This window comes from Seriola lalandi, unplaced genomic scaffold, assembly GCF_002814215.2.
Source record: "Seriola lalandi dorsalis isolate HSWRI2012SDOR001 ecotype SW California unplaced genomic scaffold, Sedor1 jcf7180002054927, whole genome shotgun sequence".
NCBI classification, from domain to species: domain Eukaryota; kingdom Metazoa; phylum Chordata; class Actinopteri; order Carangiformes; family Carangidae; genus Seriola; species Seriola lalandi.
In genome coordinates, this window is record NW_019525479.1 from 2222274 (window position 1) to 2294362 (window position 72089).

A 72089-nucleotide genomic window follows, 5' to 3' on the forward strand; every position below is an offset into this window, starting at 1 on the left:
CTTGTGATTGAGAAAGCAGATCAGTATTATCTGTCCAACAATTCCCATGACAGCACCAAGAGAAAATTAAATTAAGCTTCTTTAAGCTTCTTCGTTGCAATGTAAAAACAGCATGTCTGTGTCGTTATCGTAGCAGTATGAATATGTCATTTATGCATCATTAAACATGGCGACTGATCTACATACATCGGGCAGTGAGGGATAGCAGTTTCACTCCCCACAGTGTGCATGAACATCTGTTATCCACAGCAGCCTGGGAATTATAAATAATGGCCTGATGTTACACTGGCTGTTGTTAGATAATTCACTGATGTAATTGTTTTGTGCTATATTTAAATATAGAGAAATATGTGTTTTTTTATTTCACTCAACTGTTAGATTGGCTTTAAAATGCAATAATTTCGGTTATGTGTTGGTTGAGGTGTGTGCACTGACTTGCAGTCACACTGTTAGAGCAAACACACACTGACACTACTGTTTGTTCTCAACATCTTTTTCAAGCAAAAACTACATGGATGGATCAGTAGAAGGTGAGAAAGAAGAACATCAATAAATAAGAAAGGAAAGAGAAAATGTTTACTGTATGTCACCAGTGCAGTGAGGACCTCGTGGCCCGTGTCCAAACTAATTTAATCAATTACAGTAATTTAGGGGGCGGCAGGTTAGGCAGTCAGGAATTAAAATGTCAGTGCCTGGATTCGCTGCACCACCAATTCTGGGTGAGGAAGGAGGCCTCGGCTTCTAAAACGGGGATGTGAATGTGTCAGTGAATGGTTATTAGGCACCTGCACTGTCAGCCTCTGTGAGACACTGATTACAGTCAGCACCATCCTCCACCCATGAAATTAGAGCAAACCCACCCTGAGCTCTGCTCTCTAACACTCTGCCTGGTTGTGTTAACCTATACACTACTTCCTGATGGTGTTTCAATTTAGGCATTATTGGATAATTGACATGTGGACTAGCCTTGGAGGTATCACTTGTGATATGATCAGTTTGATCACTAAAGGAAAAAGGGGGGAAAAAAAGGCATCCTGAAAAATAATTTTCCATGCTTTTAGTGCAAACACTGTCTATCAAATCAACAATTGTGCCATTTAACAGAACCACAACACAAGAATGAAAATCATTTCTCAAAACAGTGTCAAATTCCACCTTTTTGCTGCTACGAATCCGTAAATTCTCACATTCTCCCTCTCCCATGCGGCGGAGGTTATCGATACGCCTACAATGCATCACCAGTGTGGATGTGTACAGGCCTACACCACTCTCCTACTAGATTAAATCACACTTAACCCCTTGAGGCTGTTTGATTTCTCACTTTGCCTTTAAACCGATTGTGCTTTTGCCTTTCCACAGTCACTGGAGTGTTTTTTTAAACTCTTGTTTTTTGGGGGTTTTTTTTTTCTTTCTTTCTCTTCTCTGCTCTGTTGTGCCTCTGATGCCTCCTCTGGGGGACGGAGTCTATCTCGGAAGGAGAGATGAAACACTGCAAAGACAGCGAAGGCTGTTCTCCCCACCAGATCGGCTGAGGTCTGGCCTCTCTCTGTGCCAGCGTTATCACAGCTAAGCCACAGGGCATGTTCTCCAGATTGCCTGGTGAGTCACTGGGTTGTGAGTCTCTGTTGCCTGACTGCATTGTGCACGCATTTCCCACTGTGCCCTCTTCAAGAGTCTTTGGAGAGCTTCAATACCACCAGTATTGATTGAGATGATTTTAATGAGCATAATAATGATAACAATCACTGCACGGTCACAACAGAGCAATTTATTCTAAAGAGGTCTGAGTCCTTTTAGAAGTTGAGAAATTACTCAATGTAATAATTCTTTTTATCAGTCTGCAGAGGAATGTCTGCAGATTTCTCACCCATATGAACGGCTCTGATTAGTGGAAATCTACTATTTAACATCTATAGGAGTAGCAACGTATCCTACAAAGAGCCATGAATAGTTTGTTTATTAATGATTACTATTTATAGCTGCATTGAAGTGCTGAAAACATGGACAGATTTGTTTCCAATCTGTCACGGAATCAAAGACTTGCAATTCAAGTTGACTCAGTCTGTCAAACACAAACACATGGTAATGTAATGAGTGATCAGTATTTCTGATGGTGATTTGAACCTCTGAGACTTTAAATTAAGGTCAAACATATCGAGGGTTATACCTGCGGTCACCGGCATTCATAGTCTTATTTTCTTGCACGTATCCTAGCTATATGTATATTGCCATAACAATATTGTATCTTTATAAATAATGCTGTTGATCAAGACATTTATGTCTGCTAGCTGTCATCCTGTTGTCTGTCTCTCAGGCTTAATAACCAGTCAGACCATATGATCTCCCTTTGTTCTCCCCCAACAACCAATTCTCTTCCTATTCCCTTAACAGCTCACTCTCCTCTCTAATGGACTATAAGAGCCCGGTGTTTCCAGAAATGGACTTGAAGCCACAAGCGGTGCCAAGACCAACTCTCTCTCTCTCCCTCTCTCTCTCTCTCTCTCCCTCTGAAATCTGGTTAAATACTGAAACAGTCAGGCATGCCAGGAGCAGTTCTCCCCCAGAAGACCTTTCCTTACAGTAATTCCAGCAGGAATAGTTGTAAACAAAGCTGTTTCTTTTTTGTTGGAAGTGGGCGGTATTAATGCATACAGAAAACCCTGGAAGAAGCCGTACCTCCAGGGCAATAACTGTCTCCCTCAAACTCTTGTCTGTGGTTCACCACGATGCACTGGACTCTGTTTCTGAGGTACAGAGAAGTATGCTGTGGAATAATATGCCTCTATAATGAGCTATGTTGGAACTAATGGCTGTTTATTTCGTATCCTGTTAACCATTAGATTTCAGCTGGAATGCAAACCTCACATGCTTCAAAACATTCAACAGAAATACTGCAACTATCTGACACACAAATTGTTTATTCTTGATTAAAGGCCCCGTATTGTATAAAGATAGATTCCCATGTCCTTTTTGATTATAAAGCAGGTCAGGGTTCTATACTGATGCAAGTACCAAAGCCTCAGTCCACAGAGAAATGCACACAGCCTGTATTCAGAAACTGAACCTTAAAATGAGTCATATGGACTTCTGTAACTTTGTGATGTCACACACTCAACACACTCATCCATTGCCCAAGCCTAGCCCACTTGCGCCCACTTTCCAACTTGCGGGAATTGGTCTCTCTGAAATCTGCTATATTTTTATTCGATCACTCAGAAAACAGTCAGCCAATGAGAGGAGAGACTTAGAGTCTCTCCTCTCATTGGCTGACCGACCTGTTGTTACTAGAGCTCCAGAGAGCAGCCTGAGAGAGGAGATGTAAAACTACACTGAGATGGTTTTTGGTACTTAAAACCACAAATAAATCTTATGGATCAAACACTGGAAAAGTGTCAAATATAGGACCTTTAAAATAACTTGGTAGTGTAGATTTTCACCACATGATTATTGTGGCCAAAAGAGTTCATGATAACAATACTATTGCAATATTTATAGAAAATGTCACTTTGTTTTTTTGTGTGTTTTTTCTCATTTTTGGCAAATAAATTATACACAAATATGTAAGGAGGTAGAGAGATAAAAAAAAAAAGCACAGTTACATGATATTATTATATGTCTATTATTAACATGATAGCAATCGTTATCATCAGCATATCACTGTTACCTCACAATCATATTTTAAATGCTAAAAAGATTGTAACCTGTTGAAATGCCATTTAATTTTATTTTTTCATCTCTCCCTTTGAGTAAAATGTCTCCCTAACAAAGAGCAAATGACAAGCATCACACCTCTGTCATTTTCCGTCTACAGTTTACTTCCCAGCTCGTCCCCTGTCTGTCCTCCTCCTCTTAAAGCACTCTATCCCCCAGACAGGGTCTGAGCCGGCCCACCAAATCCCCACATTTCTGCATCGCCGCTCCACATTATGCCTCAGCACTCCTCATCCTCTGAGCCCCAAAAAACTGTGACGTACAATATTTACTAAGCCCACAATGCATCTCACCATCACCTCAACGTTCCACCTATACAAACACATTCAGCATTTAGGCAGTTTGTTTTTTTGTCATTTTCTTTTCTTCCTAAGTATTTTTCTACCTCGAGTGGATGATTGTACGCTCTCACCGTCTATGAGTGCTCAACTAACTGGATTATGTAAAGATTGCATAACATTAAGTTCTCCGCTTTGTCTGTGTGCATTAACCAATACTCACTTTTCATCTTTGATGCCCTTTTCCTGCTGAGCTGCAGTCATTTGACCACCTTACCGCTCTGGGCGATGTAAACAATGTCTTTTTCACAGGCAGATGATAAAAGTGCCAGTGCAGGCAGATACGACCTCATACTGCTGAAGACTTGACTGTCTGTCACTCCAGATGAGGAGTGTTTCAAAGGAGCTCAGGTCCCGGTGGGATGAGGTGACAGAACGTACAGACACTGACCGATCAAAGATAAGAGAATAGGGGGGGAAAAAACTCCACTCTTAAGACGGTTACACAGTGAGTGAAAAAGTACTTTAGCTGATGAGATGGAATAAATGGAGCAGACAAACAGCCACACAGGGCTTCCTTTTTGGCAAGGTTGATGGATGCGAAGAGAGGTTGCACGAAGAAGTAGGAAATAAGATACATGGCCTGATGGTCAGTACAATGTCTGGTGTTGAGTGCAGAAAATGACAGCTTTCCTGTCAGAGAATATAACAGGCCGCGGCTTCCAAACAAGGTGCAAGTGACAGTGGGAATTTGGTGTATTCTTAAATGTATTTTTGCACAGCGTGGTTTGGTAATAGCTCAGTTTAGACAGGATATGAAGTAAGCAAGAGCTGCAATTTCGTTCAAACATGGACTAAATTCACAGCCTCCAAAGTCTTTCCAACAAGCTGCGACAGCAGAAAGAGAAAAAAAAAGAACTTTATCCTCCCTACACTTTCAAAGCACATCTATCACTCGATTTTTGTTGAGCCTGAGCCCTGACTGAAGATCTCTCTCAGGAATAGTGTCGCTGATGGGACTGTGACTCTTCGATCTGCTTTAATGACACTTCAGGATATCTTTCTGAGATACCTTACACATAAAGACACCTGGGAATAGCAGATTATAATTACTTTGTGGGCCCTTCTTTGTGGAGGAGAATCAGACAGCCGCTATTAGCTATTAGAACAGGAAAAAAGTCATTAGTTCATCTCATTATGGTCACAATTACCTGGAGGAGGGAGAGAGGATGATCTATTACATATCATATATCACTGATCCAAAGTCGCAGAGAGGCATTTGCATTGTGGACTCATAATCACATTATGGCCCATAATCTAACATCATCTTCAAAGTGGGACCATGTGCTGTATCGATAATGAATCTCTCATGGATTCCCTGAAACACAACATCAGCCATGAGTCACTGTTTGAGGGCTCTCAGATTCAAAAGTTTCTCTTACCTCAGTTTTCGTTTTAAAATTAGATTTTGAAAAGCAGCTGCAAACATTTCTAAGTACTGTGTAGATCTCTGCCTGTAGAGCATGACAGACAAAACCGTCTCCCTCTCCAGCACTGAACCTGGTCTCTGATGAGATATCAGTAAATGTTGACAGATCATAACACACCGTAATGTAGCTGCAGCCTTGTTACCATGGTGTACATGCAGTGTATCCATTATGCAAATCACTGTCATCTGTTAAAGACATATTGTAGCTTGGCTAATAAAAAAATAATATAAAGTAATGGTTACTTTTAATCAAAAGCAACGTTTAATGACCTTTCAAGTTGGTTTTGAATAATGTTGCGCTGCATACTTACACAGATCTGATTATTTTTACAACATCATAGGCTGAGATCTACAGTAACACTAAGTAAACACATTATCAAACAATGCTCTTGATATCAACCCTGATATCAACCCAGCTGCAAATAAAGTCAGAGTCAGTGCTGTCATTTCCAACAAATGCATCCTGCGCTGCATGTGACAAACTCTCAAAGTGCGACTTACAACTAATAAAGTGTGTCTGCTCACTGTGCAAGAAACTTCACGTTTGAATGCATGATTATTGTAAAAGAAAAAAAAATCAAAATACTCACTGCACCTCCTGAATCACTTCCCTGGCAACTGTTAGTTGGCTGAAGGCGCAGAGAAGAACGCACATGAAGGGAAATATGAAAATGCTCCTGCTGCTGCCTCGTTTAACTCTGCTCCATCTATGCACGGGCGCAAGGCTTCTGGAGTACGAGGAGGTTATTTGATGATCATGAGCAACAGGCTGCCTCCCCTCCCCTCCCCTCCCTCCCTTGTTCCCTCCTTCCCTTCCCTTTGCCCTCCTCTCTCCCTCCCTCTCTCAACTCCTTCCTCCCCCCACCCTGTTCCTCCAGCACTGACATCAGAGGTGGGATGTGCCATTATACCAAAAGCTTTTGAGAGAAATCCATGGCAACCACCGTGTAGAAAGCCGTGCTTCCCTTCCTCCTTTAAATGGGAATAATCTCCATCTTTTGATTGTAGAGTCACAAAAAGGTTTATATTTGTCCGGTGGGTTACCCTGCTGAGGGGGAGGGAGGAGAGGAGGGGAGGGCCACTGTAGGTTGGCTCAGACTCACCAGGGTGTCCAATTTTAGACAAGTGGTGGGAAATGCTACCATGAGGTATGATGATGAGGAGGAAGGATTGGCTCATACAGAGGATGTTTATAAGCACTCAAATGCTGCTGTTCTCCTTCTTTCCTTATGCTTTTAATAATCATTCGCTCCTGATTATATAATCTTTCATTACAGTATACCACCACAAGATATTCCGTGTTTGCATTCGGAAAAGGAGGAGGTCATAAGTGACCGATAAAAAGGAAAAAAAAAACTAATTTAATATGGGTGCGTAACAAAATATGTGTTTCAGTATGCATTGCACGTCTGCATTTTGTCCACTGAGCATCACCTCAAAACTGTGTTTCCTGTGTTAGGGTCTGTTATCCTTTTATTGATCTATACCTGTGTTGAACTGAATGTAAACTGCAGAAGTAAACACTCAAGTCGATCTCAAGTGTATTATTTTCATTTCAGTGTCATAAGACGTAATGTGCATCATTTCTTTGGTGCAGGTCCAATTTTCTTCTGTAGTCGACTGTGTACCAAATTTTTTTTATTATTTTATGGCTGTTGACTGAGCACTGAGTATGCGTTTTCAAAAATAGATATATTAGGGAAAAAATAAAGCATACGATTCCTGAGAGCTATTATGTCTTCAGAGCGAAGCTGTTTTCTAGTTGGGTGACTAACAGCAGCAGAGGATAATGATACAAGGATAAGAATACCACTATCTAAATCACCATAATAACCCTGCTCAGGGGTTTAAATTCTCAAATGCTGATTCTATATTGACGGATGTGAGAGATGTGGTCTCTGTTAAATCAAACAAAGTTAAAGTATTATCATCTGCACGAACTGTTGCATCCTCCAGACTGCATGTCGATTTTGTTTTGACTGAGCTTAGACAGCACACAGCGCAGAGCCAGGCCGACATGATAAACCAGAGTACTGTATGATTTATGGCCATCCAAGAAGAGCTGAATCGAGGCCAGCTGGACTCTGGTTGTAGATACTTGAAGACGTTTCACTTCTCAGCCAAAAGGTTTCTTCAGTTCTGATTGACTGATGCGAGACACTATGCTAATGTCAGCATGCAAACATGCTCACAATGCTAATGTTAAATATAATGTTAATCATCTTAGTTTAATCCACAGCCCGACCCCCCCCCCCGACTTCAACAAAATGCAATACTCAAAATAATATATATTTATAACCAACACAATAGTGAAAAAAAAAACCCCACTCTATTTTCAAATAAAGAGATGCTAAACAGTCAGACCAACTAAAGCCACCTAATGAGTGAACCAAGCATCTCTGTTGGTGCTAAATGAGTAAAGGGGATGATCCTCCACTGCTTTCCCCCCTAAAAATGTTAACTACACCTTTTGGGGAAAATAATTAAAGATACATAACCCTTCCCCTTTTCCTGCATCTGCCACGAATCATTTTCATTCAGTCCTTAGTAGCACAAGAAAAAAGTCTTCAAATTCAGCAAGATTCATCCTCCGGGGGCCGGGAATGTTTGTATAAACTTTCATTCCGTCCAATAGTTGTTGAGATATTCTTCTGCAGTCTGGACCAATCCAAACAGAACAACACAGCCATCAACAGAGCCGTGCTGCTTAGTAAGGCAAGAAATATGTGCTCGCTTTCACATTGCAGCCTCAGAACTTTGCATTTTTACTTTCATATTAAGGATGGCCTGTTCTTGTTTATGGCTAAATCTTATAAGCTAATTTTGACTTGACTTGAGTGGGCCAGTTTATGGGTGTTATGTGAGCTTCAGTTATACTGCATTGCACAAACAATGCAAATCCTAACTATTAATCACAGTACAGTGGGATTCACACATGCTGTGTCTCCTGATTCAAATCAGGGAGAATCAGTGTAAGATGTGGAATAGAAAAACACTGAAAAGCTAAAAAAAAAAAGAGTGAAGTCAGCACCAGCAGCGATTGTACCTACACCCGCTGATTGTTGATTGCTAATTATATAGTTTTAACCTTTTTGTTTCAGAGTATTGACGCAGACTCTAACGTCTCTCTCCAACTCTAACACTCCTCCCCTTTCTCCATCAGTTTTTCTTTAGTGATGATTTGCTGTCTTTCCACGGCTCCTCACTGTTTAAAAAGGCCAAATGTTCAGCCTTACGTGAAGGTTCTTTGCTCCCCCGGTGCTTAACAATCAAATGCCAATTTCAAAGGCACCTTTTATCTCTAAAACTCCACAGATTATAAAAAAAGAAGGCTTCTGAAAAACGTCAGCCAGTGGGAAAACTTCCCTCCTTACACTTCTCAAGGTTACAAATGAAAGATTCAGATGCGGCTCAGTGTTTATTATTGATCATGCTAATGGAGAACAAACTGTAATCTCTTCCATGAAACATTTTCCTTTATCTGTACTAGCTAATACAATAAACATTCCAGCTGCAATCCATTTCTTTTTGGCTTCACTGATTTGTATGTGTGGTGGAACGCAAGGCTTGATTATCATTGATTATTGTTTTTGTATAAGCTCCACTGTTAGTTTCTTTAGTCTATTAAATAAAGGAATACGTTGTCATCATGAGGAAACACTTATTCACTTTCTTGCAGAGAGTTAAATGAGAAGATTAATAACCTCTGTCATGCCTTTGTTGTAAAGTCAGTGAAGCTGCAGCCAGCAGCTGGTTAGCTTAGCTTAGCACGAAGAACAGAAACAGCTGTAAATAGCTAGCTTGGCTCGGTCCAAAGGTGCCAAAATCTGACTTTCAGCCAAGAAATAGAACAAAAACAAAAAAAAGCTTTTTACTACAACCTGTTGTTTCTATACTGTACAGACAAAGATACAGAGATATGATGTTCTGGTAGGTAGATTTTCTCACCTTTGGCTGTGTGCTAAATTAATCTAACAGTCTGCAAGAATGTGATGCAGTTCCTCATGTCATTTTATGGAGGTTTGGATACTGTTGGTATCCAAGCCCGTCGCTTGTGCAGCAGTTTATTATGACCTATAGCTGTGTTATGGCGACATCTAGTGCTTGCAGTAATTATGGCAAGAACAAAGGGGAAAGTGCGGTGGCGTGGTATATAGAGCGACAAAGGGGTGAACGGATGGGTCAACAAAACACAGGAGTATGACACAGGAGAGCGGGGTTTGATTCTCATGTGGAAGTAGCAGTTTATGTTGTTTTCTATTATCCATGACTGTTCGCCAAAGGGAACTACGTTGTTATTATTGTAACCATGACAACAAAAATAGTCTAATATTGAGGAAGTACTTATTTTAACCCAAATCACAATCTTTTTCTAAACCTAACCAAATAGTTCTAGCGCCTAAACGTGACCTAGCCATGACCGTTATTATAGTAACCAAGGCAACAAAGGTAGGAAGGTCTGGTAGCCTGCTGCCGTGGGGGAGCTATTTCAAGAGACAGTCCTATAGGTCATCAGAAGGTTGAAGAAAACGACCTGCATGGTTGTTCCGGTTGGAGGACTTGTGGTTTAAATCTGCATATGAACTTTGAAGATCCACTCTAATGGCCTTTTGTTGACATTGGTGAGAACCTATGGCAGCCAGTGTTCTCCTGTATCTCCACTTTAGTTCATTGCACATTTCCTGGCAGTGGTGCATTAACAGCACTGGATATTGTACTACTGTTCATCCAGAGTCAGCTTCACTTTCCGTTTGTGTCCCTCTGATATCTAATTGCACAACCCACAGCCAATGAAAATGAGACTTGGGCAAAAACAGCGACTGAGCTGAAAAGCACTCGGAAGTAAATCTCGACTATAATTATTTTTGCAAAGTGCATACACTGCTCAGTGATATGAACTCAGTGGCTTGTGTTGAGACAACCCCAACAGACTACAACTTCTTTGGATTTTTTCACTGAGAGGTCTCAGGGGTTTAGGCCAATAAGGTAGGACAAAGCTGTGCTACCAGAGTCACTATTTCACTTAACGTTCGTTGATCTGGAAGACAAGATCACTCTCTCCTGTTTGAAGACACTGACTTGAAACCACAATAACAAAAGTAGCTGATAATCATTTGAATACTGTACATGCACTGACATTTTAACATTTAACCGTGATAGGCTTAGCTCTCATTAGATGCCTGTGAGTAACAAGAGCCATCCAGCCAGTGTTTAGCTCCAGTGTTTCAACCACAGATCGAAAATGAGGTAAATACTTTGTGGGAGGCATTCTCTGAACAAAAATGGACATGTGCTGTATTTCTATGCAAACAGACAAACAAGCTCTCTCACATAATAGCATGAGTTGAACAGCTGTTATTCCCTGCCATTGTCATCATAGTAACTGAAATGGCTTTGTTTGTTATTAGCAGATCCTGGTTTTGTTCATAGTTGATGCTGGTAATACAGCAGTCCTGATGACATTAATTAGAAAAAATCACCTACAGCAGGAGAAAGACAAAAGCCCTGAAGCTAATGAGAATCACACTCATTACCTGCTTGTTTTTTAGCAGAGTTTTGACTAAGTGGAAACATATTCTGGGAGTTGCTGCTCGCAGTCCTCAAAATGACATTTAGCGTGCCCTCTCCAGGCTCTGATGAATTAAGAAACGGAACGAGTGTGGGAGGAGTAAATGAGATTGATCATCTAATTTTCTCATAAGCTGACCTGTTGTGGCAGGAAAAGTATGTTACTCTGCCAGGAGCTTGACAGAGGTCGATACGACAGCAACGAGGTAATGTGCAGCCTGCAGCGATGATTACATGAGACCAGAATCACAGTGGCTTTGCTATGTTAAAAGACCAGTTCAAATCCTTACTTAGGTAATATTGGCAATATAACAATGCAAAAATACTCCATTTCATTTCATGCAGTTACTTTCAAAACCCACTACAGCAAAATATACATAAACTATAAAAAGCAAAAGTAGTCCAAATGCCCTCTGTGATTGACATATGATGGGTCTATAATGTGATTAGATTGTTTATACTGATGCAGGATTTCCAACTTAACAATTTTTTTGTGAACCACAAAGGACCCACTGGTTTAATCTTTTAACAGTTTTTTTTATTTCACAAGCTTATTACATGTATTTGGATGAAAATATTAATCTGTAACTTGTAACTCAAACTGTAAGAAAACTGCAGTGGAGTGGATTTAGTTACTGTCTACCACTGATGATGCAACCAACGATGATTTTCACAATCTGTCAAACTCCAAACCTAAATGAGGTTCAGGTGCCAAAGAGGCACAGCTGTGTCTGTGTGTCTGAGATCAGTTATAATCTCATCTTCGCCTCGCAGGCGAACAATTGAGTGGATTTGGCACTGCAAGAGTCAATATTGTAACTTCTCTGAGTGTGAGCAGATGACAAAGATAACCTTGGTGTGTGCTGGAATCAAACATGAGGAGAGTGAGTATACAGTAGAGAGAGACCTGCTATCACAGAGCAGAAGAGTAAGAACACAATGTATGACAGTGTGGAAACACGTGGGAGGTGTCTGTGACCTAAGCCTATTTCTGACAACTGCTAGCTATTAACAGTCACACATGCTATTCACATGTTGATTATAAGGTATGTGTTTATACGAGGCCCCATGCAATCAGTGCCAAACACTATTGTGAATTTTTGAAAGAAAATATGAAAGATGCATTGAATTACAAATGAAAGCTTCCTGATATTAAATGTTGAGAAAATTTGCATTATTTCTGTGGTGAAACATTATATTAAGCAGGAATGACGTCGACCCAATTTTTCCTACCCACCTTTGGTATCATGAAATGTTTAGTCGTCCACCTGGATGCTCTAAAAATTGCATCTTCCTGAAGTAGCCCTGGGATGTCTTTCAAAACCCTTTTTGGCCTGTAATAGGGGTCCATCTGCTGCGTGAACCAGTTTGGGTAGTTTCTAAAATATGAGCTCATTGCTCCTCTTGAAATAATGTGTTATTAAGCAGCATTACAAAGACTCTAGTGAACGCACAATGGGCTCAAAAGGCTTAAAAGCAGCCGGATCACACCGGCTGAAGAGGTTGATGGTAGAACTACCAGCATTCATCTGATTCAAGTGCAGGCTTTTAAATTAGCTTGATCAGTAGTAAAGCTGTGTGTTATACTAGAAAGCACAAAAACATGGCTCCCCTCCCTCCCACTCCACACATACATACTTGCACATTCACACACACCTTTGCAGACACAGCCGTCAGGGCCACAGCTGTCATTTACACATAGGATTTAAAATATCTAAAGTAAAATCCCAGTTATCAGAGTGGAAAATTGTTCCGTTTTATCCAGTTATTTCACAGTCCAAATTCAACATTTATCATAACTTGGACAGAGCGAGTTTTTTTAAATGTAAAAGATGTGTAGAGCGAACCCGGGGAAGCAATGAACACTGTCATCTGAGAGGAAAGTGAGTGTAGTCACATTGCAGAGTGAAAGCAGGAGTCTGCTGTATTCTCTATAGTCAAAAATCACTCCCACCATACAGCTTTCCATTGAGTCATTCAACAGCTAAAGCTTTACATCATTTCAGGGTAGCACACGCAGATATCATTAAAAGACACGGTAGTGAAACTATATTTTACATGTATATTTATATATATATGTGTGTGTGTGTGTGTGTTGTGGAAAGTTTCTGTTCCTTTCATTAACATATTTCAATCGTCTCTCCTAGAATTAACATTTCTATGCAACTAAACTGCAACAGCAAATACATTTTATATTAAACGTAATGGATGCCTAATGAGGATGCTCATACAATTGCATATTTACCCCATTCTTCCCCCAATTTTACACCCCACAAACACATCAATCACACTAAAAAGATGAAAAAATACTCTTGCTATGTGTCCTGATTTTTAAATATAAACTGCACACATGACTCATGTTCATGCGAATCAAGAAACAAATCCAAATCAAAAGTGAATTTGCTTTCACTTTAGAGAGAAGAATTTACGACACAGTATCACATTGTCCACTAATTAAAAGCGTCCATCTGCCCTTCCTACTCTGCAGAGGTAAAAGTTGTGTGTAATTTAGCTGCCATATTGTACATGATGCGCTACAATCACTGCTGCGCAGTAAAGGTCTTGGTCTTTTTTTTTTCTTTTTTTTTGTGGGTGTCTCTGCAACGCCAAATAAGAGGACAGCAAAGTACAACCTGCTCGTGCTGCAGATGACAGCTTGATTGTGTTCTTCCCCATCACCTGCCACCCTCAGGCACATATTGTTCTGTGTCACGTAGGTGCAGTAAATACCGTATATGATGGGTGATTTTAATCAAAGTCGAGTTTAAGCTCAAACTTTCAAACGTTCACATTGTTTAAGTTGGCCAAGTCTGTATTAAATCTGCATCATATATTACAGCTCTCCAACTGCCATTACATAGAGAGAAAATTACAGGTTGTGAATAAGAGAGAACAAGTGCTGTGCTTGTACACAGTGGAAGTTGTCAAAAGTATTGCAAATAAAATTTCCCCGTTAAAGTTAATTGATAATGAGGATTACATATTTAATCCAACCCACCACATTAATTTATGCAGTTTTTCTATACTAATTTTCAATATTTAAACTTAATTATGCCGTTTTGTTTCCATCATGTAACTAGCAACATGACGGATGGTAGCAGCTAATACCAGGTCAGGTCATATGATGTGATGTTTCAGCCTGGGATTAGTTTTTTGATATTTTAAAATGTATGTACTTCATGTAGCATCTAAATATTATTCTGTTTTGTGCCTTGGTCAGAGTGGATCTGACCTTCAGTTAATGTTATTCTTCTATTGTCATAACAGACACCTATTATTGACAATTTCTAGAATGTGGTTTGTTAGATCTGCTGGAAAAGGTGTTTACAGTCGTTGCACCAAGATGGCGTTAGCATGAATCTGCGAATTCAGGGGTTAGACTGTATTAGGACTCAAACTTTGGTCTGGCTAAAACGCAAACGTACCACACATCCATCCACCATCTTCACCTCCATTTTGCAACTTTTCAAATCACAACATAGATATCACACGTTCCTGCTTTAACATTGAATATTGGCTTTGGATGTGAACTGTGAGGTGCTGAATTGTAAAATCTGCACCGAATTCTTGGGGATACTTGGTTGGAGTAATAGTGAGAGGTATCAGGTTAAAATAGCTCTGCTGGATACCTGCATCAATATGACTGGACAGCAGTAGTCAGCTAGTAGCCACACAACCAATTATAGTGAAAAATGAATGAAACAGCTGATAACAATCAGCTGATACACACCTGACAGTGCTCTGCCTGAAGTAACACTATGTTTCATTTGTTTACAAGCACATGGAACAGATAATATTTTGTCCTGACTGTCCTCCCAAGAAAAACAACAGCACTAGTCATGTCAGCAAAAGCATGTATTTATCTTCAACTAAGCCTTGTATTAGTTCTGACTCTTGTCTGTCGGAAAGTAATGGAGCCACAAAGTCCACAGAAAGAGGAGGCTGGAGTGATGGATGGGTCATCATAGCACGGGTACCAACAGTCAACTTTGTGTTTTTTTTTAAAACTTAATTGTTCTTTGCTTGGTAGTTATTACTGTAACCATGATGACGAAGGTTCTTTAACCTTAACGAAATGCTTATTTCAATCCAAACCACAATGCCTCCCTAACCTCAACCAAGTAGTTATTTTTACCCAAACCATGATCTTTCCCGAACCAAGATGTGTTTCTCTCGTAACCTAATGAAAACTTAACCATGGATGTGTAAGATCAGAAAACTCCTGATTGCGTCAGATCAAAAAACGCTTGTATGTCATTCTGGGAAGCAGTTGCAAATTTGGAGACGTGTGATGCCGATCCCTATAGTGGATTATAAATTCAGATTAAAAAAATATTTCCGATCAGTAAGGTTTTAACACTGTCTCCTTCCTATAGTAATGTAGAAGTAAATCCAGTGTATGAAACAAAGCTTTTCAGATTATTAAATGACTCTTTAAAAAAACAGCATATTCATCCACTGCAGCACAAACAAAAAAACAAAGAAGTGCATCTGCAGAACTTGCTAAAGCAAAACATTCAGCAAGAACAACAGAACAAAATAATGTGTTGGGTAATAATTAGCACTTCATGTATTTAATGAACAGAGAGTATAATTATACGACAATCCCATTCTGTGTGTTTCGTGCTCCTCACTACCAGAAGAATAACATGCAATTTAAATACATTGTCCAGCAAAACCCTTTGGCCGACACTACAGCATGAGAATATGTCTACGTGCACCAAGCTGGAGAGCTACAGTGGTTGATAACAGAAGGCAATTATATCACTGCCTCACAAGTAAAAAAAACACAGCTGGTATGGTAATATCATAACCTCAGTATCTGGAGTCCCAGTATCACACGTTCATATGTCAGAGGTTCATATGATTTGATACCAAAAATAGCATACGGTCTTAGTCAAGACGATGCTGCTGCAGCTGAATAATGATTTCTGTGTTCACCGCTGTGTTATTAGTTGTGTTGTTGCCATGGATTAAAATGTGTCCTTTCCCTCCGGCTTCCTCTCCAGAGACTGTATGTTCAGTTTGACCTGCATGACTTCATCCTTAATTCCCCTAGCAGTCTAATCTTAGCACTTACATTGCTGTTAAAGCACACAATACCATTAGTGGGCTGTTAGGCAGACTGAGATCTCAGACCTGCATCTACTGTATATGCCAATATTGCTCATATTGTTCATCTGACATGTTGGTTGCATTGTGAGGAAATGCTGAGGGCTCAGTCAGAGATAATGATGATAATCTGCAAGTTATGGTTGTTGAGTTGTTAGAAAAACTGTGACATATTGTAATCCTTCTTTCTACACAAACTAAGCCCTCAGCTCACAGCACTTCAAATAGAAAATACCAAAACTCTGAGAAAATTTGAAATGAATTAAACTAGGAAGACAACCTTGAAATATTATGAGGGAGCCTTCAATTCAACTGAAAATGCAACTGAGATACAAAGGATTTAGGCATAAAGATCCGATATATTGAATCACATTTTCTCTGGTCCTGCAAGCCGCCATTCGAGACAGTTTTTTATGTAGACATTAGCTGTGTCCCAATTCAGGGGCCACATACTTCAGAGGCACGATCTATGAAGCTGTCTCAGGCCGAACCGAAATGGGACTGTCTGGCCTATGGAGGATTTTCGATTTGAGTCACCAGCTGTGTCTGCCCTTACCATTGCGTTGTAAATAGCCGCTACTGTCGCCTAGCAACCTTGACAACATGTAACTTTTTTCCACAAAAACTTGAGGTTTTAATGCCCATGGCTTTTTAACATTTGAACCATTAGCTGAGCTGAAACCTAATACTAACATTTTAAAGTGTAATCCTCAGGCTCTCTGTTGGTGTTTTTTTGCTGCCATGTTATTTTCATTATCGACATGCAATGAATCTTGGGCCTCAAAGGATCCACCTACAGGAGCCTTTGAAACGCCGTCATGCCGTTGTGGGCAATCGGCCCAGGTGGAGCTCATAACATTAACAAAGTGCACACAGAACACAGAACTGATAGAACTAATGGGATAATTAAAGACAACCTCTGAAAAAAAATCAAGTTTTTAACCTTGTTAACATGTTTATATGTTTGTTTTTCATACAATATAAGACATATCACGAGTGAAATAGGCAGTCAACACCATGACTGCGGATTTCCACCTTTCCACCAACTGACAGTGAAGCAAAGACAGTGTCATAAAAACAAATTTGCATCGCATTAGCACTACCACTAACACTGTGTCAGCCACTTCTACAAACCAAGAAGCCAACAAACTAGATGAACAAATAATCGATGCCAACAACGCTTACAGTTCAGATGTGTCTGCTAGTCGCCAATTTTGGTCACAGCAGTATCCTCATCTGAGTTTGGGTCTGACTGAGGTTTCCTCTAATGCTAATCATCTTGATACACACAGTACCATGTACCAATTTTTTTTTTCTCTACTTTTTATGTACAAGTTACTTCAAGCTTCAACTACTTCAAGCAGATTTTGGGATATTATTGTCAGAATAAGGTCCTTTTCCATGTCGCCCTTGCAACTGTGGTATCTTGAGGTGCTGATGTGAAGAAGTGATCACCGCTGACACGTCTTTACTTGCAATCAAAAAGAAGTTTATTTATAAGAAAGAAACAGTGTCCAAAATGCCGAATCCTGGAGCATCTCTGCTGATGTGAGATCTCTCTCTTACCGTCGCACAAACTCCTCTATTTATCTGTCTCGTCCCACCTTTGGGATGTGCCCTTCTTTTAATAGAAGGGCCTTCATCCAAACGGTCGACCATATCTGGTCAACGACCTCTGGACTCTGGCCTTTTGACCTTTTAGGCCAGAAAAAACAACCAACATCCTGAATCTCTTATATCGTAGGAGACAGAAAACCGAGGGGTAAGCAGGTTTGCCCCCTAATGCACATTCCTTAAACTTAACTTATAATGAGTGGTTCAAAGTAACCTTTGACAAAGCCTTAGTTGACACCCTTCCTTAACTTATTAATAAAACTTACATAAAAGAAGAACATACTACAATTTAGACCGTTGAAACAGGAGGGAAATGAAGTGGATAATACACTACACAACTTTCTGCTCTCATGGGACGATTCAGCTGCCGCAGGTGTATGTGATTTGGCTAATTACACTTCTCCTCACACTGGCCCACAGTTTCCTTCTATAGTCAAATGCTGGTCTGCATCAGTTTGTGTTAGTGGTTGATATTGTTACTTCACAATAAGAGTTCTTGATGTGATTTCTCATTGTGGCCACTATTGCTATATTTTGATGTAGCCCTCACCTGACACTTATTCGATTGGGAATTCTTATGTTCTTCAAAATGTATGGAAGCAACGTATTGAAGCGCAAGTGAACACACTCCAATTTCAACCGGCTTAAGGAGCAATTTGAAATTTCGACAAACTTCGACAAAAAAATATTTTGCAAAATTGCTCCAGATACTCGCATTCGGATTGTGGCACCTGTCGTATCATGATCTAAGAGAGGCAGACTGCTGGGAATCCGTTGTCACATTTAATTGAAAAACCCAGCTTTATTTGCATAACAATCAATGGAAACACAGAGCATTCATAATTGTGTTTCGTCATCTTTTCTTAAAAATAGCTTATTTTTTCGGCAAAGCTGCGATGGAAACCCGGCTTCTGGTTTTCCTGTGTGACTTCTTTCCTGCTTTTCTCTTCACTGTGTCTCCTCCATGTTTTTGCTGCTGCAGTTTTGTTGTGTATTTGTAAATTCTAAGAGACAAGGTTAAGTGCTGATAAGTGACTAATATTCTCTAGAATCTAAACATGTTCAGCTTAGTTTGACCATTTTTGGACTAAGAGGTTTGGTGAGCTATGTCTCTAAATCATTCAGTTCATCTAATCTTGGTTGCCTGCTATTCCTTATTTATACTTTATTACTATGATGTAAATTGTAAATGTAAATTTTATCTTAAGATGTTAAAGCTGTGTTTAGCCTGTTTTCATCAACTGTTCCTCAGGAAAAAAGACTTTCTTGTGAAAAAACTGATTTACGCAGGAAAGTGAGAAATCCAACTGTGCGGCCGGATTTTGCGGCTCTCATCCTGCTGACACCGAGCAGCTGATGACCTTTGGCTTCGCAGAGAGCAGCAGGACTCATCCCTGTGGAAATGCAGTCATCTGATCGCTGGGGGAGTTGTGAAAATAAGAAACATAAAGCATGCGTCCTGTCGAAAACGGCAAGATAGGTCACCCTGGTGCAGAGGTCAGTGACCAGGATGAGAGAGTTAGTGTTTTCATCAAAATATCTGACCTTTGAAAGATCCAGTTGTTGAAAGACAAATCCAGCAAAATGCAGCATGAAATGCACTTGACATTCTTCGTCTCTGGTCAGTCGAGAGCAACATAATGAAACTCTGTAGTGTCTGAGGAAAGGTGGTTTCAGAATGATATGGATTGATAGTGAATTATGAGACTTTATTTCGATGTAATTATGGAAATTTTACTCTTCATTTGCATGATCCATGCAGGGTCACCTCAATTTTTACTGGAATTAAAGTGGCGGCTCCCAGGACTCAGAGCCCATGCTGACCTTCATCCTAACCACCTAATCACAGAGCATTTTACACCCAGGATGCAAAGTGGATGTAATTATCGAGCTGCTAGGATAGAAAACAGCTGTATCATGAATCCGGAACATCAGAGCTGGGTTAAAGGAACTTCATTTATTCAGGCTCTGGAGATTAATGTGCCTGTGTGAAGGGACGACTGTGAGCAGCAGCAGTCAGGTGCAGAGTGCAGCCCAATGTCAATCTACTTAATTCTTGTGAATTTCTTTTCAGTAATAAACTTTTCAATCCCGCGTATTAAGTCAACCCAGGAAGACCTGAAAGCAGTGAGAGTCCAAAGTTTTGTAATAATTTGAAAACAATGTGACAATGTGAAAGGGACTGTAGTAATGAGCCTGCAGAGATCCATGAGCATGAATCCAGCTCCCTCGGCTTTACGGAGCTTTAGAGTGAGTTTTAGCTCATTGTTTAGCTGTCAGTTCCCGCAACTACTGGCCCCAGCAGATCCCTATCTACTGGAAATTATGCTTATATAATACCAGTTTTTTTCCCCCAGTTACATTATGGTGACAAACGTAATGGCTGGCTCAATTATGACCATAGCTCACATTATTTTGAGGTAATAGAGCACTACATTTATATACCCCACCTGGGTCGTTGGCAGGGGTGGATGGTGGGTGTACAAAGCGCATGACTATGACACCAGACAGAGAGTTTGTGGTTAGGTTCAGGCAACAAAAGCAAGGTTAAGGTTAGGGAAAGAATGTGGTTTTAGTTAAATGCAACTTGAAATGAATGATATCTGCTGGACGAGTAAATAGCCAACTGTTAGCTGACAAGTTCAACATATCAGCTTAAATTAGTTTTATTACAGGTTTAAAGTTCTCAGCTCAATGGGAATTCGAACATTGTACCATTCCCTGACGACTGACAACATGTGTGTGATACAATCAAAAGCTCTAGGGCAGCATGAACATCTGGACCATTGAGTTACAACCATTTAGTCAACAGCTGTTTCCACCTCCAATTCACTTTTTTGCGTTGCATGAGGAACATAGACCTCAGTTGATAATCTTCTATTTTAAAGTTTTTGATGATGATGTCATGTAATTAAAGTAGAACATCTCTGAGTGCATGAGGCAGCTCCTCAGAGTCCGAAGACAAGCACAGGGAATTAGCTTCGCAAAAATATCCATTCCTATTTACAGAATTCTTGTCGCAGAAGAAAAGATAAAAATACCCTTTGTTTTAAGTTTAATTCAGTTTCTATGGATACCCACATTGTTGCTATGTGACGGAGTCGAAAGATGAGTTGGAGAGTGTATGTTGTAGGTTTATATATATTGACGACAAAGGGGAAACCATTGCTTTTTGACATGACAAGAATACGCTCATTCATTTTGTCACATTAGTGTTTTGAATGTACTGTTAAAATGCAGATTTCAGTATATGTCATTGCTGCCAAGTCATTTCAGTAACATGTTATAGACTAAACACAAATGTGTGTGCAAATATTTCACACCTCAGAACTGATTTTTAATTAGACCGAAGTTCCCTTTAGGCTGAACACTGAATATGACCTGTTTGTCAAAGGGCTGAGATTAGCTCAACACCTAATTAGTCTGGGTTCATTAATTCAGTAAAGCCGGTTCCTGCTTTCCTCTTTGTTTTCAGCATCGTTTGGAGCCTTTTTGTTTTCGTGATTAGGCTTCACAGAAATACACAGTGATTAAAGAAAAAAAAACTTGAATTACGTGTGAAGAAACACATAAATAAGCCAAAGTATTTTTTTTCTCCTCTTTCTTTCCTTCTGTTCTGCCTCTCTGTCTGTAAGTCTTCTTCAAGTGTGAGAAGTCACCGTCTGCTGTCAGTGTTAAGGACATGTCAGCTTATAACTCAGCAGGTCTGTTGATCATCATGTCTTTGATTATAGCTGTGCAAAATAACAGCTCCCCTCGCAGTGCAATCTGTGCAGGCCTTCCTCTATCTGCTCTGCTGTGTGCCATTTAATGGGGTCTTCAGTTTCTGTGTTGTCTCTCTGTGATAACGGTTATTATTAGCAATGTATCACTGGCATAACAAATTTCTTTCTTCAGGCTGGCTGGTTGGTAATTACAAAAAAAAAAAATCTTTATCAATGAACTGTGTATTTAAATTTCTGCTTTCTCTCTTGAGTTCGGTCTGTTTTCTGTGGATGTATGGGGGCTAGCAGCTGACGATAAATTATATTATTCTTATCACAATTTCTGTAACTGCCAAGCTCATAAAACCGTTCAAAATACCTCTGCATAATAATAAAATGCTAATAAACTCAAGGCCATGCTGCAGAAAACTCCCGGAGATACAAGGTTTTAACTCAACTGTGAACATATATCATTATTTTGTTCTTAAACTAGTCAAAATGCGAACTCTAAACTAACAAGGTGTTCAGTGTGTTTGCTTTGCTGCTTGTTATCTGACCCACTGAGATCTCTCATTAGAAGTAAACCACGAGCTGTTTGATTTCAGGGGCTCTGGCTGTCATTAAAAACGTGCCAGCTCCTCGTGCTCAAGGTCACTCACACCATTTGGACTGAGATTCGTGCTGCTAGACACGGTCTCTGCTGGATGTAAATGAGGTCTTGGATCCAGTGTATAAGTGAGACGATGGAACAGGAGGCCTCTGGTGTCTGGTGCTCTCAACTCGGCAGATGGATTTTTTTTTTTTTTTTCAGTCTTTCCTCAAAGACAATATGCACATTCAGAAAAATCTAACACGAGCAGTTGGATTCATAATGAGAAAAGGTTTAGATATGACGGATACAAATCTGTTACACCAATAAATATTGAGGGTTTACCCCATTACACAATCATTAAAATCATAACTTCTCAATTCAAGAGAGATCTTGGCGATGAATGGTTCAAATGTTCATTGTGTCTTTACTACTGGGCAAAATTCAATGTAAAGGAAATTCTCATCAAATGGAAATCCAGCCAGCACCAAAGGATATGCCTTATTTTTGTTTCTAGACTGTGCTTTTCAAAGTTTTTGCTGAAAACTGTTTCGTTACAGCCCCAACAAGTGGTCGTCATTCAGTTTGTTTTTGATGTATGAGACTTTTTCTTATCTGTCAAATTTGACTGCTTTAGGTTTTCCAGTTTCTCAGATTCAGTTCAGCCAATTATTTCTGGATGAATCCATTATTTGCTTTAAAATGTCAGAAAATATGTGACATCCTCCAGTATCTTGTTTCAAAACCTAAAGGCATTTATTTTTGCTTGAAGAGAAACAGAGAAAAGCAGCAACTCCTTGAAAGTGAGAAACTGGGATTCTGAAATGTTTTGCTTTTTAGCCTGAAAAAACAGTTTCTGTTTTGCTTGATTAATAAATTAATCAGCTGATAGTTTCAGCAATAATTTGGTCATAAACCAGCAATAGAGTATCGGACAAATTGGAAATTTGACCTGCTGATGGGGCCAGATGAAAAGTTAAGGGATCACCAAAGTTGTTACAATTCATTCTGTGTGTGTGTGTGTGTGTGTGAATTGAGAAGAGGCTGGTAAATGGTTTTATTTCTGAGATGAAACCACTGATGCCACTTTCATTCTCCGCTGAGACACCCTTGCAGTTGAGTGCATATGAAATGTGAGAGGCCATCATCAGGACAGAGTGCCGTGTGATTTGACTTACTGGCAGCACTTCATAGTATGACACTGAAAACAGTCTCTCTGTGTCAACAATTAGAAGATAAAAAGAAAAAATAAAATTGTGCACAAATGCCTTCACACCATTAACGTGCTACTGCTTCGATGATGTCCGGAAACAAATGGCACAGCTGTAAACAAATACAGATAATATACTGTCTACAGATAAGATACAATAGATTAACAGCTTTATGGGTCATAGCACCGATTTAATGACCTTTAACATAAGAGTGGTTAAAAGGAAAATCAGTGAATGGTTGTATGCTGTATGCAATAATTACAGCTGAAGTGTTTGTTAAATCTCCAGCTGACCTTGTGACGCTGTTCAGGGTGCAGATTTGTTAAAATCAACATATTCAGCGAACACATGATAAAGTCACAGGATCATGTAAGGAACCCTTTCAGGCACCCTGCACTTTTACAAACCAACTATTGATATACGGTGGAGAATATTTATTGGATTGATTTGTTGTTTTATAGATGAACTGCATGTGGTTACATCTGTTTACAGCTACACTGGCATTTGATATTTTTTAGCCACCAATGAAATTGATTTCAATGAAGAAATAAAGACAAGGCTACAGCCATCTAAGCCTCACCAAAGACTTGTTAGAGCAAAAGCTTCTGTGCTGCCTAAACTTAGTGTCTGAAGGATTAAAATGTAACAGGCCGCATTCACTTATTATACTACAGACAGCTGGAATAAACTTCCAGAAGATCTTACATGTGCCCCAACTCTGGCTACTTTTAAAAACAGGCTGAAGACTTCCATGTTCAGCTCTGCTTCAAATTGTTGCTAATGTTTGCTTTCTGAATCTTAAAGGTTCTGTGGACGACTGTCACTGTCACTGCCACTAGATGTTGCACTAGACCACCAGCATCTCAGACCAAAACAAATGCAAACAAACCCCCCCCCCCCCCCAGTCACGTTCTCAGTCAGCAAGGTGTTACAAATCAGGGTGTGCTATATGACTGTATTAGATCATGAACAATTAAAATGTTTCCAGGATCGGCCTTTACAGAGAGATCGTTAGTATCGTGATACAGTGCACATTCTATCATTGCAGATCTATGGCGCATATAGCATCCACAATTTACTGCAGTCCACCACAGCTCACTGGTACTCCTAACCAGTGGTTTTATCAACTCCACAACAATGTTGTAGCTTCAGCATAACATGAAGTGCTGTCAACCAACCTTCCTCACTCACTTATAGGTCATTACAGTGTAGCTGCTTATTCTAGCTCTCTGATTAGTCACACAGTGTCCATCCACTTTATTCTTCCCCTCTCTCTTTCAACCTCATACAGCCTGCTGGCCCGTGCACGGACCCAAGATATGGTTCTGTTCTGTGTGAATTCTTAAACTTAATATAGACCTGCTATACCTCCTTAGATGGTTAGAGTCTCTAGAATTTGAGCTAACCATAAGCACATAAATATGGTTTGTTAATATCTACCAGCATCTTGTACCAGCATGTGGGTGAGTGTGGTGACTTTCTACCTTACCTAACTGTAGAACTCCGATTCTCTCTCCATTCCGCCGTTATTTGTATTCCTTTAGTCCGTAAGGGTCCACAGACAAAAATCAAAAGGGTCTCTTATAAAAGTATTCCAGGTTATGAATACTGTCATGAGAAGTCCAGCGCAGGCGGCCGAACCGCTGTTCGTCCCTCACTTCTCCTCTCTCTCCGCCCGGCTCCATCTGTGACTGTGTTAGCGGGTCTTGTTTGTTAGCTTTCTCGCTACAAAATGGACGCCTCCCCGTAAAGATCAGATCAGGTTTCAAATCGGGAGGGTCGGGGGAAGACGGTGAGCGTAACTGAGCGAAAGATGTAATGACGTCTTTTCCGTCCGAAAAACCTTGTTTTTTTTTTGTTTTTTTTACAGCTTTTCTTAATGACTCTAGCTTGTAGATGGACGTCTCCCCTGACCAATCAGAACCGATGTTTTTTTTGTTTGTTTTTTTGAAGGGGGGTGGGGCATCAGAGCAGGCTGAGCTGTATGAAACAGACAAAGATCAGTTAGAGCATTTAAGCAGAGGTTTATTGGAACCAGTGACAAAAATTAACTATAAAGGCCTATTAATAAAATGATTACAAATTACAGTAAGAACATAGAACAAAGTAAAATGATGAGATAAGTGTGCAACATAAGTTATATCTTATTACATTACAAGAGTTAGTTTACATTTTATATTGCCCACCCTAATTACAAAGCCCAGTGAAAGCAGCGACTAAACACACAACAAGAAGCACAACTAAATAAAGTTACTCTGTGAGTATTAGAGTCAACAAATAACAATCCAACCACAACTGTTTGCCCATACTGGCATTACCGTGATATGCTCCACAGCAATGCTGTTAGCCAGCTAGCGATAGCAACATTCACAAATTCATAATATTGGTAGGTCAGGTAGGTAAGGTCAGAAAGAAATTCGGCCTTCGACCTATCCGCTGGGACTGTGTTGCACGAATGACACGAGCTGGTAAAACTTTCAAAATTTTATGGATGTTTTGACGGTCCACCAGCTGACTGGGAGTTGAGCCTGCAGTCCTCGTGGCCAGTTGCCTGTTCTCTGGTCTAATCTCTTTCTTTTTTACACAAAAATTGTTCCTTCAGTGGAGGAAATTCTGGAAGGTCAATCTCACCTGGGTGCTTATTTACAGAACCTTTACATGCACTGTGACTTTTCATGCATTTTATTGTTTTGTTTTTTTATTCTTTTATGTATTTCTAGTTATCAATCTTTATTTTCTATGGTCTTTTTTTTTTTTTTTTTTTTTTTAAAATCAGTTTTATTATATAATTACTTTGCCTCTGTCAGGCAGAGACTCAAAGCAGGACTCAGATGCAGAGATATTAGAAAACCAAAGGCTTTTATTGAATTCACTGGCGACCTCAGACAGAGTGACAAACCAATGGCTATGAAAGACTAGACTCTGAATCTAAGGAACAAAAAACACTCCAGGAGGAGGAAAAAGGTTCTACTCAAAATAAACAAACCGATAAACACAAAAAATAGTCTACTCACGCTACTAAGCGGAGGATCTAGAATAATTAAACAACTGAGCTACATAAAATGAAAATCACTCTTAACGAGGAAAAACAAAGATCTATGAACTTTAACTAGGGCAAAATTTACAAACAAAAAATGACTCTTCTCGAGATACATAAATCTTACTATGGATGTGGACATGGACAAACGGCTCGGGTGCAGGACGAGAACGAAGACACTCTGGCACAAGACAAGGGGAACACAGACTATTTAAACACATGGAGAGAAATAGGGGACAGGTGGAAACACTCAGGGCAATCAGACTGAGACACATGAGGAAGGGCAAGTGACCTGAAACGAGAGGAGAATTACTTTTCAAAATAAAACAGGAAATGACAGGACAAAACAAACCCAGGACAAGACAACCTCACCACGGTGTGACAGCCTCTGAATGAGCTGTAAAAATAAACTTGTCTTGCTCTTTTACTGTCATATTTAACAGTTAAACAGAAACACATCATAGAACAATGCAACAATGCAATGCAACTATAGAATTAGAACTAGATAGAATCAGAATCTGCTTTATTGGCCACGTAAGTGGACTCATACAAGGAATTTGTCTCCAGTTTAACATCGCTGCTTGGTACATAATGTACATATAAATATCTATACAGTTAAAACCAATGCTATGACACCCTGTGTTTTAAGCAAGTGGTGAGGCTGACGTCACACACACTGTAAGGCACAGTGTTCACAAGCTATACCATGCCTGCACCCACGCATACGCCCACCTTTGACTGAAAGCAACAAGTTCATACTCACTAGTGATTTCTGAAAGTCACTGTGGGAAACACAGGAAATTACAATACAAAGTGAAGCAGCGATATGAGGCATGTTTAGGGGAACTCAGTACTGCAACAGAAAAACAAAATAACTCCGGGAAGGTGAATTTATGATAACTGAACCTGATCGTTTTATTGTCACTGTAGTAAAACCTCACACTGTGGTACTCTAACATCTGCCAGTGCAGCAGCTTTACAAATTACAGTCTTCACCTGTACCGTACAAACAGATGAGGTCTTATCTATTTGCTTTAAAATGGTTCTTATTATATAGATGCAGAGATTTTCTATGAATATCCTACCAATTAACCCCCTTGTCAGGAGTGGATTGCAGTGAGAAGGAAAGCATTATGTAAACGCAGGAACTCTGACACCGGTACCGGTGGAGGGAACTATAGAAATGAACTATGGAACAGTGTATTGCTTGTGTTGTTGGTGGTGGGCGGCAGCTGTATTTACCACTGGAGCCTGTTGTTTCCTCTGATTTAATGAGCATCAAGGCCACTTCAGAGCTGATGTCACCATTCACCTCGGAGGAAGAGTGGGATTTTACCGACCGGTGATAATAGATAATAATAAACCATTTCAACAGTTTGGACTGTGTGTTTGGCTCTGCACACTTTGGTTTTGTCACTGTAAGATGTAAAAAGAAAGGTTTGCATGCACTTACACTGCATAAGGACATTTTATCATTAAACAGTGAAATAATTATACTATAGTACTGGGGCTGCTACTGTGACAGGGTGTGAGTTGATTTGGTGATGAAGCTAGTTGTATGACGCCCCAAATACGTGTCTGGATCATCTCATTGGTTTGATTGGGCCTCGGCAAATCATTATATTGTATCTCTCGTTAGTCTTAAGTGATGTCCACAGTAGTCATCTACAGACTAAACAGTCTGTCAATCTTCCTGTGTTTGTTACCTGTAGGGGGGAGCACAAAACTTGAGCCATTATTTATTCTGTTTTTATTATTCTTAAAAGAAAGAGCCAAGTAATGTTTATTAAACTGAGACACTACATGTTTCTTTAAATCTATTATTCATGTAAATGTTCTCCTTTTAGTTTACAAGAATTTATTTTATATTCCTCTTTCCCCAATTTTACACCTTTGTGTCTGGTCTCACATGTATAAATCTTTCTCCTTGTTTTTCTTTGTCAGTTATCGCAGCGCTCACTGATCAGGCCCGGAGACCAGAAGGAGACGCATCAGTTTGATGTGCTGACTGTAACGTGTTTTCACATTCAAGTTGGTTATCTCTTATGGACGTTGAAATTTGGGGAGATAAATTTGTATAGGCCTCAGAGGGTTTTTACAGTCAGTTCAACATATGATTGACACTCCTGTAACTGCCAGTTCGTGCAAAGACTCATTGGCTTTATGTCATGAGATTACTCATCACATGCACCATGAAGTTTGTACAGTAAGATTAGCTAACTCTCTACAGATGCACATTTTGAATTCAGAACTGATAAAGAGCCTTTGCAATGTCTGTCAGATCTATTTTTGCATGTCTGCTCCTTTCTATAATTTTCCTGCTTCTTCCTGCTCCTCTGAATTCAGGCTTTTCTATTTTACTTCTTCACGTCGCACTTGATGGTTCTGCTTTTACCAGCCTGATTATGTGCTGACTTATAGAACCAGCTTATTTAATGGAAGTCGTCAAGTGTCTTTAAGAAAACTAAATAAAGCTGCAGCTGTTTAGTCAAAGAGGCTTTTGTTAGCCGCTGATATGTGCTTCATTAGATTCAATTCAGTGTCAAAAAAATACACTGTGTTGTAAGTATTCCCATTACGCTACAGAGGGGGCACTTGTGTTTTATAACGTACCTCAGTAACCGTCTCTTGATTCCAGTTGAGGGCTGTTGAACAGGTCTTTGTGCCTCTGGTTTACATTCACAGGTTCTTGTCTCCCTCTGCAGGACGCCAGCAGAGCTCACCACTCACTGCGAGTTTCCTCTCGCTGCACTAGTTGTCACTGTAACACAGGGTATGAACATGCAGTAGTGTAACTGCACACAGTGAGTCTCTGTCTGACTTTTCATCTTTTCATATAGAGAGATGATTTCTTTCACTGTGTTTTTTTATATGAAAAACAACTTTTGAAGTTTCCTGCTCCACATATGAATTCAAAGCTGGTTGTAGCCTATATTTCTTTAAATGAGAGAGACAGTAACATCATTCATCTCTAAGACTGACACATTTAATCACTGCTTTCATGCGGATGATGTTTTCATGCAAATTTTATCCATCTGTGCAGCAGGATTTAGACACCTGAAGCCCAGGAAACTGACTCACGTCTCTGAGAAAATGATGCTGAGTTTTCAGAAGTGTCTGCAAACGCACAATGTCATCTTTATTCCACACAAACAGCCCGTTATACAGTTGCTCTGCAGCCGACCCTGTCACTTTTTCTTCTTTTAACATAATATCAGGATACTTGATTGATGGAATGAAAGGCTGGTACATAAAGAAAATCCAGTGCTCATTCATATGTTGTGGATTTAATTCATCAGTAAAGCAATGCTAATGTGGTGACTTAAGCTCGATGCCCTTTGTGTCAGGATGAGTCATCAGTCAATTTTTTTGTTTTTGAGAAAACACAAAAGTGAGCTGAATGAAATGCCAAGCTCATCATGTATTTCATTCTTGTTGGGTTTCACACAGTGAATCTGAACGCGGTCCTAACTCATTACACCACCGCCTGCTAAAGGCCGCATGAGTCATCGTGGCATATCTGTATGAGTGGGCTGGAGACGGCTCATGCAGAGGAGCCCACGTGCTGCTTTTTTCACCCATGGTGATGTCATAACTAGAGACTTCCTGAACACAAGGTTCATTCACAGAGGCCTTCCCGACTCGCGGACCAAGCACCAAACAAGCCGTCGCCAAGGCAACTGTAGCCTCCGGGCATGTGAGTCCCCTTTCTTGTTGTTATTTGTTATTTGAGGGAGCATTCGAGTTTGAAACTGTGTGAGCACTGTCCACGGTCACGTGCGGCTGTGTAAACAGTGCAATATTACCAGGTTCAACTTTTAAGTTCTGAATATTTTTATGCTGCATAAAGTAAAAACAAACATGTTTGGTCTCCCAGGGGTGTCTCTTTTCCTGGCTCAGGACAGGAGGGGAGCATTTGATGAGTCACTGTCTGCAGTGAGTCTACTAATTTTCAATTTTCCTCTCATAATAGGAACCAGAGAGAGAGAAGAGACACCTCTGAGCTGTGTCTGCTCTACACACTGACAGTACACAGTACACTTAATGTTACAGTGGGTTATAACAGGGTTGATGCATTAAAAACAAGGACAATCTTGATGGATATGGTTATTATTTATTTCTACTTTTAAGGATACAAAAATAGCATGAAACAGAGACTTTTTAGGAGGCACAAAGACTCAAAATGGAACAAATACGAGACAACTATCAACACAGAAAAATAAAATAAGACAGTATTAATAACCCTTTCATTACCAAAGATTTCTTTAAGGATTGTAAAATAACAATAACAAACGCATAAACAAAAATATAACCTATTAAAAGGGATATTCTAATGAGTTTTAGGTAATGTATCATAATTCCCTTCAGACAGTTTTACATTGTAATAAAACAGATGAACGATATAATGATAACTAAATCATTGTGTAAATTATAAACAGATAAAAGATATAACAGACAACAACTCGTTTGTATTTTAGTCTACTCAAACTTCATCGGAACACAATCACACTTATCTACTATTTACAGAAAAGGGGAATTTCATATAGATTACATTCAAGAAATGTCAAATGCACTTGTGCTGTACTGGCTCAATGAAAAATATCATTAATAGATCAATATTAGCTTTACTAATATTGCTCAATATAATCTTATTATCAAATAGGTCCCTATAAAATATGAAGCATTGAGATTCAGTCTTATATTTTACTTCCATTATGTGTTTTTAACCACTTTTACATCACTTGCAACATTTGTTTTTCTTTACAATCATATAAATGGCACTTGGCACTTTTCAGGTACTCCAATTCACTCAGTGAAATATTACCATATTACAAATATATGTATTTTAACAACTGCCTTTTCTTCATCAAAGCCAGCTGTGTTAGCACATCAGTAATCCATACTGTGTCTCCACTGCTGTGCTTTCAGTATGACGGCAGGTACAGGAAATAAAACGTAGGCTCTTTACATCGGCAAGCACGAAGCTTCTGCATAGGCAGGCACTTAGCTTTGAGTATACTGATTGTCATTACGGGTATACACAAAACACGCAGTACACAAAACAATACACACAGTATAAGCTTTGGATATTTTGTGTTAAGACTGTGGAAACAGCCACAGATGTTATTACAATCAACAAATAAAATAGAGAAAATTTTTGATTAAAAAAAAAAAAAAAAAAGCTAGAAAACCACCTTTAGTTCAGAGTGTACAAAACCTCTCACTTCAGCTTTCATGAGCTGTTTTTAAATGATGTTCAATGCAAGATTGAAAACTAAAATCAACTCAAGCACAGAAATCATTTAAAGGAAAGGCAGACCCATGCTATCACCGCTGCATCACAGGCACCTGTGAAGCCACTTTGGCAATATATATTTTACGAATATAAAAATGGTACATTATTCACATGACTCAATATTATATAAAATGTAATAACATTAACCTCCTGTTGTTGAAAACAGTGCATATTAGGAGGCGTCACAATAGTTCATTTGTATATGGTTATAAGGCAGTGCGCGTTTCACGATTAGAAAAACTGCACTTAAAATGAGATGATCAGCATGTGAGCACACAACGTTATACACAGACAACATACACACTTTGTGCAAGAAGAATTAAAGACGACAAACTTTTGGCCACTTATGTCGTATATGTTGTATTTAGGGTGAATTTTTGGTGTGATGTCAACCTGAAATTTTCAGAAATTTCATTATTTACATGTCAGAGGATGACAGATGTGATTTTATTGCTGCTGCTATTCTCAGGATTTTTATTTGCCCTGATTTTATCTTTTTTTAATTCCTTTGTAAAGCAGTGGAACCTGAAGAGAAGATGAACAAAATAAGGCACATTGGCCTGATGCATTGGTTGCAGACGTTACAGGTCGAATGAATTCTTCTGTTTGGTGCGTGTTTCTTGCAGGAAAACATCCAAAGCAAACACAACTGTTCAGAGCTGATATTTCTATTTCTACAGGTAAAGGAAACGAGGAAGTGCATCATCTCAATGGAAGGTTGAAGACTGTCGGTGTTTGTGTGTGTGTGTGTGTGTGTGTGTGTGTGTGTGGGTGTGTGTGTGTGTGTGTGTGTGTGTTGTCATTTCCTGCTCGAGTCCGTCCTCTATGTCTGCCCTCTGGCCTGAACGCCTGTCAGATCCTTTCTTATGATCTCATTCACTGTAAAGCAAAGAAAGAGAGGGGTTGTTAGACAATGACAATAAAATCTCAAATTCCAAAAATTTTATTTTCCTTAAACACTGTTGACAGAAATGAATTATGGTCCGACTGACATTTCTGTGCAGGGCATTGGTGGAAGGCTGATAAATGCTGCATTTATACTGAGTCACCACTAGAGGTAGAGATATGCAAGAGCCTATAAGATGATTACTTCCTGTTACTCAGATCACTACAAGTTTGTGCACAGACATTCAACTGAGGAGGAAGGGTGTTGAAATGGAAACTTTCACAGTGTCATGTTTCTAAAAATAGACGCACAGTGAGCGGAGGGGTGGGTGGCAATGAAACCTTTAAAAATAAAATAAAAGTTTGGATTTGTGGCTTGAATAACTGATGTTTCTTACACCTGCTAACATACTACAACTACAGGGTTTGGTGCATGTGGAGCTTTGTTGTGTACGTGCTGATAAAATAACGACTGACACCCGAGCGGTTAAGTGTGGAGGAAGTGCAGCTAGCGACCATTACACCAGCTCACACACACTCAAACATTCGACTGTCAACAGGTTGCTCTGCATCAAGCAGGAAGGAATGCCAGCTATGTGTAATATGTCATCTCTCCAGATATGCCACGCCGTCTGTGTTTAGCTCTGGTGTTTATCTGGGAGCGCAGGCCTGGAAGCCTCCTGTGTGTCTGACTGTGTACACTGGCACTTGGAGGCATTATAGGATGGTGCCACTGCTCTCACTGTGCCCTGGGGGAACTCATTAGGGCCGATGAGTAATATGAGGATTTCAAAGTGGGCCAAAAAAGCTTTTGCCTGCAAACCATGCCATTCAAGAGGAATATCATGTCTGTGATTTTGCAACCATGGCGATGGGCAAAACTCTGGGATTGGGCTATTTACTTTAAGTAAAAAAATGTATATGTTAGAATTTGATTGTTAGCATTAACAAAATAACATTAACAGCAACACAAAAGGTTGGATGAATGAATGAAAGATATTAAGATGATTCGGTACACAATACTACATGTTGCTACCTTGCAGCGCCTTATTTTAGAGGTAGAGGGACTTTCTTCAGCCGGCTTGTGCACCCTCTATTTAAAGCCTTGATTTACATAGCTGCGAGCCCAAGGGTGCAACTATTAAAACACACGTAAAGTGAAATCAGATGCCACCTCACCCACACGACAGAATCTGTTAGCAGATAACAGGCTGTGAAAGGCAGAACACACAATTAGCTTTATAAAAAAAAAAAACTATTTCAAGGTAATGGCATATTCTTATATAAGACCAACAGTCAAGAGCTGTAAATAAAATCAAAAAACTGTCTGGACTGGGAGAGAAACTGTTATTCTTTAACATAAATTATTAAGTAGCAGAGTGTTTTGATTAAGCAATGAGACAGAAATGCTCGACCATCCAACAAACTGATCTTTGTGTGCCTCTGTGTCTCTGCTGCTGCCTCCATCTGATCACTTGCAGATGTGAAAGAGCAACGGCCCGTTACAGCGGCTCAACACTGAGCACACTTTATGGCCAGAGCAGCATCTGAGAGTCGCAGGACTGAAGGGAGCAAGCCAAACTGGGCGCTCTGCTGTCGTCACAACATCAGTGTCCATGTTTATTTTAGTCTGTAGTGGAATTCCCTCTGACACCTAATGCCTTAAAGAAACTTTCATCTCCCCAGCGGTGCCACAGGATTTTTTCCTGAGCATAAAACGAGCTTAGAGAAGCAGCGGGAGCGCCGCAGCGGGGCAATATACAGTGGGGCTTTACTCAGTCTAATGAAGGGTTGGCACGGACTGGCTATTTGAGGCTGGCTGAGGGAACACTCGGGCTAGTCTCTTCAATAGGTGAGTGTCTGGCTCCTGAGTTCTGCACCAATGAGCTGCACTGTTTACCAACCGACAGTGGGAGGAGAGAGAGAGAGAGAGCAAGAGAGAGAGAGAGAGAGAGACACCTCATACAGTAGCTGACTCAGTCGCTGCACGCTGCCTGCTGCGAGCTGGAATGTGTGTGTTGTTTGTGTGTCCGCGAGTATTTGCATGTGCATACAGTGTGTGTGTGTGTGTGTGTGTGTGTGTGTGTGTGTGTGTGTTTGCGTGTGCAGAGAGGGTGCACGGTACGTTCATCGGTTGCGTTTGACTGGATTGATTCGAGTGAGGCTGGTGTGGGACTGTAATGACAGCATGAAGCTGAAAACCACAGAGAGAAAGTGGAGTGACTGGACTGACAGCTAACCACCGAGCTAACCACAGATCCGGTGTGTCAGTGCTCACATTAACAAGCCTGCCTTGAAATAATACTCACACACACTCATATGTACAATGAAATAGTTACTTGTTGCTGTTATTGTTCCCTCTCTTTATACTGGATATAATAGATTAAATGTAGCGTAAATCAAATTCCTTTCTGTGCAAAAATGTATTCCAAAGTTCAGCCACAGTTAGTATGTATATTTTAATATGGGATAACTGGGTAGTGGTATTGATATACAGCCCTTTCAGTACAAGTCCCTCTTTGTGTTACTGGCCCCTACACCTGATCAGCGAGGGAAGCACCTGTCTAAGGAATCACAAAGAGAAAATGTTGCAATGGCAAAAGTAACTTTGGGAGATACTCACTTAATTTGACAAACTGCTGAAGTCTCATATTAGCTTCAGATGAACTTAGTGATGCTACGCTTGGCTCTGTGGATAACAATGTCAGTCTGGTGGTCCAGCACTTTGGTCCAGACTGAAATATCTCAACACCTGCCGTTGAATTTTGTTCCACATTCATGGTCCACAGAGGATTAATCACACTGACTGGTGACCCTGACTTTTCCTCTAGCGGTTGGGATTTTGAGGGAAACGTCATGCCAATAATATATTGGGTTGTTGTAAAATTTAGTACACGTGAATGAATGAACTGTAGTAACTTTGACAATTGCATGACTTTTCATTTAGCGCCATAAACAGGTCACAGGGTCAATTTGTGTCATTGACCAAATACCTGTGTGTAAGTGTTAGCATGCTAACCACTAAAGTCAGATTTAGTGGGCAAACATTGTACCAACTTATCATCAGTATGTTAGCAGTGTCATTGTGAACATGTTAGCATGCTGATGAATAGCATTCAGCTCAAAGCACCACTGTGCATAGCCTCACCAATCACTACTGGGCTACAGACTCTTTCTACAGAAAGACTGTGGATCGTCACTCCCTTGTCTTACAGTATAGTTGCATTTGGAAGACTCACATTGAGTAGAGAAAGAAGCATTACAACAACCAAAAACCTTACATTGTGCACCTTACATTGAGTATCTGAGTATTGTTTTAAGATAAGACCTTTCAGAGGCAAAATCTCCACACATGAACAAACTCTCCGAAAATACCTTGTGCGCAGTAAATTAAACAATATTACGTGTCTTCAAGCAGCTGTTATGCACTCATCACTGCGGCTGTAAGTCCAAGCTGTGGAAATGGGATGGAAGTGAGCTGAGACTAATGCGTGCCCACCAGGCTGTTGCTATGTGCTTTATCTCTCCTGCCCTGATCTCTACCTGCTGGAACAATTTCACCTGCTCCACTGCCTCTGGGCTTTATTCCACACCCACTAAATCTGTCACTCTCAGCCTTTGTAGGCTTCGCCAGTGGCTCGTTTTTTGGTTTTCACAAACTATGTGGCACGCGGTGAGCTATTCCAGACATTCTTGACCTCTGCGGTCGAAAGGTAAGGCAGGTTTCTACAGGTATCTTTTTATTTTTATTTCAATAGGATAAAAGAATGTAAATATCATTCAACAAACTGGGTCTTGTTTGAGCAGCAACAGGAGGCATAGCAACTTGTGTGAGCGCTGAAGATACAAATCTTGCGTGTGGGAGTGATTATGAGCCAGGTTTGGATACAAAATGAAAGAGACTTTCTTTTTAACACTTGTCACTAAAGGTTGACACAATTCAGGCACCTCGGAGATGTGACAGTTATCGACCACAACACTGTGATGATACCAGGATGTGGCATCACCCCTTTTTCCAAAAGTGACTACAGACTGAAGCACATGTCTCGATGAGTAATGTTGACAATCTCACTTTGGTGAAAATGTGTTTGATGGTCCTAACTTAAATGATTGTTTGTGGTCAGAATCTCCCTTCATCACCCTTGCAGTTGAACACCAGAGGGATTTTTTGACCTTATTTATCTTCTCACCTTAGTTTGAAAAAAAAAAAAAAAAAAGTTTTGAATATTGGGAAGTCCCCTGATTGTTTTCTTCATTAAAAGGTGATGACTAGACCCTGCAATGATGCCGGTGGTGGATTATCACCTGTAGGAGTGATAAGAGGGGGAATGCAATCCAACTGCAACTGTAAACGCATCATTAATAAGGTTTTTGCTTTATATAATAGTTATAAAATAATAAAAAATTTCCTGAACCAATTAAATCCAAGTAACCCTAACCCTTTTTATAAGATTTTCAGGGAGAAGGTAATGTGCGATTTGAATTTAAAAAAAAAAAAAGGACTGAACAAAGATGCAGCGGCACCTTGGGGAGACTGACTGGCCGTCAACGCCTTTTGATGATGGGAGGATCAAACTGGAGGCTCACTGTGACTGTTCCTCAAACTGCTTGTTAATTCACAAACTCACAGCCCTGTTGCTGTTTACTGCGGAGGGAAACCCTGCAAGCTCCATCCAAAAAACACAAATTCCTTCGCTGGCCTTTTTTTCTTCGTTTCATTTTTTCCATTGACACACACAGACACACACACACACACACACACACACACACACACACACACAGACACACAGCGTCTTTCCTTTTCCTGCAAACCAACCTCCACCCTCCTGCTATCTTACAGGGATCAGGCTGGATTTCTGGAGGAGAGCAGCTGCAAATAGGAATTTCTTGTGCCAGATTGGCAGAATCCCGTGGTCGGAAAAAAGCTAATCCTCTGGTGGGTTCCCCAACAGAATCAAGGGGCGTAAGGCCAAGGAGAAGCCCCGGCCAACTACAACAAACAAAGAGGCTTTCCCCAGCTCTCCCAGGCAGCCCGTTCCACTGTTTGACAATGGTTGCCATGGAAGTTGTTTTTCACTTCATAACAGTGTCAACATGTCGAGGCGGTCAGGAGAGTGACACTTTTTTCTCCCTCCCTCGCTGTCTTTAAAGCGAGAGAGAGAAAAAAGCTCATTTCCTGATGTGCAGCGGTGCCAGACAAAACCCCTGCGTCCAGCAGAATGGACAACCTCAAACTGCCTTTAAACATCACCTGACTGACACGGGCTGAAGAAAAGAAAAATATTGCATCACTTTCTCTTCTATTATAAAACATAATATAATTTGTAGAGCCTAAGAAGAGGTTCAACCTCTTGCCTGTTGCTGGATGTGACCTGACATTAATTCTGTCAGAGGGTAATGAGGCTGACAAGCATAAGTATAAACATATGACTCATAATCCCTGTTATTTCCACCTTTGGCATGGATTGTTTTAACAGTGTGAGCTTGTTCTGTTGACTTTGTTCAGAGGGATACTGTAGCACGTAGATTGGACCAGGATATGCGAAGGAGATGGCGCAGATATTGTAAATATCCTTGAATTGTTCTTAGGAAATGTATCTCTGCTCCCATGTCTTATCATCCATCTCTTTCCCAAAAGAGAATTGCACATATCCATCACTTTGTCCGTCTGTTTATTTTCACCTCATTACACTTAGCTGATAAAGACACACGCTGTGAATGACACAACAAGCAATCCCACTCACACAGAATATAAAAGCAATAACTTACACTCACCATCATCTAGGTAGGCCTGGTCCAGGTTCTCCTCTTTAACTGTCACCCTCCTCTGTCCATCCCCTGGAGCCTCTGCCTGCCCTGTGCCGGGGGCAGCCCGGCTTTTCTGCTGCCCCTTCTGCGTGTAGGGCTGCTGCTGGATCACGGTGGGATAGTGCTGAGGGTGTGTCACCGCCGCCTGAGCCTGGGGGGATGTGGGTGAGTGGGAGGTGGCGGCCTGAGGGGAGTAGCCATCGCAGTAGATGATCTGCTGGGTGTCAGGCTGAGGAGCAGCGAGAGGCTGGGGGTCTCCTGCCCGGAGTAGGTGGTGGTTGGTGGGGGAGAACTGGATGATAGAAGGGTGCTGGCCTGCGCTGATAGGACCTACAGACTGAGCCGGGGAGCCTGTGTGGACCAGGACCGACCGGTGGGGTTCAGCCATCATCCCTCCAGTCTGCTGATAAAGGCTTGGGCTGCCGCTCAGACTCTTCCCCCCACGAGAGTAGACGATGGCCGGGCTCTGCTGCTGGAAACGTGCGTCCTGGCTGGGAAGGCTGGAGCTGAGACGCTGGCAGGAGGCCATGCTGCCAGAGACCAGGCCGTTGTCTGGGTGGAGGACGTTGCGTGGGTTATGGTAGTAGGAGTGTGGGGATAAGCCTAAGATCTGAGGCATTGCAAAGCCCATGTGGTCTGCTTCATATTCATCTAAAGGCTCTGTCTTGATGGATGGAGCTGTGAGAAAACAAAAGATCAAATAAATGTATTAGAGGGAGTTGTGTGCAAATCGTTTCATCTGTGTACTCATAATAACAGTCTTATCAAAATCTTCAAAAAAATCATTTTACTTTGAAATCTCAGTGTGAGACGTCAGCATACCACAAAGAGGTTGACTAGCATTCTTACATGCCAGTGGTGTGTAGGTGAAATGTTGAGGCTGGCTGCGCTTCCTCTTGCCGTTGATGACGTAGAAGTTCACTTTGACAGAATGACAGACGGACGTGTTTCTGTAGGACGGCACCTCCACAAACAGCATACTCTGCAAGACAGAACCGTGTGATGAACTGAAACTGATCTGTTTGTTTGAACTGAGCAACTAATTCATGACAACTGACATGTTCTGTGTGAATTTTTGCATTAAACGGCTTCTGATGTAAAATTATACGTACAGGCTGGCTCTTGTCTTTGTCCACTGTTGCTTCCATTTCCCAAATTTGTTGCCCATCTAGAAAGAAGCAAAGAGAGAGAAAGTGAAAACCGCAGTCAAACAATGTGGTAATTAACTATGGATTAAAGTAAGTAAGGTTGATTGTTTCAAGATGCACCAGACAGTGGTAAAATTCTGCAAATCTCTAGACTCTCTAAAAATGCTGAATACTGTCCTTTGGAGAAATGACCTTATTCTGTTATAAACAGAAGATGCACAGACAACGTCTGTCTGGCTACATTTATTTTAAAAATCATGTGGAAAGAAAAAGGCTCTATGTGCATGTAGATTATATCATTTTTAAGTCACAGCTAAAGTTAGCAATGACCAGTAGGTTCACCCGCAGACAGTCTGTGGAAGAACCACCTGTCTACTCCTGAATGCAGCTCTGACTGAATGTTAATGTAGGAAGCAGAAACACAACATTGGCAGGGATGTGCTGAGAACTGCGAGCATCTGGACTTTTCTGCAGCGATGACGGTCCATGTCATGTTACATCACACTTCATCAGATTACATTTAAGCTGTCATTTGGGTGAAAAGGTTAAAAACTAAATGTGGAACGTAAACTCCATGTGGCCCGAACACATGATATGACATGTGCTGCAGCGAGTTTGTTACTGTAGGTGGGAAACCCTCTCTCAAATTGCAAATGAAAAACACATGGCTTAAATGAGTCAGCAGGAGGAAGGGGGATTCCATACATCTTGCCAACTTTTGTTTTAAACTGTATTTTCATGATCAACTCTCTCCACTTCTCTTACAGAATGTGATGATTACTGCTTTCTTGGCGTTTGTATTTGTTTGCGTCTCTACTCTAAGGGATACCCCGACTTGTTCTCCCATTGGAGATAACTGTGTGTGGAGGTGGAAACGGGGGAGAGAGAAGGAGCTGGAGAGAGAGAGAGAGAGAGAGAGGAGCCTGAGCAGGCTCGACTTGGCCGTGGAAGCTTTCCTTCCCTCCGTACAACCCTCCTTGTCCAAGCACAAGAGCCAGGGGAGCTCCAGCCAGAGGCAGCTGTCTCTCATTCTGAGGGATTTCACAGCTGCACTAGTCCAGAACTTTGTGTCATACAGAAACTCTCCAAAACAATGGCAATCCCTCTTCGTAAGGTTTCTTTTTCCGTCTCTGTCTTACTATCCATTACTGCTGTGTGTCGTAACACAGCGGCAGGGAACCCCGGACAAAAAAAAAAAGTAGCCTGGGGTCCAAGTTTTAGTTAGGGTAGCCTGTGAAGTGCTTGCATCTAAAAAGGCCAAGCTCTCTGCTCTCAGACAGCAGTGGAGCCAGTGAGTCACAATATCACAGTAAAAAAAGTCGATCTATAAAAAAAGTCTTTTTACATAACCCTCTCCCCATCCCCAACACTCTCATCCCAAATAACCTTACATGATTTACAGCAGGTGATGAACACAAAACTATATGAATTACTCCCTTCATAGACACACAATACTACTCACTCCCTTTAAAAACGTCCCATATTGTATAAAGTGAGATGTCAATGTCTTTTTCTATTATAAAGCAGGTCTAGGTTCTATGTTAATACTGTGAAAGTATCAAAGCACTCAGTCCACAGAAAAATGCACACAGCCTGTACTCAGAAAATGAGCCTTGAAACGAGTCGTCAGGACTTCTATGACTTTGTGATGTCACAACAAAGCAGTCACCGCTCTCAGCCATGCTCCAAGCCCCGCCCACCCGGACCCACCGTTGATTCTTGCAGGATTTGGTTTCTCTGAGTTTTTACCTGAAATTTGCTATAATTTTATTCAACCACTCAGAAAACAGTCAGCCAATCAGAAGAGAGACTCAGAGCCTCCTCTCTTCTGATTGGCTCACTGACCTGTTGTTGCTAGAGCTCGAGATAGAGGAGATGTAAAACTACATTGAGATGGTTTTTGGTTCTTAAAAACCACAAATATATTTTCTTATTAATATATCAACACTTCAAATAAAAATTTTAAATATGGGACATTAAAATTAGTTTTTTAACAGCTAAGCAGCTTATGTAACCAAAAAGAATGAAACATCCCTGTGTCAAGGTCAATGAGTGACTGACTCTTGTGAACTCAGGCACGTGAAATTATACCAATCATACTTAAATAATTCCATTTCGACCTATACATTTTTGCAAAAGATTAGAACAGAAGATTATTATTTCCATTACTCTACTAACATTATATAATAGGAGGTTTAAAAAAAAAAAAGTATTTCATTTCCATGAAGGGACATAAAAGTAAGTCCTTCAGTCCCTTCCAGATCCACACAAGTGCCAACAAATGTGCATGAAACAACATTTCATGTGACACACAGAACCATTAATCACACAACAAAAGGCCCATCTGAGCAGTGATAAGACATCATGGAAGTCAGTGAGGAAGAAAAGGGCAAAAGGAAGTCAGGCAGCGGTGTTATCATGTGGATCATGCAAATGAACTCAGGCGGCTCCATCTATACAATGAAGGTGCTAAAATATGAACGCTACAAACTTGTTACACAGACATGGCTGCTTATGAGTCATCGGTTATCACTAATGTTGTGGTGACACTGTGTAGTGTAACAGCAGCGCCAACAGATACACAGAGATTTATAGGTTTAGTCATAGGTTTGCTTTCCTGGCATTGTGTGTCTTCTTAGGTGACCTAAATGCTGGGGCAGGTGTGTGTGTGTACGTGTGTGTGTGTGTGTGTGTGTTGAAAGCGCTCACCCTGGGTTTTCTCCATAAAAATGACCTTGGAATCGGAGCTGAAGTTCTGCCCAGTCAGGATCATCTGCTGGCCGCCCAGGACTGAGCAGCTGTCCATGTCCTGCTTCTCCACCATGGGAAGTTCATGTGCTGAACGCTGGGCTGTGGGGACACACAGAGGGGCAGTATGTTACATTTACAGACAATTATATTGAGACAATCAAAAAAATAAAATAATAAAAAACAAAAATCTTGTTTCTCAAAAACAATAAGAGTTTTGACCTGTTAATTGGACAAAACAAGACATCTGAAGAGTCACCTTTGACTCCATAAAGTTGCATGTTGCCAGTTTTTTGACATTTCATAATCAAGTATCAAAATAATCGTATATTTCAGCTGTCAACAGTTTGCAGTCTGCAACAACAGTCTAACTCTACAGTGGGAAAACATGTAACACTTCATACGAAAGCTCTGTATTGGTTTTCTGCACAACACTTATTACCAAGAACCGACACTGCTTCACAATAAAAGGTGATACTGAGTCATTCAACAATCAAAACCCTCGCTTTCAGTTTTAATAAGCAGTAACATAAATCTGTCGAATCACAACGCGGGAGAGGTCATGAGAGACAGCCTGAAATTTTAGTTGTGTACAGGAAGGGGACAAACGAAGAGAGCCACCAGACATACAGTCTGATGCAATCTGATGAAACAGCCTTGAAATAAATAATATCTACCAACTGCATGTAAAGCTTTAAATGTTAAATCTTTGTCAAAGTTCAGTCATTACAAGTTATTGCTGTGCAGCTAAACAATGTACAATCTCACAGGACTTTATTTTGAAATCTAGCAGAGATCCACACCAAATATGTCAGGATGGATTTTGCATAAAATGATGCACAAGGCATTAAAATATTTCCATATGATGGAAAAGGAGCACTGCACAGGGTTTGCATGTTTCACTTAGTGTAAACATCATATAGCTTCAATGAAGCTGGAACAATTTGATATAGCACACAGTGTATATGTGACGCTAGACAGTGGAGAATAAGAAGCTACTTGAGGGGAAATAATAAGAGGAAAGTTAATGTTAAAGGGTTAATGTCACTGATGTTATTACATCAGCTACCACCTCCGTAGAGACACTGGACACTAACAGTCCTACACTGTGTTAAGTGCTGCTTCCTCATCTTGTAGCGTATTATCACCTGTTCGCTCTGCTGAAACTCCACACTCACTGAGGCTTCGACAAACAACTCTCTGACCTTTGAACGGGTTTGCTGGATAAAACAAAGAGGATGACACCAGCAAGGGGAACCACGTCTCCTCAAACGCACCATCACCAACACCGGCCTGCTTATCAACTGGCCTGACAGATGCACCGTAGGTGTCATTGTGAGCAACTTTACGCTTGATTGGTTTTCACTGACAGCAACTGTTTTTAAAGTTTATCTAACAGCAGACGGGCAGCGACTGCTGTTTCTGCCTTTTTCTGTGACGGGGAAACAGATGGGAGGCAGCGATTATAAAATGATATTATATTCTGCGTCACAAATTTTTACAATGACAGGAGCATATTGCATGCAGACCATGTCACATTAACATTAACATGTTAGGTCTTGGCTATGGTGCTGGTCAAAGCCAGATAAAGGGACCTTCTTGTTTGAGTTTTGATTACACCAGGTGCTTTAATAACACTGTGTACACATGCACTGATGTACCCAAACACTGAATTTACTACTGCACACACGTACACAGGTACACAGACACTGAAACATGCGGCGCCCACCTACTGGATGGAAGCCCTGGTTGCATAAAGACATCTTTGTGCGCAGGACTCTGGACTATCAGCCAAGCTCCAAGCTCATTTGAATATGGGTCCCTTTTTTTATGATGTTTATTTTGTATAAAGTTTTGTTAACTGATGAAAACATCAGCAGTTTGAAGCACACTTGGGGAATTCATAAAGTCTGCACTGTATCAGAATTTAAAACCATTTCATAGGTCCCATATTGTATAAAGGTCGATTTCCATGTCTTTTTTGATTATAAAGCAGGTCTTGGTTCTGTATTAATACTGTGGAAGTATCAAAGCCCTCAGTCCACAGAGAAATGCACGCAGCCTGTATTCAGGAACTGAGCCTTAAAACGACCCATCAGGACTAAGTCATCACCCTCAGCCATGCCCCAAGTCCCACCCACCTGGACCAACCGTCCAGCTTTGCAGGATTTGGTTTCTCTGAGTATTTACATAAAATCTGCTATATTTTTATTAGACCTGTTGTTGCTAGAGCTCCAGAGAGAAACCTGAGGGAGGAGATGTAAAACTACATTGAGTAGGTTTTTGGTATTTAAAACCACAAATTCTTCTTCTTATGGATATCAACATTTCAAATAAAACACAGGAAAAGTGTTAAATATGGGACCTTTAAAAGAAGTTAAAATAGCTCAAGAGCGTATCATGAATCCTTTGTGTAGTTTTCTTACAGCATTCAATGGGGTGCGAGGCCACTTGGAGAGAGACGTGCTGCCCTCCAGGCTGAGGTATGTGCACACGAAACACGAGACGAACTCGGGTGTTTTTCCGGCCGACGTCTGTCTCGCCCTTCCTCAGCTCGATGTCGGCATTCCTGAGCTTCAGGATCCCAGCGCAGTCAATTCTAGGATAAGGAATAAATATGTAAGCAACAATGGCAAATTGTAAATTATTTTAAAAGAAGAGTTATGCTATTCTCACATTGCTTTCATGTTGTTCTTTGGCTCCAGGGGGATCTCAAGGACTTTGGTGCCATTGATAATCTTCTCAAAGCTGGTGGTCGTAACCGTCTTGCCAGTGATGCGGTGGACTTGATAAAAGGCATGGGGCTTGAGGATGCGCTCGTCTGCCGTACCGATGAAGATCTGCAGGCCGAGTGGCTCCTTGCCTCTGTAGCCGTGCAGCTGCAGACACACAAAGTCACAAGAAACTTGACACTTGACTCTTTTTTTTTGTTTGTTTTTTTGCTTCACTTAAAGCTCCTGCTGTCAGGCGACTTTGTATGAAGGAAATGTCTGAGTCACTTTAAACTGCTTGTGTTTCTCCATAGCCTCTTTCCAGATGTTGTTTCCCCCTGAGGTGGCTAATCAGTGTCAGACCCACGTGTAAAAGCATGAGTCTTCCATCTACAGCCTTGAACAGAAGCCAGCAGAGAGCTCACATCCCTTACAGCCTTGTACCAGCTCTTTCATAACTGGATGAAGAATTTAGCAGGGATCCTCTCTTTCACTCAGGGAACTGAAAATGACATAAACAGCCCAGACTGACGACTTTTTAATGTCCTGGCACAAGAATTAGAAATTGTACAGAGGTGAAAATGTGAAACTGGAGATAGATAGCGAACGAGAGAAAGAGAGAGAGATGCTACTTTTAACCTGAGAGTGCCTCCTCCTGAGGAAACCTGCAAAAACCACAAAGCATCAACTTGCATCTAAATGCTGTTTTTGTTCAAACAGTTTATCGCATAACCTTTATCACTGAATAATGGTTTCAGATTGATGGCACAAACGCTACAGGTATCATTTTCAAGTATCTGACTACAGAGGATGCCACTGCAGTGTGCCTGATTGCATTAGAAATACAGTTCATTTAAAATAGGAGCATGGAGAGACTGTTCCTTTTAACTGTGGTCAGAAACTGAACTTGTGTCCATCAGTCATTCGTATGAAATGATGATCTAAGTGGATGTAACTGTCAGACTTTTCAGCAGAAACTATGGCAACATGAATGAGCACGCTGGGTCCATTTCCAGGTAGCTGACACACACAGAGTGCAACAGAGGAAGCTGACTGCAAACACTCAACAGGCCATGTGAGCAGTCGGGCCGGTTGTCATGGCAGTGGCAGGAGCAGTGAGTCATGACAGAGAGCAGCGTAGGAAAAGTAAAGTGGAGGGTACAAGGCTCAGAGAGAGAAAGAGAGAGAAAGAAGAGTGTAGAGGAGAGGAGGGAGGGAAAAAAACATAGAGAGCAAAGGAGGAGAAGAGGAAAGGAGAGACGAGGTGAAGGAGTGCAGCCGTGGCTAGCCAGGCCTGACCATCTGATTGGCCGGGCAAACCAGGCAGAACTGACCTCAGGGTGAGGCCTGTGGGGATGGGCAGAAAATGGAAAAGGAGCGAGAGGAGCTTTACTTCCAACGTATACCCACTATCACCAACAAAAACAGCTTCGAAGTGTTGCCATGGTGACACAAAGAAAGGGAAGTTGAACCTATTCTTGGACAATACAGCCAGACTGTAATTGTGTCAGAGTTAATTTCAACATGCTGTGTTTGAATTCAATGTTGTGACTGTGAGAGAAATTATATCAGCAAACTTTTTCTTCCCTATCTACAATTATCTTAACCGCAGGCTCCGTGGCATTAATTTCTACATGTGTCTAGAGAGGCTGAGTGTTTCAGCGCTGCAAGTCAGCTTCCTAATATGACTCCCACACAGTCAACAAACCCAGTGTGTAAGAGGAAGTGAGGGACAACACGAACACAGATCTGTTTGTGTGGTCAGGGCACACAGCAGCAGACTATTTTAAGCTGGAAGGCAGAAAGCATTTTCAAAAAAAATAAAAAATCAGAGCGCATGTGTTGCTCACTGACTTGAGTTCAGTTCTGAGGCTTCTGATGAGGCCACAGGGTGGTTACAGTATGTCATATGTATGTCTGGGGTTAGGTGGCTCTTTATGATTTGTTTCAAAAAATGAGAAAAGGGAAAGGTGCTAGAGTAGCCAGAGTAACTCATCTAGAGTGATTTTCATACGACTGGCCCGGGGCAATAACTCCACCACTACTGAGTGCATAATGAGTAGGAAATACCATTACACGCAAGCCCTCCCCATCAGGGCTGCCTGAGGCTCCCAAACTAGAAAGATAATTCAGTGGACAACTTGACAACATGCCTTCATGTGGTCACTCAGCGCTTTCACCTGCTTGACTAAATGAATTATTTTGTACCGATTTAACTGATAAAAAGTACTTTCTTCATTGTATCTTGTTTTGGGCGTACCTGTACAACAGGGTGTCCTCCTGTGGGGGCTTTGACTGCACCCCTGCTTCCCTCTGTCTCATAGTGTGCTCTGTGGTGCGGCTTGGGCTGCATGTCAATGTGGAGTTCATACTGGTCTGTGCGACTGGGGATCGGCCATTCCAGCGGGGGGAGAGAAGCCACAGGGATGCTACAGAAACATGAAGGATACAGAAAAGGATAAAAAATCATAAAAATCATTAGTATTATGAGTAAAATGTCCAGAGGATTTTGAGTGCATGTTTAAACCAAAACAATAGGCTCTGGTTTCCTGGCCATTTTACCTGCAGATGCTGGAAACCAGCGGCTTGGACCAGATTTGGGGGATGACAAAGAAAGGCTCTGCAGCAGGTTTGTTTTTTATGTCCTGTTCGCAGGACACCAAGTAGTTCCCTTCTGCATGGTTCTCTGGGTACAGAGTGTAAACCTGGTTGGATGTCTTGACTATTTTAGTGGGCACGAGGCCTGGCTGACCGGTGCCAAAACCATTCATGGCATCAGCAAGGCTGCTGTGTGTATAGTGGGCACCTATGTTGTGATCTTCATGGCCGCTGTGGGGGGAGGGACTGCGGGAACGGTGTCCAGGGACTAGGCCTGGATTCCTGTACATGTCGTAGGTGCGTTTGCCCTGTGGGGAGGTGGAGCGGGAGCCAGGTCTGGGGGAGGGTGAGCGGTGTCCCAGGCCGTCTTCACCTAGGCTGGTGCGAGGAGAGGTGCCCGGGGAGGTGCGCGGGGAGCCAGTGTGGATATTCTGTAATCGGGGACAGAGATCTCCGGGGTTCTGGCCACTGCTGGGGGACACGCAAGGAGACGCCCAGGGGGAGTAGCTCTCCGAGTGCCAGCTGGTGGAGGAGTTGCTGCTGGCGGGACTCAGGCACTGGGGCTCACGGTAGGGAAGGTTGTCATGGCCGGGCACAGTGAGGGTGGGTCTGGGACTAATGTTCAGGTGGTGGTTCTGCAGGGAGTCCCGACCATGGTTGTAGTGCTCACGGGAGGGAGTGATTTCAATCCGCGGGCTCAGAGCCAGACCTGGAGGTCGGGTACTGTCCAGGTAGTTTCTGGCCTCCTGGTTGTCATATCCTGAGAGAACCTCAGTGTTGTGTTCACTGTAGGACGGGCTGCAGGACTTGATGCCGTATGGGGAGGCTTCCTCCAGAGGGAAAGCCTGCTCAGACTCAGGGCTGATGACTTTGTGAGATGCAAGGTTGGGGTCATCTGCAGAGGAGTAAAGAGTAAAATTCATCACAATACACATATGTGTAAAACATCTATGGTCACAGTCACAGATATTTCCCATAATTCCAACTTTAACAGCAATTTTATGTGCGCAGGCATTTTATTTTATTTTTTTAATCAGCTGGAAAAAGCTTCTTCATGTTGACATATTCTCACGTGGCTATTAGATGTCAGAATCCACATCCAAAAACCTGTCAAACTTACTTCCTCTTTTTCTTTTTCATTTTCATTAATAAGAATAAAGCTCGCAGGTTATAGAGTAACTTTTAGACAACAAATAACCAAGAGAGGGAGCGGAGTCAGCTCAGGCTGCCAGAAAGCCTCGGACAAACCTTGATCTCCCGCAGCGAAGTCGCTGCAAGGTGGCTCATATTCAAACAAGTACTCAAACTCCAAATCCTCATCAGGGTAGTTGACTCGACTGAGCTCTTCCTCCAAGTCTTTCTCGTCGTAAAAAGAGGTCATCTGTCTAAATTTCTCCTGACGGTCTCCTCTGGGTTCAGGCGAATCGGCAAGAGACGCGGCTGAGGTGCTGCGGCGCTGATGTGGGTTTGGGGAACCTGTTCAAGTGTCAAATGATGCATCGGTGAGCTGCAGGAGGTGAAGCGCATAAGTTTCCTGTTTGAGCTCGCCGCATTTATTTTCAGATGAAGGCGGGTCTATCTTCACACCGAACGCAGAGTTTTCGATTCACCTCTCGAGTCTGATCGCGCCTCCCCTGTTCGTTGATGCGTCGATGAAGGAGAAAAAAAAAAAAAAGGTAAAAGTGAAGCTCGGGGGTGAAGAATTAACTACCCCATTCAAACAGATGGCTGTGAGTCTTTTGACAGACTGTGCAGCCTGGTGCTGCCCCCGGGTGTTTGACATGTTGCACTGACACAGCAGGGTGCTGACTGGGCTCTTCACCTGATTTACATCTGTCCATTAGTACAGGGTTATGTGCACATACATGGGTGGATCGATGGATCATGGATGGATGGATCACGGACGGATGGAAGCGGACTGAAACAGTTACTTGCTACATGGCCACGTCACACACAGTCTCTCCTCCCTCTGTCTTGGATTGGACTTCCTGTTGTTTTACAGTCGGTGAGAACGCACAGGTTCTGCCGAGGGAACCCCCAGATTTACGCACAGCGCAGCACACGTACTAACAGGGCGTTCCTTCCAGTTGTAGCCTAATACCCACTGGACCAACAGCCTATATGCTCTGTCAGCAAAAAAAAAGACAGATGTGCATCATGAAGCCCGCAGCCAGCTTAATATTTTTCTGCTCTTCTTTTGGCGACGTGATATGCAAATCCTACTTCAATTCTAACACTGATAATGGGTTAATTGGGGAATCTAGCCCGAATGAACCAGAACCAATCACAATCATTAGTGCCATATACACAAGCTATACATCCGAGAACGTACTCGAGCAGCATGTGACAACCATTGCAACATATCATTTGTACCATATTTTACTCTTTGCACTAATTGAAGACAAATCAGTGACAATTTTAAGTTCTAATACACCCGATATAGTCTGGTGGGCTCACGTGACTTGAAAACACAAAAAATGTAAATTTAAAGCTTGACAGATTTTCATATCTTATGTGTTACCCTTAGCCTATTTTTTTGGTTAATCCAAAATGACTTTTTTCAGTTTTCAGCGATAAAATAAAAGTTTGACAATTTCATTTTCATCACTATTATATTACTTTGATGCGTCCAATAGGCTCAAGATTCTCCCCCGTTATCTCTGTGATTCCCTTTAGTGCCCAGACGCGCTCTTCCACTACAGCGTGCCAGAACATCAACATCCCAACACCAGCTATCACTGACACGTTAGACACATGACACTAAATCATTTCAGTCCTAAACACTTCCAGACCAACACTGCTCTATCAATTGAAAATCAAATGGGTTGATTACCAGATAATCACAACACTTCAGCAGTACCTTGATCCATCGACCTCATGGTGTGGTACTGTGCCAGCCTCCAAGTATCTCTAAACATCTGGAGAAAAAAAGTGAAAAATAAATAAAAATAAAAAAAACAGATGAAAAATCACTCTCCTCTAACGACCATAGCAGGGGAAGCGCTCTTCGGTTATTAAAGTTGAAAAGAGTCGAAACAGGGAAGAAAGAAAAACTCTGTAGACGTTCAAAAAGTTCAAGCTGCGACACAGCAGCTGCGCGCAAACTCCCTTTCTGTTCAAAAACATGCAGCCGCATCAGCTACAGCAGTGGTTCTGGTATGAAGTCCCCCTTCCTAGAGCTCTATAAGGATTACTTGAGTATCTAGAGCGGCTTCCTTCCCCGCTCTGGGTGTTTATAATGGTCCAATGCTGTAAAATAACGGGATTCCCTCAGTGTTTCCTCCTGTTTGTGCGCCTTTGCCATGGAAACCTGGAGCCGGTCCATGTCGGAGACTCAGGGCTTTCCTGCAAAGCCCCACACTCAGGAATCCATGACGTCTCCAGCTCCTGCGCCAAGGCATTTCTGCGGCTTCTCTCAGACAGTAGCACACAAGAACTTCATTGTAGGGATGAAGAAATTACTGTAGGACACCGAGAGAGAGAGAGAGAGAGAGAGAGAGAAAAAATCAAAAAATACTTCTGAAGTTTGATTACAGGATACACTGCATAAAATTTGCTTAACACAGTTTTACCAGACTTTCTAATTTGTAAATATAACAAACCAGACAGCTGTAAAAAAAAAAAAAAAAAAAAAGAAAGAAAAGAAGAGAGAGAAAAAGAAAAGTTGATTTAGAGTACATTTAAAGGGTCATGGCTCGTTTTGAACATGGAATATAGAGAATTCCATTGTCCCCATTTAGGGAAGAAGCTGCCATTCATTTCCATGTCCTAATGGAAATGTGCAGCATCTTCTAACACTTGACTGGGGGAAAAAAAGGCTGAACAAGACCAGTACATAGACTGACCCCAGAAGTCACATGTACAAATTCTCCATTGCAATAAAAGTTACATAAGGTAGCATCCAAAGGGGAAAAAATAATATTTATAGGCTAGTTTGGATTCATTAAGGCTTCTTAAGTGAGTGTATAGTTTCCTGTCAGACACAGAAAGACTCACCTTTTCATCACATGAAACTTCATTAGCTGCTTGTGTTATGGAGTAAAGGTGTGTGTCAACACATCAACACATACTAAGACATTTAAACTTCTTTGAATAAATCTCTGTGATGAGGATTTTTTTTTTTTTTTTAGTAAACTTTAAATCCCACCACTTCCCCAGTGTTGGCAAACAAATCCTATATAGATGTCTGAGTCATGTTTCAGTTTATGTGCTGTCAAGTATATTAATAGTGAGTTCATGATAAATTTGGAAGGGAGGCAAAAAAAAAAAAAAAAAGCCCAGCTGTCCCTCATCTGTTGAGGTTCCCCATTTAATTTCTGAACTGATAATGAATAAAACAAGTGGGAGTTTGAAGGTCTAACAGCATAAATCATTATGGTGACATAAACAGATAGTATAAGAGCTTAAACAGCAACTGTCTTTGTGCTTCATCTGGGCAGAAAATCAAACGTTTATAGACCTCGGCCTCTGGGACAGTAACCTGCCACCGTTTTACAATAAACCGAGGCGTCTTCAGGTGGTCAGAAAACACATGGATAAAGTTAATTATCCTCAGTACATTTGCTTAAGTCAAGAAACAGGTTGTTGAAACTGTTTCAAGAGAAGCTGTGTTTAACATTAACAAGTTCACATACTGCTCAGAAGAGGAAACTGTAGAATAAGCCACCCAGAGGAGCCAAGTTAAACTATACATTGCTGTTTCAATGCCATGAATTGCTGCCTGTGCTGGTGCTTTGAGCTTAGTAGTTTCCAAAATACATACATTTTAAAAATATTTGGATTTAGCCAAGGCATGAATCCTTTTAAACTGATCCTACTGAGAACCAACATTTCCATTATGTGAATAATATTGGTCAAGTTTATAAGAATAGTTTTCCATTGCACACACATATACACATTTTATACATTTAATTGCTGAGAGTTGGATACCACTCATATTTTTCTGCTAAATGTGAAGCTACAGCGAGGAAACCTGCTAGCTTAGATTAGCATGATGACGCAACGGGAAACAGCTAGCCCATCTCTACTACTAGCATCTCTAAACATCATAAATTAATACTTTATATCCTAATTAACAAATTGTATATTGTTCGTTGTTAATTATTGAGTTTTAGAGTTGCTATTTTTGCAAATCCTTTGACAGAGCAAGGGTAGCTTTTCCCCCCGTTTCCAGTGTTTGTGCTAAGCTAAGCTAAGCTAACCGCCGACTGGCTGTAGCTAACATACAGATACGAGAGGGGCATCAAACTTCTAAGCTAACTCTGAGCAAGTGAGTAAATGACCATGTTTCCCAATTTGTCTTATATACACACCCTTATATCACATGTGCACTTCATACTCAACATATGGCAGAATACGCACCACTCAGGGAACATCAGGAGTAAAAGATCTAAGCTATATTTCATGTGTTATGATGTCTACATGGCCTCGGTGACTGATCCTGTGCTTACATCAGTCATGTCAGACCCAAGGCCACTCATAGGAAAATGTGTGTACAGAGAGAGAGAGGGTGGGGGAGGGGGGGGGTGTAATCAGTGGCTCTGTTTTGGATCGAGACATGGATTAGTCTAAGCGAGGGTGTCTGTGCTGGACTGCTGGGTGAACAAGTTGACTGCGATGACTCTGTGAACCGCAGTGGACCGAGCCGACGCTTTGGGGGTGACCGTCCAAGCAGCCTTGTCTACCAGATGTAAATTCCTCCACTGTTATGGAACACTTATGCAACTCAGATCATGAATGAGTAAATGAATACTGCACACGCTTAAGAAAGGAAAACTGCCTCTGTCCAGACGGCCGAGTTTGCGCTTCCGTTTTTTTTTTTTTTTCTCAGAGAACCTTCTTTTTCCAAGTTCATGCAGTATTTTCCATCACTGTAAAACAGCTCATTGAGGTAGAGTTGTCTGGGTTAGAGCATTGCCCTGTTTCAGTTTTCCAAGTGTAACATATGTGATTGAGCTTTTAAATCCAAGCAGTGGAACTTTGATATGGAAATGGTTCATGGTATCGTGTCTCATGGAAATCTTTCCAAGGAAATTCAGAGGGCAAAGGGAAGCATGGACCTTTGCCTGCATGTGGGCCTCTTGATCTGCTCTCTTATACGCCAGGTACATTGTGCTTTTCTCCTTTGCATTAACTCTGATTACACTTTATACCTCTTGATGATGTTTGGAGTAAACCATCCATTGTCTGCTTTCAATACCCGTTATTCCATTCAGGATTGCGGTGATTGCAGTGACCTGTCCCAGTATGCACTGCAGGGTACACCTGGACAGGTCTCTCACTCAAACCATTATTTAAAGATAAAGGAATATAACTAAGCTAAAGCAATGTAACTTCAGTCAGGGTTATCGATGTAACATCATCTTCTTGCATGAAGTTCTACATTTTGAAAAATATGTTTATTCACTTTCTTGTCAAGAGTTAGATGAGAAGATTGATACTGCTCACATGAACAGCTAGCAGCTAACTTAGCTTAGTAAAGAGACTGGTTATAGGTGGACACAGCTAGCCTGGGTCTGTCTGAAGGTAACACAATCATACTGTAAAAGTAGACGAAACATTTAAAAAAATCAATTTAACTGGCATTTTAGAGTTACTCTTGGCCCTGTGATAGTCTGGCAACCTGTCCAGGGTTTACCCCACCCCTCACCAAATATCAGCTGGGATCGGCTCTGGGATTTTTATCCATGACAGAGCCAGGCTAGCTGTTTTCCTATTTCCAGTCTTTGTGCTAAGCTAAGTCAGCTGGCTGCTGGGTGTACAGTAGCTTCATATCCAGTGCGCAGGCATAAGAATGGTATCAATCTACACATCTAACTCTTGGCATAAAATTTAGTGTGCATTTCCCAATAAGTCTAATTTTTCTCCCAAAAAAAGGTCAATTAAAAGGTTAAATATTCTAAAAAAGCTCATCTACTGCCATGAATGTGTAAATGTTTTATTTTAAAATATGGACACACGATGTCTCCTAATTCACTCAAGTCCTCTCTCAGTGTTAGTGCACTGAAGGTTTCAAGTTTCCACATCACACTAAGTTTGTTGTTGGACCATGATTGTCTTCCAGAATTTGTAAGTTATGCTCAAATTCATAAACTTTCCCTTCTCAGCTGATGAATGTTAAAACAGCCCCATGGTGTCAAACAGTGACGGCCAAACATCAAAGTTAAGTAACAATGATCAAAACCTATTTTTCAATGGAGAGGGACTTTTCCTTTATAGCACAAGTGGATAGACTTTTTTTTTTTAAAGGCTGTTTAAGAGGACTGGAGGAGATAGTTCAAGAATTTGTGGACTGCCTTTTAATGCTGTAGCAGCCTAATAAAATTAGGTCATGTTTCATAATTAACAATCAACGTTAAACAAGCAGCGCTGTAGCTGCTGGGACGGCTGCTGACAGGATCTCAGTTTGGGCAGTGTTGGCATGTCATTGTGCAATAAGGAATCTTATTTCCTTCCTGCCACAACTTGAGATCCCTGGAAAACATTCTGCTTCTTTTTCCGAATCGTGCGAATGAAGTAATACGTTCCATCAACATGGAAACTACATACATCCACCGCGCTGGACTGAACCGCCTCCTTATGTAACAGGATTCTGATCGATACTCGAATGTTTGTAGAAAGAATTCAAGTGTCTTAAGTCCAGTGGAAAAGTGGTGGACTAGCTCATGGATTTTTCCCTTCTCAGCACAGCAGTATGAAATCCCCAGAAACTATATCACCCCCCCTCCACCCCCCCTTGTCAACACTATTTTCTGTCTTATCCAGGTTTCCAATTCTATCCTACAGTATTTCATAACTTTTAACATCTCTTTGTATCTATTCTAAGCACAATACGAATGGATAATATTTGGTTGTCAAAACAAAGAGAAACAGCTTATTCTGCATTTCAGCTCATCTCTCCCATTACAACTTCATTCATAACAGCAACTTACTGCATTTCAGCCCCAACAATCACAATTAATCACTCTCTGCGCTAGTGTAAAAAGATGTATTTACTCCATTCAGTCTTAAAGTGATTTGGGTGGTTTTGGTCACTTGTTGTTGGAGGCATCAACTGCTGTCATTAGAGAACACAGAGGGAGGCAGGCGAACACATCTGCACACGCCTGTCTTCAACATTCGTGGGTGCTAAGACAAATCAAAGCTTTCCAGGCCCACAGAGCTATATATAGTGCCAGAGGAGGGTGTGTGTGTTCATGCTTTGCAATGTTTCTGTGAGGGGCCTGTCATTGCCAAAATCCAGTGTTTACACAGAGCAATAACAGTTTGTAGTAAACAGTTCATCTGCACTGGCTTGTTCATTATTTGGTGTCAATCCAAATCGTCCATCGAGGGTTTCTATTATTTCAAAACAACTCGCTGCATCTAAGCAGACAAGCTTAATGTGGCATATAATCCTGGGAGCGTTATGCAAATTGGAGTTGTTGCGATTGAGTTCATTAGGACGTTAACCAATCGGATGTGACAGAGAAGCACAGCTGACCTCAGACCTAAACTGTGAAGCAGGGGTTCAGTGTTCTCTCCAGGAAACTGGCGAAGGCCCAGCGGCCTGGTTGATGCGGTCCCCTTGGCCCTAAAAGCTGGATACGGATCCCACATGGTTCCATGCTATCATCTGTATGAACTGCTCCAGTCAGGACCCTGTGACAGTTTGTGGTGTATTCTGTTGTATATTCATGGTAGTCTCTCTCTCTCTCTCTCTCTCTAACTCTCTCTCTCGCACTGTTCCATTGGGATCAGCGTGTAAGATGTTTCCGAGCTGGAAACAAATTCCTGTCTTGAAGTGCCAAAGATAAAATGCGCCGTGATAATTAGCCTGGATTTGTTATGTAACAGCTGTAAGCTACTTCTTTTTAAAGGCTGAAAATCCAAACCTTGTAAAAATGCAAAGTAAATTTCAAAATTTACTCTGACTCTGATTGGATTGTGGATTTGGCAGCGAACCAGCCGGAGGCTCCGGAGCTTCAAGAGAGGAGGAAAGACCACAAATGTTAAGGTTAGCAGGCAGCCCTGTTGACTCTGGAGTGGAATTTCAGTTTTCATGGGACTGATTAAGTTAAATGGTTTCTTTTAATGGTATAACTTACGCATTTGGGCAATGGAATAAGAGGAAAATAAGTTGGACATACACTGTAGTTTTAATTTGAACATGCAGTACTGAGGTGCTTGACTGCATGTTATAAAAAGGAAAAGATTTTATGGCAGAGGATCTAATCCAACTAAAACCATCACTGGGCTGAAACATCATGTAAGCTTCAATGCTTTTACAACCTGTAACCTACATGGATAATTAACATTCCTTCTAAAAACTCAAACTCAAACCAAGTGTGGACATTAAGTTTAAAGAAAAAAATGAATAGATGTGGTAGCAGTTTTAATGAAAAGTAATTCAAAGAAGAGGTCATTCATTTCCAATGATTTCATATATAATTTTGTGTTACATTACTTTGCTTTTTGATTCCTCATTAGGCTTAGTGTCAAAGTTTAAGACTGTGGTAACCTGGAACATATATGATGTGAAAACACAAGTGTCTCCAGGCATCAGGGACTCCCTCCTCTGGTGAGAGAGTGCCAAACATCCAGCCCCCTCAGTCGGCCTGTGTCCTGTGTAGCTCGCACTTCATCAGAGACTGAAGTGGAACTCCACCAGAACAACCATGATTGTTTCTGCACACAAACTGTGGATGTTAGTCCAAACTCAGTTTCCAAGCATGTGGAACGCCCTGGAGAAATAGAGTATAAGAGTTTATTTCATTCAAAAATATGTTTTTTTTTTTTTCTTTTTTACTTACTATTCTCATCATAGACCGTCTACGGCTGCATGACAGTGTAAGGTTGGTTTTAATCATCGTGACGTAGTTTGAGGCCGCTAAAGTCACGTTATGCCACATTGAGCTAAATTGGTTCCACTTTTATAATTCACGAAAAGGTCATTAAGCCATAGTTAAGCTCCATTATTACATTCTGTGGCTGTTTCACCATTTGCACTTATAAAAAAAGACATCAGTCCTCCAGACCTTTGCAAAACCTCATAATACCTGTCATGTGGGTCTATTTTAAAAACTGTTCCTCTAAGTTTACCATTTTAAAAGGAGATGTCGTAATATCATATATTCTTATTGTCAGCAAGTCCTATAAAAAGACAGAAACCATAAAATGAGTATTGTAAGTACTCTATGTCTAATTTAAGCCTCATATGACTTATTCTTCTGTTCCAGAGCTCCAAAAACTATCAACATAAATGAGACACACAAATGTGTTCCACACATGTTCCTTCATTATGATCAACATCATCAAATGATATTTGTATTGACATATGTTGACAATGAGGAAAATCGACAATAATACCAGTCTCATCTTTTAAGCTCTATTGACAATGAAACCCCTTCAAATATCACATGTATGAAAAAAATTACACAAGAAAAGAAAACATGAGATTTATTAATCATCACAACATTGACATCAACACAATTCTCCCTTTTTGTTCAGCTCATTTGAGTGCAATCAACACCATAAATAAAACAGGTTAATAAATAAAAAAAGAGAGGAAAAAAAACAGGTTATTTACAAGCAGCCAAATTATCTTAGCATCATTTAAGTTTTGCAGTTGCATCACAACAAAAAAATATAATGGTCATACAAAAAAACATTCTGTGCAAACAAGTTGCTGAATTCAGTGGGGCTTAAAAGTTTAGTTTTACACTAACAGAGAAATGATTAGTTATGGCACCCTGCATCTGTCTGACAGTAAGATTCATCCCAGAAATGTTTCATGATTCACATAACAATCTTTTTAACAACTAAAATAAGTGAAAATGTGGCCATGTAATTCTGTTAGTTGCTCATTATTTACAGTATCTCCATCGTCACACGAGTCAGATGAAGGATGTGAGGAGTGAATTTACAGAAGTAACGTACCGTTTTCTTTTTCTGAATGCGCAGTAGTAATACTTATTGACAATATTCACATTGTACTTGACTGACTATTGGTGATTTGTTCTCTTTTTTCTTTCGCTGCTGAGCTGTGGAGGTTAGTAGCAGTGAGAAGTGAGGGGGCCCTACATTAGATGACATGAAATGAAATGGGGCAGCTGGACGCCGGTCACACGGGTATTTTCAGTTATGGCTTTAGGTCACTGTTACAGTGAGTCATCATGCAATGCTGAAGCGTGGCTGGAGCTGGCCTGCCTGAGCGGCCACATGAGAGGCTGCTCATTCCCCTGTGGACGCACAGCCTGTCGGGAGCCCCGGCGGAAGGTTTCGGCTGCAAATAACCGACGCTCCTTTGTGGCTGTTTTGACCGCGCTCCACAAACACTAACAACTCAGGGTCCACACAGAGAGACAAAGACAAATTTAACATCAGACATCACAGGTCACGCTAAAATAAACAACCGCACCACCTCCGCCGTGCCGTGGCTGTAGCATCGGGGTGACGCATAAACAAATACACAAACTTGCAGACGTGTGTTTTATGCAAAGTCTGGCCAGTAAACTTTTTTTCTTACCGTGTAATTCTCAAACTCCATTTGGAAATCACTGTTTAAGGAGAGTGTGAATCAAGTCCTGAGTGAGAATGCTACGTCAATTTCAGTGTCTAATAATAAAAACAGCTTTGCTTTTCAGATGGAACTAGAAATTATAGAAAATTATCTTTCAGCCCAAATGACACGTCTATGAATCTGAGTGAGAGACTTCCAACGTTTCCAGTTGCTTTTCCTGATGTGATTTTTGACATAAAACAAACTGGACCTGCATCATTTACTTAACTCATTTTGTGTCTTAATTGATTACATACCAGCAACAGCCACATTATTATATTAAATAAATTTAAAAAAGCAGCCATCAGTTAGTCTTTGCATTAGACACATGTAGCAAGTAACACTGCTTTTGAACTCAGACTCCCCTCCTCAGTAAACAACCTGTCCCTGACACAACTCTCTGTCTGTCTTTCACATTTCCAAGGAGAACGTTTCAGAACAAATTAAAGGAGATGAATCCATGTTTGATTCTCTGGTCTAAGCGTAGGCTCTGTTGGATGAATACAAGGGATGACTTTCTGTGCTCCCCACATAAACAAGGCTGCAGGCTCCTCTCGCTCTTTAAGAGGTCAGTTTGGAGTAGCTGGGCGGAGAGAAGCGTCTCCGCAGGTACTTGAGGATGTAAAGAGGCAGACAGCTCACTAGCGTGATGACGGTCACCTTCCACAGGAACGACACCGTGGTGATGAAATATACATCTGGCACAGGAAAAGAGGCAAAGGTCAGAAGGAGACTGTAGGATTGACTAAATGTTTGTGAGTTGGCATGGTATCAGTCCAGTGTGCTTTGAATGCAAGAAAAATTAACCTGTTACAGTTTCATACAAATTTCCTTACAAAATGTCAGATTAAGTGCAACAGAGAAGAAGAGTTGCAAGATGCAACAGAAGAATAGCCTTTAAAGTCTATTCCAGTCTGACTTCAAGACAGAGGAAAAGTGTCCAAAAAGGGTACGCTCCACCACACGCCAGTCATGATCCTCAGTGGTCGAGATTGTAGGCTGAAAGTGGAACTCCACACCCCACATAAAGCTGAAAATAAAGGCCTGCAAAGCTCTCGGTCAGAGTATTGTATATGTCACAAGTCTTAATATGGCACAACTAAAATTGGCTCGTTTTTTTTTTTTTTAGTCAGCTAAAGTAAATAAATGCCCAATAGCCTGGCAACAAGGAGGCTGTAATGGAATAATACACCAACATTACTCTCCCCTCTGCTGTTAAACTTGTTTATGTTCCAGGTGTCTAATGGTGATGAGAATAATATTTTTGTGGGTAGTGTTTTCTACCGAACACCTTGTCTGTGATAAACACATGAGCCATAGCAGTCCACAGGAAACTAACAGCCCTGTTGGCATTTCCTCTTTGATACTACGGTATGCCTGAGTCTCATCCACACCAGGACTATTTGTCAATGCACTCACCTTTAGACTTCCTATTATCCAGCAGACCGCAGCTTATTGCACACCAGAGGCACTATATGAATGAACAGGTCCCCCTTACTGCTGAATGCTGACGTACTATTTCAAGGTCGCCCGAAGCACAACAACATCAATCAGGCTGCAGTGAAATCAGCGCAGACTGCGTTTGTTTTCTCGTCTCTATGAAATACAGCACCACAGGCTGCGAGTCACCTTTTGTGTGGGTGAAATATGAGTTTGTGCGTACGTGTGTTTGTGTTCACTCACCTATGAACTCATGCAGGAAGACGAGCGAGGCGACGTAACAGGCCAAGCTCAGGAGCTCGCCGACAATCATGAGCCAGTGCCACGTCTGAATGGTCAGCGCCACCATCAGCAGCTCAGTCAGGATGAGAGAGGTGAAGGAAATGGCGACGATATGGACGAACTCTGATTCGAAGAGAAGCAGGGCCCCGTACATGATGATGCTCCCTGTGGAGGAAAAAGAGGCCACAGCCTGAGAATGAGACCAATTTTGGTATGTATTAAGAGCAACATTTAGAGACGTAAGTCATAAGCCACACAGTGATTCAGCGTTACAGTCAAGCTTTAGTCTGAAAACAAAGTGACTATCCAGCAGGGTCAGAGCAACGGAGGTCTGAAAAAGTTACCAGAAGAGTCAAAACTACATGAAATACCAACCTGTATATTTTTATTTTAATTCCCAATCAGTTAATGAAATCAATTAAATTTTATTTTCCTTATTAGTATATGATAATGCATTCAGCATGTCCAAATCAGGGACGGGTCCAATGTGTGAGTGCGTGCATCAACAGTAGTTAACACAAACTACAGCTAGGTCAGCTAGCTTACACAAAAACACCAGCAGCCATCACCAGCTGCAGCTAACACTCAGTTCATTTTTATCAAAGCTTATGTTGTTAGCTTTGTTTTGACGTTATGAACCTTTAGCTCTTGCTACAAGAGTTTATATAGTGACACTACTACAGCAGTACAGTGTATGGATAATTAACATTATCTGCACTTGCTGGTGTAGTTTTATCAATGTTAGCTGCAGCTAGCTGAACAGGATTGTGCTCAGTGTGTGTGTTTAGCTACCACTGTGTTCATGTAAACACACAATCCTCTCAACTGATCCGGACTGTATTCACCACTGATGTTGACCACACACCCTGAACCAATCTATCTCAATATCATGACAAATAATCAAATATGTGCAAAGCCCAAATATGAAAACTACTGAGCTGATTTTATGTTCAGGGAATGACCTCTGATGACCTCTCACAGCCTTTTGTCAGAACCAATTGTTTGGGGTTTAAAAATAAACATTTTTGATTTGCTTTGATAATGACAGATCTGTTAAAAATGTTTGAAACAATCTTATACCTGAAAGTGTTTCATCTATACAGAGCTATTGTTTGGAAAGCAGGCAACATTACTTGAAAACGTACGGTATCTTAAGATCAGCCATAAAATGGAACATCCATGTTCTGACAGAAACAGGTCAAACGTTCCTGGGAATAGCTTAGTATTCCCCTGCAGAGACTTTTCACTGTAAATGGCCCATGTTGGAAATGTACCTTTACTTGGGTTTTTGACCAACAAAGTCCTCACACATCAATAAACCTCTGTAGAAATGACAAGAAAGTGTGTGGGCCGTGCACTGCTGAAGAGAAGTGTGTCACAAAGAAGAGCAAGACACCTTTTATCTCTGTTTGTCAGGGAATGATTCGTCAGTGTGCTGAGATCAAACATCTGATCCTCATCTCTGTGTCTGATCTGAGGCATTGTTCATCTGCATTTGACCGACCAACCTCCAAAATAGCTGAGTGTGTGTATGGAAAGTGATGACTGTGATTCACAGTATGTTGACTTTACTCATTTCTATAATTTTTAGGTTATGGCTATCTCTCTCTCTCCAACAGTTGCAGTTACTGACTCTGATTATCAACTCTTCCTTACCTTGATAGATACTTATTAGGACCCATATTAGAAATGTCTTGAAAGACAGTGGTCGACCCTGTGGGGTAGAACAAGACATCATATTAATAATTTTTCATATTTTTGGCTCCACTGTAACATGTAGGAGGTGAACACTCATTATATACCTTCAAGAGATCTTTGTATAACTCTGGGTACAACATGGCAACCTCTGACTTCACATCCTTGTCCAACACCAGGGAGAAGACGGGGAACATGGTGTAGATAGTGGAGTAGCTGAAACAGACAAAAATCATGTGTCCTCAGTGTGAAGGGGTGGTGGGGTGGTGGGGTGGGGGCATGCTCCAGAGAAAATGGCACATGGACAAAAAAAGTTTCACACATTTCATTGTTAGATTCATTAGAGATGCATCATTGGAGTAGTCAATACTTTCACATTTTCCCCTTCTCGTGTTTCAACAGTGCCTTAACACAGAGGAAATGCCATGGAGAAAAGGCAGCCAAATGCTCCCTTGATAAGTCATCGCCTTTCTTACCCGATAATCAGAAATCCTTGGTAGAGAGGGACTGAAGCAAAGTAGAAAACGGAGGAGAAAACCGCCTGGGGACAGAGGAGAACCAAGAAAGTGATTTATTCTTCTTTTCATTTTAATAAAATAAAGTATCTATCTATCTATCTATCTATCTATCTATCTATCTATCTATCTATCTATCTATCTATCTATCAAATACTCTGATGGCATTACAGATGATAATGGGAGGAATCAGGGGCATCACTTTTCAAATGCTACAGACAAAATAAGTTCATTTAAATCAGAGTAATGGGAGGAAATGAAAGATATCATATTATAACATTAACCTGTCATGGTAACGCACAAATGAAAAGGTAACCCCACTCTGACTAATCAATTAGCTAAATCATCGCAATAACCTTCATTGCACAGCAGAGCTGCTGTTGGAGAACACTTCACTGACTCACTCTGGCATATGTCTTCAACATATGGATGATGCCAGCATTGAGCTGTCAGCTAGTCAGCCTTCCATCCAGGCGGCCCCCAAACCAGACAGGTCACAGCTGCGGCTGTGGTCGGTGTTAATGTGAGACATGTGGAGGAGGGCCTCCCTAAAATCTCAAAAGTCCATGATGCAGTGAGTCACGGGCCGTCCCTCCACGGCGGAGGCTGAGGTTGGACTGGGACATGGGAATTGAACTGGGGACAGTGTCCAGTGTGTGTGTGTGTGTGTGTGTGTGTGTGTGTGTGTGTGTGTGTGTGTGTGTAAGGGGGGGAGGGGTGGCTAAGAAGGACACCACAAGCCCTCTCCTCTGAGTCATTGCGCACCCCGCCCTTCCATGACCACCCCTGAAACTTCTCCCTGCCTTGCCCCAATCATGTCCTCCTCACATTGAGGTCTTAGGTGTTGTGGATAAACATAACTCATCTAACATATATTCTCTTTCAGTATTTCACAATCACTTTGGGTCAGACTTTAAATGTGGAAGACTCTTAACACAAAAAGCCAAACTGACTTGCTGAATTCTTACCTTTATAGACTAAACATTTAAGACGGACTAACATGCTCAGTCTTCAGTCTCCAGCCAAGTCATATTATTTTTTACTGGTGATTACTAAACATACAGATGACTGAATCAATACAACATGTGTTTGCAAGTATTTTTCCTTATTTGAACATTATTACTCAGGTGCACAGCAATGCAAACCAGCTTTGCTAATAACGTGCATGTCAAATGTACGGCAACAGAACAGGAGCAAAATTGTAATTTCTCTCCTTTGGAATTCTGTCAAAACATCACAATGTGATAAAAGTCAGTTACAGTAGAGTAAATTCTGGTTTAATGCTTTCCAGTATCACTGTAGCTTACTGTATTTTAGATGATAAAACTTACAAGTGACTGAAGCATCTGAGGTTTGATAAAAAACAAACCTTGAAATGCTTAATTGATGCAGTAAAGTCAAATCTGAATCATTGTTTTTCTGTAGCATTAAGTCAGTCTATAGACTTCACCGTCTACAGTATAATTACAGTAACAGAGTATATTAAATTAATTAAATCCATGATTTAAAAAGCCATTCTTACTTAACATGTCAAATACTGACTTCTGCAGTGATTGTACTTTTTCTCTAATTTCTATTTGTATTATTTTGAGAAAAATGACCAGTGCAGACTTGGTTTTGATGAGAATCTGTTATTGTTTGACAGAAATATTTGCTATTTTAAAATGGAACAATATTTAAAATTTATGTATTAATATATCTGTTCTGCTGCTCTGATAAACACAGTATGTGATGTATTATATAATTTAACACAGATGTTTTCATTTTGTCTGCTATGTGGAACTTGGAGGCAAAAAAAAGGAGTGCAGAATTCTGTGGTCAGAGTTTTGCACACTGAAACTCACTGTTGTTTAAACTGAGCCAAAGCTGTTGTAAAAGAATTCAAAGTTCAATACGGCTGCTGAACACAAACCTAAATGGCACCATGTTTTAGTTGCACTTTACCTGCATGGTACTGATGCACAGGCTCCTGTGGATGACGAACTGGCTTAGGGCTGCAGACCTTTTGTAGCTGTTCCGACCGTGGACCATGAGGAGACGGCCCAAATGTTTGAACTGAGTCACAGAGAAGTCGGCGGCCAAGGAGGCCTGCTTTCCTTCCTGTCAAACACACAGCACAGAGGGCAATGAGGACACGCTACAACACGTCTTTGCTGACCTGAAAAGTAGGCCTTTGAGTGCTTACTGTAATATGAACGGTAACAGATATATAGCTCGGTTATTTGGAAACAAAAATGAGGCTAAAGGGACAAATACTCCCTAAAAACACTAGACTAGGAAGAATCAACAGTCTGTCGGACATGAGATCTGGAGATTTGAATAAATCCTGAGAAAACACATTCACTGAATATGCCATATTAATCTATAATAACAAGTAGAGCAGAAACTAATTACCCTCTTGATTATCACTTAATATGCTGGTTATTTTCTTAATTAATCTATTGGTCTGTAAAATATGAGAAAATAGTCATCTTCAAATAGCTTGTTTAGTCTGAGAAAACTCAAAAACCCCAAAATATCAAATTTACTGTCATAGAAGAAAAAGAAAAACAGCACATGTTCAGATTTGAGAAGAGAACCAGAGAATTTTCAGCATTTTTAGTAAAAAAAATAAAATAAATAAAAAATAATTCAATCATCAGTCAAAGAAGGGGCTCTCTCACTCTGAAAAAAAGAATAAATAGAAATCAATTAATAAATAAAAAAGAATATTCTGCAACATATGAATAGAAATAAATAATAAACAATATAAATAATAATATAAATATAAATAAACATACATTAATAAATTAAAAAAGAGAACAAGCTTTTTATTGTTTCCCTTGAAACCAGACCAGTACCCGGAGCATGGCTGCTTTTGACTACATATTCAATTATCAAAACTGTTGTGGATTTTTCTCTCATTTGGCCAATAACTGATTAACCAACTCATTGTTTCACCTCTAATAACCAGTCAAGTGCTATGTGTCCATGTTTGTTAGAGGGTAAAGTTATCTCTGGAGCTTTTAATCATGATGCCGTTATTTCTTTTATTTTCCATAATGCAATTGAATTTGAAACGACCCTCCGTACAGAAAACATGTTCTTCTCACAGTTGTGGTTCTCCTGTTTCCTCCCACATGCCAAATACTTGCAGCTTTTTAGGGTGAACTGGAAACTCTAAGTTGCTTGTAGCTGTGAAGGTGAGTGTGAACGTTTTTGTCTGTATGTCTGAGGCTGAACCTTGGATTTGTGACTAGTCCAGGGTGCAGCTCACCTTTTGCAGAGTGTATACTGGTATAAGCTCCAGCCACACTGCTGACTCCAGCTTTATCTTTAATGGACACATGTGAGAGGGGTATCAACTTCCTCAACTTTCTCATCAAAAAAGCAAATAAGCGAATTTTCCAAAATGTAGTAACATCACTGCAGACACGGGTCCATGTCAGAGCAAACCAGCCATCTTGACAGGAAACATACAGAGAGAGAGGTACAAGAGGCAGCAGGCTGATGAGAGACTCTTACTTTTACTTAAGCGCAAAAGCATCCTGTCATCCTTATTTCCTCTACTCAGACAATAGATCCTCATAAAGAGGAATCATCTGTGTGCATGTCCCGCTATGTGTCTCTGGATGTGAGAGAAATCTTGACAGGAAACGCAAAGAAAAAATCTGTGAGAGCAGCACGTCAATGTGAGGCGATGAGATGGAGCGAATCTTACTTTTCCCTCCACTCCCACGCCACAGTCAGCTTCCTGGATCATGCTGACATCGTTTCCTCCATCCCCTAAGAGAAAACAAAAGCCACGGAGGTGTCAGGATTCACATCAGTGACTCAACAATACAAACTGTTAAGAGAGTAATGTGTGTGCGTATTTCATGAGACACTCCCTTAATTCGGCCTGATTAAGAGATCAGAACTACAGCCAAGGAATTTGCCAGATAAAGGAGCTGAGTGATATACAGTAGCTGGAATTCATGAAGGACCTATTAATGAAAATATCTTTCAAATGTCACAATGAGATCACATATAAAATGTTCAGATTGATTGATGTTCAGTTCAGTGAGCTGTGTTCCACTGTTATACGTTACAAAACTCTTGATATGATGCTATCAGCACAATATGATTCTATTGAAGGGCAATAACAATGATATGAATCATCACTCAGCTCTAGGTGTCACCATCATCAAGTGACACGCTGCATAACAGCATTAATGCACATTTAACCATCAGCTGTGCTTGACTGTGGCACTTTATGGATGCTCATACTAGGAGTGCTCGTGATATGAAAAAGCTGTCGGGCTGTTTCTATTTTCTACTCACCTACAGCGCAAGTGAGCTTGCCTGTGCGCTCTTGCAGCAGCCGCACTATCTGTGCCTTCTGGGTGGGGGTACATCGGCAGCAAACCACAGCAGGGCACTGACACGCAAGCTCCATAAACTCATACTCATAGTATTTCAGACAAACCTGCAAAGAAACACCATCAAAAACAAATGGGTGAGCAACTCAGGCCACCACATATAACCGATCTCAGCTGTGGATCCTCAACACCTACAGTTTAACCCCTATTGCAGTATAGAAAATGAGTCTAACCACAGATACCACTTCCAGAGATGCTTCAGTGGCAGTGATATTATCATGCATCACACAGAAAACATGTCAGAGTTTCATAAGGAGAGATAAATCGGTGAGAGGAGGTTGAGACACACACACACACACACACACACACACACACACACAGGGAGTTTACCTCAAGCGAGTCCCCCGATATGACCAGAGCGCAGTCGTGTTTTCTTCTGAAAGCGTTGAGCTCCAGGTGGGCTTCCCCTCGTGTTGTCACCTATGACAATGATGACCACATTTATAAAAGAATGCACATGCATGAACATAGACACACAGACACAAAAAAAAAAAAGAAAAATTATCGAGGATGACAATCTGTCAGCCTTTGCATCCTGATTGTTATCAGACAAAACAACGGCAGCTTTTTCACTCCAGCTGCGGTGATGACAAACGTTAGAGCAACCGAATATCTGCCACACATCCCACTAACTAATGGTAGAATATTCTGATAACTGATTCATCATTTTAGTCATTTTCAATCAGTTTGTTTGCATTTTTCCTGGTCGACGAAAATGAGACGTCTGAAAATAGACATTTTAATTTCCTTGGACTGAGGACTGACATTTTTTGGGTGAAAATAATGAAAATTTAATTAATGTAATAACAATAGTGTCTGGCCGTTTACTGATTCATTTCACAAACTGGATCAGTGAAGGCTTACTGGCAGTAAATGGGAAATGTTGGCAAAATCACACATGAATTGATTTAACTGATGTTCATTACAATGGACTGTGGTCTACTGTTATTTATTACATCAGAAAAAAAGTGTAAAACGAAAAAATTTTAACCACAAACCGCATTAGTTTTCGATTCCAGTTTCCCTAAAACATTACTTCAAATAACATATCATAAAATGAATTCATGACATAATCACATCGTCAGGATTCTACTGAAAGTCAATAAGACTATAAAATCTAATTACTGCCCTTCTAGCTGAGGAATACACCCAAAAGTGAACTATCAAATTCTCTGCATCTGTAAAAAAATATTAGTGTTTATTACTATAACTCCTCCTGTTGGCACTTATAAGTGGAGGCTGCGTAAACATCATGAATGACAATATAATAATAACCAGATGTGTCAATGTAAAATATGCCTTCACATAGGAAGTTACAGTTGTTGACAAATGTATAAACAAACACAAGAAAATAACATTACATCTAAATGTTTATTTAGCGTAGTATGAGTGAGTGAAAAGAGAAGAGGTACTGAAATCTTAATTGGAAAGGGAAACCGGGAAGTGGGAAAATATCAAATCAAGTAAGTTTCCTCACAATTGTGTCAGTTTCAAATATAGATTAAAAAATTCTCCAAAAATGTGCAGCACTGACAGCGCATGGTGTTAATCTGTCAACAGGAGCTATGCTCCGGTATGAATATCCTTCAACCGCTGACTATTCATACGTCAATCCAGATCAGGCCATTGGTGGCCACAAGGAAACTAATCCAGATGTATGTGTTGCAGGCCCAGTCAGCACTCCCCCGTCCACTGGGACAGAGGTTTTCAAGCCGTGCCAACCATTGTTATTCTCTTCCAGTAACCGCAGTTGTACGCAAGTTGTAACCTTCCTATATGGCAGGCGCTCCTTCAGCTCTGGCATGGCTCCAGAGGGGAAGGCAGAAGGGGGACTATCAAAGCCTGAAACCTGCAAAACAAATTAGGAAGTGAGCCCTCTGCATGTTCCCTCTGGGAGTGGTTCAGCTGGTTTCTCCTCTCTGGCTGAGCGAAGGCCTGTTTGTTCTCTTTGACAGTGGCTTGGATGCTTTCACTGGTGGGCGGTGATTTATTCAGCTGTGGATGCTGGCTTGGGCTGCATGCGTAGTTGTGTGGGGCTGTTTGACCACTAGCAAATGGGCCTTGGTCGCACAGGAGGATGGATGCCCGTGGGTCGCCAGAGTCAGGAAACTGTCAGTGCTGCGTTGAACTGGGATGAACCCTGTTGTACTAAAATCAACTATTCCCCACTTCATATGCAAAGAAAAAGGAAGACGGGTCCTTGTCCTGCACTTACGGGTCTGAAGATGTGGATGTCCTGGTTGCGGGTGATCAGATGGGCGTTCTTAGCTGTGCATGTGGCTGTTTCAAGCTTGTCTCCTGTCAGCATCCAAACCTACACAGAAACCAGAGAATAACATGTAGTCAAGAGAATTTATGGGTTTACAAGATGCACTGAGCTTTGTAGAGAAATTCCACTGAAACATATCGATAAACCAAAGAAAAATGTGTGTTTCAATAATCTGCTAAATCAGTTAACAAAAGCTAAATTCCAGATATCAAAGACTCTAATCACCGACTTGATCAAGCAACCTGTGACTGTCTGTGGTCAAAATGTGAGGGCCTATCTTTATTATTGTAGTTGTGCTTCAAACTGGATGCAAGAACGAGTCGTCGCGTAGATTGGAATCACAGTATCCAACTTCTGTCTCAGACTGATTCTTCATGGAGTCATTTGGATGCTGCTTATAGAAGCTTAGATCTTAAATTTTAAATAAGTCATAAAACCAGTGATTTCTTAAATGTACTGGTTTTGAGTTTTTGTTTTTGTTTTTTGCTTGAGTGCTTGAGTTTTGAGATATTCACCACACAGATTTCTACCTCCCCTCAGATTAATTAAAAATTACATTTTAAATAAATATTTTCACTAGTAACACATCTTTCCGGGAACAATGCTCCTGATACTCTGAACACAGAGTCAAAAGTTTTCACTGGAACATAAGAGTTACAGGGACACTGTTGCTGGAACGATACTATTGATTTTTTATTTTATATCAAAAATAATAATTAATAATAAATCATTTCATCTTTTAAATGCTATGAGAAGATGAAATGTAATTCCATTCACCTCCAATGTATTGGGGTGGAGGGAGAAATCTCAGATATACATATCTCAGAACTTGAGCCAATACACCTGAACCAATCTGCACAGCTAGATACCACTAGAGCTAAGTGAGGAAAATTGTTTCTTTTGGGTGAACTAACCCTTTGAATAAAGAGGGAAGGGTAGTAGAAGGGAGTATTAGCCGAACTCTTACCACAGTGACTAATCGGTTTTCTGGTTCTCTTGCACAAAACCAAATCCTTGTTTCCATAAAAATGTGGTCAAATATTTTACATCGACCATACGAAGTGTGCCAACTAGCAACCACTTAAAAAAATCCCATGTAATTACTTCAAATGTATGGCAGTCTTGGTTTTTATACTTGAATGAGGTATCTATTTGAATGAGGCTTAATCATGTCGGTAGAGATGAAAAAACATACTTTTACTTGTTTTGTTTCTATGTTTTGTTTTCGTAATTTGTTGCTACTGTGAGCTATGTGGCCATGCCTCCTTCCACCTCAGACCTTGATGCCTGCATTGCGGAGGATCTCCAGGGTGGGCCTGACGTCTGTCTGGAGCTGGTCCTCCACCCCAGTCAGACACAGCAGCTCCATCTCCATCTCCAGACTCTCAATCACTGTGGCCACCTTCAGAGAACGGTCATGGACGCTGAGCTTGGCCTGGACATACCGTGCCTGAGCAGCAGGGGAGTGATCGGTGGGGAGAGAAGCAATAAGCATAAATAAGGTAGAATCATTGCAGGACCAAAGATGAGAAACAGCCAGGAATAGGAGGAGAAATATCAGTATGACCCAAGACATGACAATCATAGGCAGAAATACTTAAAAAGCAGCAACACAATGTATACACAATGTGCATACATTAGCAGAATATTGCAACATACAAAGGGATTAAACTGTGTGCATTATGAATACAACATTCAACACACACTGAAACCTCCATATAAGATATTTAAGTGTCAGTGTAAAGTATAAACTTCAGTATTTTCCTGCAAGCAGCCCTGAAAGCAGCTGTGTTTTAAAAAGATAGATACACAGAATAGACATGATCAATGGGTTAACGCCCATCTTCAGTGCTCCAGCTCCATGGCAATTTGTGAGTGAGATAAAGCAAAAATAATCTGAGTGTGAGTCATACAGGAACACAAACTCTGTGTGTGACTCAGTTGGTGACTCACTGCTGCCCACCAGCTCTGCTCACACAATTATACACTTCAGCAATGGGCCTGGGGCTGAAAACGCAGGGGGAGACAGCCCTGCCCTGCTCAAACAATGAGTGGGGGCTTGGTGTGTGCGTGGGAAGGTGGGGTGTACAGGCTAGAGGAGGGGGGGGGGGGTCAGAGGTTAGCCCAATTACCCGAGAACACACTTTGACATTTGGAAATACAGGACATGTCTCCGTAGAATATCAGTCTGCATTTTTTTTGTTTGACAGTCAACAGACTTTGCGTGTAATTTGAGCATAATAGACGTGTAACACATGTTGGATATTTGTGTGGTTTACGAGCCAAAGAGAAAGACAGTGAACGTGTAACATTGCTAATGAAGCTCAGTCCCTCAGCACAACTTCAGATCACTGTCGATTGATCATGAGAGAGCACTTACCTCAAAATCTTGATACTGCTCCTCTGTCAGGGACTTCTTGGAGACCACAAGGACCCTCAGAC

At 41.0% G+C, this 72089-nt stretch overlaps 3 protein-coding genes across 6 annotated transcripts in view; all 3 read right to left on the minus strand.

Annotated features, from left to right (window-relative positions):
• kcng1 (potassium voltage-gated channel, subfamily G, member 1) overlaps window positions 1-6184 on the minus strand; it is a 12419-nt gene extending 6235 nt beyond the window's left edge. Inside the window, exon 1 of the mRNA XM_023392947.2 lies at window positions 6069-6184. The gene's annotated coding sequence lies outside the window, so the exon portion shown is untranslated. The remainder of the gene's footprint in view (window positions 1-6068) is intronic.
• Window positions 6185-30407: 24223 nt separating this feature from the next.
• Window positions 30408-50864, minus strand: nfatc2a (nuclear factor of activated T cells 2a). 4 transcript variants are annotated; one of them, XM_023393021.2, is made up of 10 exons: window positions 50368-50864; window positions 47472-48402; window positions 47170-47338; window positions 44875-45077; window positions 44625-44797; window positions 42160-42300; window positions 39415-39470; window positions 39125-39284; window positions 38264-38980; window positions 30408-32488 (listed from the first exon to the last, which is right to left on the minus strand). In XM_023393021.2, the coding sequence occupies exons 1-10, from the start codon at window positions 50423-50425 to the stop codon at window positions 32433-32435; spliced, it is 2664 nt and encodes an 887-aa protein (XP_023248789.1). In that variant the 5' UTR covers window positions 50426-50864; the 3' UTR covers window positions 30408-32432. The 4 variants fall into 4 exon arrangements, with proteins under 4 accessions (XP_023248789.1, XP_023248787.1, XP_023248785.1 ...); XM_023393019.2 differs by lacking the exon at window positions 50368-50864 and adding an exon at window positions 48756-49408 and having other exon boundaries at window positions 39152-39284; XM_023393017.2 differs by lacking the exon at window positions 50368-50864 and adding an exon at window positions 48756-49406.
• Window positions 50865-57927: 7063 nt separating this feature from the next.
• The window catches only part of atp9a (ATPase phospholipid transporting 9A), a 31955-nt gene continuing 17793 nt past the window's right edge, over window positions 57928-72089 (minus strand). Inside the window, exons 17-28 of the mRNA XM_023392984.2 lie at window positions 72028-72089; window positions 70927-71097; window positions 69594-69692; window positions 67709-67798; window positions 67281-67425; window positions 66679-66743; window positions 64923-65078; window positions 62940-63004; window positions 62571-62679; window positions 62425-62482; window positions 60730-60933; window positions 57928-59744 (exon numbers count right to left, since the gene is read on the minus strand). The exon at window positions 72028-72089 is cut by the window's right edge and continues 22 nt beyond it. Coding sequence (XP_023248752.1) covers window positions 59608-59744; window positions 60730-60933; window positions 62425-62482; window positions 62571-62679; window positions 62940-63004; window positions 64923-65078; window positions 66679-66743; window positions 67281-67425; window positions 67709-67798; window positions 69594-69692; window positions 70927-71097; window positions 72028-72089 — 1361 coding nt within the window. The 3' untranslated portion in view covers window positions 57928-59607. The remainder of the gene's footprint in view (window positions 59745-60729; window positions 60934-62424; window positions 62483-62570; window positions 62680-62939; window positions 63005-64922; window positions 65079-66678; window positions 66744-67280; window positions 67426-67708; window positions 67799-69593; window positions 69693-70926; window positions 71098-72027) is intronic.

Excerpts from the sequence above, each read along its gene's own strand:
- nfatc2a (XM_023393017.2), bottom strand. The coding sequence starts at position 48,888 with ATGACCTCTTTTTACGACGAGAAAGACTTGGAGGAAGAGCTCAGTCGA. Across the intron at positions 45,078-47,169 it reads GAGGACACCCTGTTGTACAG|CTGCACGGCTACAGAGGCAA; the intron begins GTACGCCCAAAA and ends GTGTGTCTGCAG. Across the intron at positions 32,489-38,263 it reads CTACCTAGATGATGGTGAGT|TGAATGAGATCATAAGAAAG; the intron begins GTAAGTTATTGC and ends TTTGCTTTACAG.